We start from the raw sequence: 55,564 nt of genomic DNA, 5'->3' as shown, positions 1-55,564 counted from the left end.
CAACTCAGTGAGACCCAGTCTCAAAATAAAGGATAAAAAAACTAGGGCAGGGGGTATAGCTCAGAGGTCAAATGCCCCTGGATTCCATCCCCAGACCCGCAAAAATAAATAACAGCCAGGTATGGTGGCGTTCACTTTAATCCCAGTACTTGGGAGGCTCGTAAATTCGTGACCATCCTCAGCTATTTAGTGACACCTTCAGCAACATAGACCCTGTTTCAAAATAAAAGAAAATCGGGCTGGGGGTGTAGGTCTGAGGTAGAATACCCCTGTGTTCCATCTTTTGTACCACAAAAAATAAATAAACCAGAGCTGGGCGTGGTGGCGCACGCTTGTAATCCCAGCATTCGGGAGGCTGAGACCTGGAGGATCGCGGTTCGCGGACAGCCTCAGCTACTTAGTGAGGCCCTCTGCAACTCAGTGAGACCCGGTTTCAAAATAAAGAATAAAAAATAGGGCAGGGGGTATAGCTCAGAGGTCGAGTACAACTGGGTTCCATCCCCAGACCCACAAAAAAATTAATAATAATAATAAATAAATAAACCAGGCGTAGTGGTATACGCTTGTAATCCCAGCATTACGGAGGCTGAGACAGGAAGATCGCGGTTCGCAGACAGCCTCAGCTACTTATAAGGTCCTCCACAACTCAGTGAGACCCTGTTCCAAATTAAAGAATAAAAAATAGGGCAGGGAGTGTAGCTCGGAGGTCAAATTCCCCTCAGTTCACCATCCTCAGAACCGCAAAAAATAAGATAAAATAAATAGTGCTGAGAGTGCAGCTCAGAGATAGAATGCCCTGGGTTCAATCTCTACTATCTGCTGTCTCTCACTTGATTTGGGGGAAACGAGCTGCCAGGTTGTGAGCTGCCCCATGGAAAGGTCCATATGGAAAAAGATGATCCCAGATCACCAATCAACAGCCAGGACCTGATGGCGTGAGTGAGTCAGGAAACCAGTCACCCTCCCGACAAGGTTGGTTGGGACTCGAGCCCTGGCCTGCATTTTATTCAGGTTTCATACAAACTCTGAACTAGAGACACCCAGCTAGGTTACATCTGGGCTCCTAACCCTTGCATTTTGCCACTAAGTTTGGGAGAAGTTCATTATTTAGCAATAAGTAACCAATAAAAATGATCTGCCCCCCAAAATGTGTAATTCCTGTGCATTTAGGGTTTTTTGTTTTTGTTTTTGTTTTGTTTTGTTTTGTTTTGTGGTACTGGGGTTCCTGGAAGCCCTTCTACCTCCAGGGCTACACTCCCAGACCTATTTTAAACAGGGTCTCTTAAGCCAGCAGAGCTGGCTTCGAACTAGCGTAATCCTCCTGTCTCCGCCTCCCAAGCTCGGGGATTACAAACATGTGCCACCACACCCGCATTTAGGGTTTTTTAAATACAAAACACTGAGCCAGGTCTGGTGGTACACACTTGTAATCCCAGTACCTAGGATGCTAAAATAGGAGGATCCGACAGGGCGTGGTTGCGCACGCTTGTAATCGAGGCTGAGACAGGAGGATTGCGGTTCATGGCCAGCCTCAGCTACTTAGTGAGGCTCTCAGCAACTTAGACCCTGTTTCCAAACAAAATATAAAATAGGTCTGGGAGTATAGCCCAGAGGTAGAAGAGCCCCTGGGTTCCACCCCCAGTGTCACACAAAATAAAAGGGGCAGGGGGTGTAGCTTGAAGGTAGAATGCCTCTGGGTTCCATCCTCAGTACTGCAAAAAATAATAATAATAATAATAAATAAAATAACAATAAATAAAATAAATAAGTAAAAAACCCTTCTACCTCTGGGTTACACTCCCAGACCTACTTTATACCTTTTTATTTGGAAACAGGGTCTCTTAAGCCAGCGTGGCTGGCTTTGAACCTGGGCAATCCTCTCGTCTCGTGTGCGCCACCATACCTGCCCCCCAGCCCTATTTTATTTTTTTATTTTATTTATTTGTTCATTTTTGCGGTACTAGGGATGGAATCCAGGGGCATTCTACCTCTGAGCTATACCCTCTGCCCAAGTTTTTTTATTATTCTGTAATTTGAAACAGGGCCTCACTGAGTAGTAGCTGAGGCTGTCCTTGAACCGTGATCCTCCCGTCTCGGCCTCACCAATGCTGGGATGACAAGTGTGGACAACCACGCAGCTTTCTTTTTATTTTGAAACAGGGTCTGAGAGTCTTACTCCTTGGTAAAGCTGTCCTCAAACCTAGGATCCTCCCATCTCAGCCTCCCGAGTCATGAGATTATATAGGCCTGCACCATCACGCCAGGCTACATAGTCTTAAATGAGAAAGCACAGCCTAGACAGGAAGACTTAGAGTCGGGAATTCAGTACCGTGGATTCTTCACTTGCTGTCTGATTGCCAGTGACCCTTCAACAAGCCACACGGCTCTTTACTAGGCTGCTAAATCGCATCACTTGAGTGATTAATCAAGTGTCGGAGCTTGGCGAGGACAGGCGGATGGAGCCATGCAAGGCGGAAATGCAAAGAAGGATTCGCTCCCGCCGATGACCACAGCTCCTCACCATCCCATCCAACCCGCAATTCACTTTCCTGCAATCACTTCTTTTCAGCTCACTTCCTTTGATCATTTTTCACTTATGATGATACATTATCCACTCAATGCTCTTGATTTCACTTTCAAAAGCATGAAAATTAATTCAAATCAAAGCCAACCTGCAGACCCTAAAATCCATCCTCTTCAAGTTTTCGTATAGATCCATCCTCACCGAAAAAAGAAATCTAAAAGGACAGATGTAATTTCGAAAATTGGACCATGGCTAATTAAACCATTTTTTTCCCCTAACCACGGTTACTCAGACTTCTTAGAGGCTGATCTATTTGTAGACACTCCAGGAATCCCAGAAGATTAAAAGCGATAAAAATCAAAACAAAGAAAAAGCATTTCGGTAGGGGCTTCTAGGAACCATGACTTACATGCCTTACGTGCAGAATAAGAGCTTCACCAATAGCCCTGAAAAAGACGGGGAAGGGGGTGAGTCCAAAATACTAAGGACTAGCACCGATACTTGAAAAGCCTGTAAGTGGGCCAGTCCCCACAAACAAGCACACTTCTGGTGGTCAAGTTACTCGTTTTGTTTTACCTTGTGGGACAGAATAATGATGCAGCCACATGATGCACAAGGCCAGCTGAAATAGACTCAGAAGAAAGAGTTCTGTATTTTTTCATTGGAAATGCTTGGGCTGTGCAGAGCCAGAGAGTTAAAGAAATTCCAACTTTAGTTTTTCTCCTTCTCCACTTCTATGGGTTTTGGTTCTTCCCCCTTTCTGGGTGACGCTTGCAGGCGGCCTGTGGTTGAAGGGCTACGTATTTATGGAAAGTCCAAGATTTGAAGTGTGCACCGAATTTGGAGAATTCGGGAGGGAGTTTAAAATGGATGCGTTCGCCACCAGTGACAGCTGAACCGGCCGTTAGCAAAGATCTTGTTAGTCGGCCGTACAATCCTGTGAGCCTTACGATGGAAACCCAGAGAGGTCAGACTGTAATTAATAGTGACACGATGAACTTAGAATAGGAATTTGGATAGCTGGGCGCGGTGGGCACGCTTGTAATCCCCGCGCTTGGGAGGCAGAGACAGGAGGATCGCGCAGGTTCCAAGCCAGCCGCGCGCGCTGGCTTAGGAGACCCTGTTTCCAAATATAAAATGTAAAAATAGGTCTGGGAGTGTAGCCCGGAGATAGAAGGGCTTCCAGGAACCCCAGTACCACCAAAAAAAAAAAAAAAGGAATAGGAATTTGGATTTTTATATATATTATATATATATATAATGTGTGTGTGTGTGTGTTACTGCGGATGGAACCCAGGGGCTTTTCTACCTCTGGGGTACTTTTTTTATACTTTATTGGGAAACAGGGTCTCACTAAGTTGCTGAGAGCCTCACTCAATAGCTGAGGCTGGCTTTGAACCTGTGCAACCCTCCTGTCTCAGCCTCCCAAGCACTGGGATTACAAGTATGTGCCACGTGCCCGAATATTTTATTTATTTATTTATTTTTATTTTTGCAGTACTGGAGATTGAATCCAGGAGCATTCTACCTCTGAGCTACTCCCAAACCCTATTTTATGTATGTATGTATATATATATAATTTTTTGGGGGTGGTACTGGTGGTGGAACCCAGGAGCATTCTACCTCAGACCTACACCTCCAGCCCTATTTTTTATACTTTATTTGGAAACAGGGTCGCGGGAGTTCTAGAGGCCTCACTAAGTAGTACCTGAGGCTGTCCGCAAACTGTGATCCTCCTGTCTCAGCCTCCCAAATGCTGGGATGACAAGCAGGCGCCACCACACCCGGCTGTTTGTTGTTGTTTTTCAGTACTGGGGATGGGAACGAAGGGCATGCTACCTTCAAACTACACCCTTTGCCCTATTTTTTATTTTTTATTTTGAAACCGGGTCTCACTGAGTTGCAAAGGGCCCCACTAAGTAGCTGAAGATGTCTGTGAACTGCGATTCTCCTGTCTCAGCCTCCCAAATGCTGGGATTACAAGCAGGCGCCACCACGCCCGGCTATTTTATATACATATATATATTTTTTTTTTTCCAGGTCTGGGGATGAAAGCCAGAGGCATTTGATCTCCAAGCTACACCCCCTGCCCAATTTTTTATTCTTTATTTTCTTATTTTTATTTTTTATTTTTTGTAGGTCTGGAGATGGAACCCAGGGGCATTTGTCCTCCGAGCTACACCCCCTGCCCTATTTTTATTTATTCTTTATTTTGAAACCGGGTCTCACCGAGTTGCAGAGGGCCTCACTAAGTAGCTGAGGCTGTCCGCGAATTGCGATCCTCCTGTCTCAGCCTCCCGAATGCTGGGATTACAAGCGTGCGCCACCACACCTGGGTTTGGAGCTTGGATCTACCTCCAAGCTACACCCCTAGACCCCTAGCCTTGTTTTTTATTCTTTATTTTGAAACAGGCTCAGGGTCTCATGAGTTGCAAAGGGCCCCATAAGTAGCTGAGGCTGTTCATGAACTGAGATCCTACTGTCTCAGCCTCCCAATTGCTGGGATTACAAGTGTGTGCCACTGCCCTGGGCTTTTCTGAGACTCTCATGATTTTCTGAGACTGTCCTCAAACCTGGGATCCTAGCTGGGCGTGGTGGCGCACGCTTGTAATCCCTGCGCTTGGGAGGCTGAGACAGGAGGATGGCACAGGTTCGAAGCCAGCCTCAGCTACTTAATGAGGCTCTCAGCAACTTCGTGAGACCCTGTTTCCAAATAAAATATAAAATAGGTCTGGGAGTATAGCCCAGAGGTAGAAAGCCTCCAAGTTCCACCCCCAGTACCACCAAAAAACAACAACAACAACAACAACCTGGGATCCTCTTATCTCAGCCTCCCAAATACTTGGATTAGAAGGCTGGGGTGAACCAGGCATGGTGATGCGCGCTTGTAATCCCAGTGCTTGGGAGGCTGAGCCAGGAGGATCGCACAGGTTCAAAGCCAGCCTCAGCAACTTAGTGAGACCTTGTTAGCAAATAAAATATAAAATAGGGCTGGGGAGTAGAAACCCCCTATGTTCCATCCCCAGTACCACAAAAGAAAGAAAAGAAAAGATGTGGAGAGCTCTCGTCCAGATGGTGTCCTGGTTTGAGCACCTTTCATTTTAACTTTCCCTCCTGAGAGTCCTGATGATACCCTTTGATCTCATTTTATTGGGCAATATTATTTACCAATACGCCATTCACTCCAGGCTGACCTTAAAAGTCTTTCCCCCACTCCTAGAAGGGCATGCCTGGTTGGCAGACTTGGCGGCGCATGCCATAATGCCAATACTTGAGAGGCTGAGATAGGAGGATCACAGGTTCAAGACCCAGTTTCAAAATAAAGACCCTAGTGCCACCAAAAAATAATAATAATAATAATAAATAAATAAAAAATAAAGCCTTTGGGTTCCACCCCCAGTACCACCAAAAATAAATAAATAAAAATAAAAAATAAAGCCTCTGGGTTCCACCCCCAGTACCACCAAAAATAAATAAATAAACAAACAAACAAACAAACAAACAAAATAAAGACCCTGCTTCAAAAAAAGAAAATAGATGGACATAGTGGTGCACACTTGTAATCCAAGCATTCGGGAGGCTGAGACAAGAGGATCACGGTTCACGGACAGCCTCAGCTACTTAGGCCCTCTGCAACTCAGTGAGACCCTGTTTCAAAATAAAGAATAAAAAACAGGGCTGGGGGTGTAGCTCGGAGGTCGAATGCCCCTGGGCTCCACCCCAAGGCCGGCAAAAAAAAAAAAAAAAATAGGGCTGGGGATGTAGCTTGGCAGTAGAATGGCCCTGGGTTCAGTCCCTAGTAAAACACACACACACACACACACACACACACACACACACACACACACACACAGAATATAAAATAGGCCTGGGAGTATAGCCCAGAGGTAGGAAAGCCTCTTAGTTCCACCCTCAACACACACACACACACACACACACACACACACACACACACACACATTAAAGAAAGAAAGAAAGAAAGAAAGAAAGAAAGAAAGAAAGAAAGTCAGTCAGTCGGGCGTGGTGGCACACGCTTGTAATCCCAGCATTCCAGACACTGACACTGGAGGATCGCAGTTCTCAGACAGCCTCAGCTACTTAGTGAGGCCTTCACAGTCGCAACTCAGTGAGAACAACCCTGTTTCAAAAAATAAAGAATAAGCCGGGCGTGGTGGCACATGCTTGTAATCCCCGTGCGTGGGAGGTGGAGACAGGAGGATGGCGCAGGTTCAAAGCCAGCCTCGCTGGCTTCAGAGACCCTGTTTCCAAATAAAAAAATATATTAAAAAAATAGGTCTGGGAGTGTAGCCCGGAGGTAGAAGAATTCCATCCCCGTACCACACGTGACACACACACACACACAAAAAGAATTAAAAAATAATAAATAGGCTGGGGATGTAGCTCGGAGGTAGAATGCCCCTGGATTCAATTCCCAGGGAAATAAATAAAAAAGGAAATAAGTACAATTTTAATTTTCTTTATAAAATAGTTTTTTACTTACTTGATTAATTAATTTATTTGTTTTGTGGTACTGGGGTTCCTGGAAACCCTTCTACCTAGGGGCTACACTCCAAGACCTATTTTTTATACCTTTTTATTTGGAAACAGGGAAGTCAGCATGGCTGGCTTCGAACCTACGCGATCCTTCTGTCTCTGCCTCCCAAGCGCGGGGAGTACAAGCGTGCGCCACCACGCCCGGCCTTATTTTATTTTTTTATACTTTTTTTTTTTTTTTTTTTTTTTTGCGGTACTGGGGATGGAACCCAAGGGCATTCGACCTTCGAGCTACACCCCACCCTAGACCTATTTTTTATTATTTATTTATTTGGGGATTTGGGGATGGAACCCAGAGGCATTTGACCTCCAAGCTACATCCCCTGCCCAATTTTTTATTCTTTATTTTGAAACAGGGTCTCACTGAGTTGCAGACGGCCTCACTAAGTAGCTGAGGCTGTCCGGGAACCGTGATCCTCCTGTCTCAGCCTCCCGAATGCTGGGATGACAAGCGTGCGCCACCACGCCCGGCTTCCTTCTTTGTATTCTTTATTTTGAAACAGGGTCTCACTGAGCTGCAAAGGGCCTCACTAAGTAGCTGAGGCTGTCTACAAAACACACCTTCCTGTCTCAGCCTCCCCAATGCTGGGATTACAAGTTTATACCACCATGCCCAGCTTATTTCTTTTTACATACCCAGTGATAAAAAAAGGAATACTGTGCCTCTCCAGAGAATAAATGTAACAAAATTTCTAGACAGAGGGGCCCAAACAGGATTCCCAGTCAGCAATGAAATTCCATTCATCTTCTGGTAAATATATACTACTAAGGAATCAGGATTTAAGTAAGCGTTCAATTTAGCTCTTTTTTCTTTGAAGCCTCCTCCCTCCCTGTCACTGTGATTCACCTCCAGAGTACTAGCTCTCTTGCCATGGGTTCCTCGCCAGCATCTGCTTACCCTTCTCCTGGAACACCGGCTTCATCCAGGCCACCCTGCACCTCAGCGGAAGCTGAGCTGGGTCCCTGGCCCACAAGTGGCTAATCCTCGGATAATCCACTCTTTCCCCGTTCTGGCTTCCGGAAGAGCTGTTTGTCCCAAATCTGACAAATTGAGATGTGAAGAGGAAGGGTGGTGACGGGTAGTGAGGTGACTTCAAAATTATTTTCAAAAAATATTTCAAAAATGCCGGGCGTGGTGGCGCTGAGACAAGAGGATTGCACAGGTTCAAAGCCAGCCTCAGCTACTTAGTGAGGCTCTCAGCAACTTAGTGATGTTTCCAAACAAAGTATAAAAGAAGTCTGGGAGTATAGCCCGGAGATAGAAAGCCCCTGGGTTCCACCCCCAGTTCCACAAAAAAAAAATTTTTTTTCAAAAAAAGCGGTCCCCAGTAGCTCCAGGCTTCTCTTCCCACCTGCCTGGCAACCCCAGGAAGCAAAGTTTGAGTGAAAGTTCTAGATAAATCCTTTGATCTCTTTCCTTGAGGAAGAGGACTTTTAGCTAGGCGCAGTGGCGCACAATTACAGGAGTACTTGGAAGACTGACGCAGGAGGATTGCGGTGTGAGGATTGCGGTGTGAGGATCGCGGTGTGAGGATTGCGGTGTGAGGATCGCGGTGTGAGGATCGCGGTGTGAGGATTGCGGTGTGAGGATCGCGGTGTGAGGATCGCGGTGTGAGGATTGCGGTGTGAGGATTGCGGTGTGAGGATCGCGGTGTGAGGATCGCAGTGTGAGGACATCCTCAGCAAGTGGTGAGATGCTCATCAATGTGGTGAGACCCTGTTCAAGATAAAATATTTAAAAATGACTGAGGGGGTTGATCAGATGTAGGATGCTCCTGGGTTCAATCCCCAGGACAACACAGAAAGTAAGGAAAAAAGAAAGAAAGAAAGAAAGAAAGAAAGAAAGAAAGAAAGAAAGAAAGAAAGAAAGAAAGAAAGAAAGAAAGAAAGGGAAAGGAAAGGAAAGGAAAGGAAAGAAAGAAAGCCAGGCGTGGTGGCGCACGCTTGTCATCCCAGTATTCGGGAGGCTGAGACAGGAGGATCATGGTTCACAGCCTCAGCTACTTAGTGAGGCCCTCTGCAACTCAGTGAGACCCTGTTTCAAAATAAAGAATACAAAACAGGGCAGGGGGTGTAGCTTGAAGGTCGAATGCCCCTGGGTTCCATCCCCAGACCCACCAAAAATAAATAAATAAATAAATAAATAAATAAATAAATAAATAAATAAAACAAATAAGTAAACAAAGTTGTACTGGAACATGGTTATACCCATTTGTTTGTGCATTGTTCTAGTAGAGAGAAAATGGCTTGCAAAGCCTAATTATTATTTTTTTGCGGTATTGGGGATGAAACCCAGGTGCATCCTACCTTTCAGCTATACCCCCCAACCCTATATTTTTATTCTTTATATCAAAACAGGGTCTCACTGAGTTGCAAAGAGCCTCACTAAGTAGCTGAAGCTGTCCTGGAAATGTGATCCTCTTGTCTCAGCCTCCCAAATGCTGGGATTACAAGCATGCGCTATCACGTCTGGCTTATGCCTAAAATATTTATTCTGGACATTAGACTTGTTCAGGCTACTGCAATAAAATACTAAGAAGCAGGGATCTCATAAACAATGGCTGTTTACTGCTCGTCGTTGTGAATGCTGGAAGACCAGGAGTAAGGCGCTGGCAAACTTTGTGCCTGGTGAGGTCTCGCTTGAGAGTTCATAGATGGCACTTCCTAGCTATGTCCTCGTATAATGGAAGAGGGAAGGCTGTCCTATGGGCTCATTTTACAAGGACACAAGGCCTGTTCATCAGGGCTCCACATCATGTATTAATCATCTCCCAGTGGCCCTTCCTGCCTCCTGATACCATCTTACTGGCGGGGGTGGAGGGGCGTAGGTTTCAACACATGATTTCGGGGAAGATGTTTTGGTTGACATTCTCACTGTGATGATCCAAAAAAACCTGACCACACAATTTAGAGAAAGGTAGATTTATTTGCTCACAGTTTTGGAGATTTCAGAGTTTCAGTCCATGTCAGGCCAGGTCTGTAGAGCTCAGCGCGTGTGGCAGGAAGCAGAGGCTCACGAGAACAGAGGCTCTGCTCTCACACTGTAGAGACTGGAAGCAGAGACAGAGCAAGGGAGGAGGAACATTACATAGCCACCCCCCTCAAGGACCTAGCTCCCTAGCAACTAAGTCTAGCTTCCTACCTGGCTACCTTGTTTACATAAGGGCCAGGAGGATATTCTTTTTGTGTATGTAGTATTGGGGATTGAATCCAGGGGCATTCTACAGCTGAGCCACATCCCTAACCGTATTTTGTATTCTTTATTTTGAAATAGGGCCTCACTAAGTTTCAAAGGGCCTCATAAGTAGCTGCGACTGGCTTTGAACCTACAATCCTTCTGTCCCCGCCTCCCAAGTGCTGGGATGACAGGTATGCGCCACCACGCCAGGCTTGGCCAGGGGGATATTCTAAACCCAATCCATTATAAGGGACCGACCGCAAGCATTCAGACCATAGCAATCTTTCTTTACGTATTCACTTTTTTGGGGTACTGGGGATTGAACCCAGGGACATTCTACATCTGAGCTAAACTGCCCCTTATTTGTAATTTTTATTTTAAAACAGGGTTTCACTACATTGTTGAGACTCTTACTCCTTGCTGAGACTGTCCTCAAACCTGCCATCCTCCTGTAGTGCCGCCACTACACCTGGCAGAACATTCTTCTCTAAAACTGTGAGGAGGAGCAGCCGGGCGTGGTGGCTCACGCTTGTGATCCCCGCGCTTGGGAGGCAGACACAGGAGGATCGCGCGGGTTCAAAGCCAGCCTCAGCTGGCTTAAGAGACCCTGTTTCCAAATAAAATATAAAATAGGTCTGAGAGTGTAGCCCACTGGTAGAAGGCCCCTGGGTTCCGTTCCCAGTACCACCAAAAATAAACAAACAAAACTGTGAGGAGCAGAGGGGCCACAGGGAGAGGAAAACCCAGCTCACAGAGGAAGAAGGATGAGAGCAAATTTCAGCATGGCTCAGGCCAAATATCCAGGAATCTTGCCAACGTCAAAGTGCAGGATTGGAAGCGGTGCAGAAATCTTGCCTGGACTTTTAGGAAAGATTGTGGGCCACAGCACGGGGCCTTCTCCATCTGGGCCAGGAAAATTCTGGCAGCAGCCCCCGGCCCAGACTTGCTCGTACATAATTGAAGTCAAATGTGCTGGGGGAGGGTGGCCTAGGAGGCCTCCAGCTTCTTCCTGGCTACAGAATCTTCAGAATCCCACGGTTGGCTGTGTTTAGGATCAAAGCCAGTGAGCGCTGCTTTTTTCCCCCAGCGTAGAAACAAATGCGAGGAAGTTGTTTTCCTGGGCACTGTGTTTTGAAAAGATTTCAATTTATTTGCCCCAAGGACAGGTGGGGTCTAGGGAGGTGGGTGAGTGTGACGTGGCTCTTGGATTGCCGGTGTTTTGCAAACCCTCTGGGCTCCCAGCTTCCGCTGGAGTGCAAGGAAATCAGATGAGTGGGTACAGCTCCAGGAAAGCCTGTGTCTCTCACGGAAAATAATTCCTAAAAAAAAAAAAAAAAAAATGTTGCTGGAAGAAGCCTCATGTGCGATAAGTCACAATTTGGTTGGAGTGCATCCAAGAGAGAACTCTCCTTATTCCTAAAATTTTCCACTCACTCTCCCTCACTTCTGGGCTTTTCTTTGTGATTTGTTTTTCTGCCCTAAAAATTGTTTCTTTGCAGTCAGCATTGAAATCCTTAGGTGCTAAGCATTACCTTAGTAAAGTAAAATAACGTGGGCAAGGTGATGATGAGGATAATGAAGAGGATGATGTTGATGGTGCTGGGGATGGAAGCCAGGGGCATTCTACCTCCGAGCTACACCCACAGGCCTTTTTAAAATTCTCTTTTGCGGTACTAGGGATGAAACCCAGGGGCATTCTACCTCGGAGCTACAGCCTCAGGCCTACTTTTTTTTTTTTTTTTTGTGTGTGTGGGTCTGGGGATGGAACCCAGGGGCATTTGACCTCCGAGCTACACCCCCTGCCCTGTTTTTTATTCTTTATTTTATTTTATTTTTTGCAGGTCTGGGGGGGTGGAACCCATGGGCATTTGACCTCCGAGCTACACACCCTGCCCTATTTTTTATTCTTTATTTTATTTTATTTTTTGCAGGTCTGGGGGGTGGAACCCATGGGCATTTGACCTCCGAGCTACACACCCTGCCCTATTTTTTACTCTTTATTTTGAAACCAGGTCTCACTGAGTTGCAAAGGGGCTCACTAAGAAGCTGAGGCTGTCCGCAAACCGTCATCCTCCTGTCTCAGCCTCCCGAATGCTGGGATAACAAGGTCATCTCTTCTTTAAGTGCAACAAGAGAGCAAAATCCAGAGAGTGGGTTGACTGCAGAAACGCTTTCATGTTCTCCTAAGCTACAAAGAGAGTCTTAGCTACAATGATCCTCAAATAGTGTGCTGCTTCCAAAATGAATTTGTAGTGGGGCGTGGTGGCTCTTGTCTATAATCTCAGTACTTGGGAGGTTGAGACAGGAGGATCACAAGTTCGAGGCCAGCCTTGAACACACACAAAAAGCAGGAGTTCTTTTTCTTTCTTTTTTTCTTTCTTTTGGTACTTGGAGGTTGAAACCAGGGGCATTCTACCTCCGGGCTATATTTTCGGCACAATTTTTTTGTGTGTGTGGTACTGGAGGCGGAACCCAGGGCTTTTCTACCTCCAGTCTGTACTCACAGGCATTTTTATACTTCATTTGGAAACAGGGTCTCACTAAGTTGCCGAGAGCTTCACTAAGTAGCTGAGGCTGGCTTTGAACCTGTGCAATCCTCCTGTCAGCCTCCCAAGCGCTGGGATTACAAGCGTGCACCACCGCTCCCGACTTTTTTATTCTTTCTTTCTTTCTTTATCTATCTATTTATTTATTTTGTGGTACTGGGGTTCCTGGAAGCCCTTCTACCTTAGGTTACACTCCCAGACCTATTTTATACTTTTATATTTGGAAACAGGGTCTCCTAGGCCAGCGCGGCTGGCTTCGAACCTGCGTGATCCTCCTGTCTCCGCCTCCCAAGTGCGGGGATGACAAGTGTTCGCCACCACGCCCGGCTATTCTTTATTTTGAAAAAGGGTCTCACTGAGTTGTAAAGGGCCTAAGTAGCTGAGGCCGACTGTGAACTCAATCCTCTTGTCTTAGCCTCCCAAATGCTGGGATTATAAGTGTGCACCACCACGCCCGGCAACCTCAGCCATTATTTTTACTAGGGTGTGTGTTACTGGGGATGGAACCCAGATGCATTCTACCTTTGTGGTATAACTTCAGACCTACTTTATTCCTTATTTAGAAGCAGGGTCTTGCTAAGCTGCTGAGAGCATTACTAAATTGCTTAGGCTAGCCGGGCGCGGTGGCGCACGCTTGTAACCCCCTCGCTTGGGAGGCTGAGACAGGAGGATCGTACTGGTTCGAAGCCAGCCTCAGCTACTTAGTGAGGCTCTCAGCAACTTAGTGAGACCCTGTTTCCAAATAAAGTATAAAATAGGTCTGGGAGTATAGCCCAGAGGTAGAAAGCCTCTGGGTTCCACCCCCAGTACCACCAATAAATAAATAAATAAATAAATAAATAAATAGCTTAGGCTGTCCTTGAATCTGTGATCCTCCTGCTCCAGCCATCTCCAGTACTGACTGGGATGACAGATCCTACCACCATGCCGGACAAGAGCTGGTTCTTCAGAACCTCCGTTTCCCTTCTACTTGCTCCAGTGAATTCTGCTTTGTCCCAGAAGAAAACAAAATTCTTTTCTCCCCGTGTCGAGTGGCTTTTCCCCTCTAATTTCTCCTTCTTTACATAAGCCCCTAGACTGCATCACACTGGCCCCAAGACACACCGGCGTGCGGCAGCGGCCTCCTGATGGCAGCTGCACCTCCTGAGTATTCCTTGCGTGCGCATGCACGACACCATACACCGGGAGAGGGCCTCGCGAACGGTGACTAAAGTTTGCTCGGTCGCGGTCTGCCCGGTTCTCACACTACCGCTGGCTGCTCAGTCCCTCAGGCCCTCGGATGAGGACGACGGCGCGCTGCGGCCGCAAGTTGTTTAAAGCGCTTTATATATTACCCAGTGTCCTAATGCGTCACATTAGTCATAGATTTCAAAAACAGTCTCAGCTCAGCGTAGGGCCCACAGTCTCAGGTGTAAAAAGTTGACTGCTTTGAGCTTACGAGGGTTGTGTGTAGTGGGTCTTCCCCTACTCTGAGCCTCCCACTCCCAATTGAGGTAATTTCCCCTCATCTAGAGCTGGCTCAGCCCCTTTTTTTTTTTTTTTGTAGTATTTGGGTTTGAACACACATAGGGATATTCTACTTTCAAGCTATCCCCCCACTCTTTTTTTTTTTTTTTTTTTTTTTTTGCAGTACCGGGGATGGAACCCAGAGGCATTCTACCTCCGAGCTACAACCCCAGCCCTTTTTTTTTTTTTCCGTGGTGCTGGGGGTGGAACCCAGAGGCTTTCTAAATCTGAGCTATACTCCCAGACTTATTTTGTATTTTATTGGAAACAGGGTCTCACTAAGTTGCTGAGAGCCTCACTAAGTAGCTGAGGTTGGCTTTGAACCCATGCGATCCTCCTGTCTCAGCCTTCCAAGCACAGGGTTTACAAGCGTGCGCCACCACGCCCGGCTTCCCAGCCCTATTTTTCATTCTTTATTTTCAAACGGGGTTTGAGTTGCAAAGGGCCTAAGTAGCTGAGGCTGGCTGCGAACCCGGATCCTCCTGTCTCAGCCTCTCAAATGCTGGGATTACAAGTGTGTGCCACCATGCCCAGCTTTTTTTTTTTTTTTTTTTTTAAACAGGGTCTGACTAGATTGGTGTCTCGCTACTTGCTGAGGCTGTACTTGAACCTGTGATACCTGTAATCCTTTTGTTTTTGCCTCCTAAGTACTGGGATTACAAGCATGTACAGCTAGGCCCAGCTTTGTTGTTGTTGTTGTTGTGGTACTGGGATTGAACCCAGAGGCATTCTGCCTTGATTTACACTCCCAGACTGATTTTATTTGGAAACAGGGTCTTGCTAGGTTGATGAGTTTCACTACTGCTGAGCCTGTCCTGGAATCTGTGATCCTTTGTCTCAGCCTCCCAAGTACAGGAATTACAAGTGTGCACCACCACACCCAGCTTCCTTTTTTAAGAAAATGTGGTACTGGGGATTGAACTCGGGAATGTTCCACCAGAGTTAAACCCCTAGCTTGTCATCCCAGCATTCGGGAGGCTGAGACCTGGAGGATCACGGTTCGCGGACAGCCTCAGCTACTTAGCGAGGCCCTCTGCAACTCAGTGAGACCCGGTTTCAAAATAAAGAATAAAAAATAGGGCAGGGGGTGTAGCTCGGAGGTCGAATGCCTCTGGGTTCCACCCCCAGACCTGCAAAAAATAAATAAGTAAATAAACCCCTAGCCCTTTTTAAAAATATTTATTTATATTTACTTTTTTGTGATACTGAGGATAGAACCCAGGAGCATTCTACTCTGAGTCACACCTCCCAGTCCTATTTTATTTTTTTGCCATACTGATGATGAAACCCAGGGGCATTGTATCTTCAAGCTATACCTCTAGCCCTATTTGTTAGTCCTTTTATTTATTTTGCGAGTCTGGCGATGGAATCCAGGGGGGCATTCTACCTCTGAGCTACGCTCCCAGCCCTGTTTTTTGTTAATTCTTTATTTTGAAACAGTTTCTGAGTTGCAAAGGGCCTAAGTACCTGAGGCTGTCTGTGATCCTCCTGTCTCAGCCTCCCAAATGCTGGGATTACAAGTGTATACCACCATGCCCAGCTTAGTCCTTTTATTTTTGAAACAGGGCCTGAGTTGTGAAGGGCCTCGCTAAGTAGCTGAGACTCTGCACACCTTGACACTTCAGTCTCTGCCTCCCAAATGCTGGGATTAAAAGCATGTGCCACCATGCCTGTATTCTCGAAGCTATTGCACAATGGCCTCAAACCTACAATCTTGTCAGCCTCCCAAGTACTAGTGTTACAGGTATGTGCTAACACACTCAGTAGCTTCTCTTCTTTTTCTTTTTCTGTGGCACTAGGAATTGAATCACAGGACATTCTTACCACTGAGCTACATTGGCAGCCTTTTCTTTTTACTTCGAGGTTGAATTTTAGCTGGGCATGGTGGCATATGCTTATAATCCCAGTACTTGGAAGTCTGAGACAGGAGAATCGAAGGTTCATGGCCAGGCTTAATTATATTATTATTATTTGTGTGTGTGTGTGTGTGTTACAGGGGTTCCTGGAAGCCCTTCTACGTCCAGGCTACACTTCCAGACCTATTTTTTATATTTTTATTTGGAAACAGGGTCTCTTAAGCCAGCAAAGCTGGCTCCGAAACCAGCGTGATTCTCCTGTCTCCGCCTCCCAAGCACCGGGATTACAAGCGTGCGCCACCACGCCCGGCCAGGCTTAATTATTTAGTGAGGCCCTACACAACTTAGTATGATCCTGTTTCTTTTTTTGTGGGTCTGGGGATGGAACCCAGGGGCATTTGACCTCCGAGCTACACCCCCTGCCCTATTTTTTATTCTTTATTTTGAAACCGGGTCTCACTGAGTTGCACAGAGCCTCACTAAGTAGCTGAGGATATCTGCGAACCGCGATCCTCCAGGTCTCAGCCTCCCGAATGCTGGGATTACAAGCGTGCGTCACCACGCCTGGCTTGATCCTATTTCAAAATAAAAAATAAATCCGGGTGTGGTGGTGCATGCTTGTAATCCCAGCATGTGGGAGGCTGAGACAGGAAGATCTCAGTTCAAAAACAGCCTCAGCTACTTACTGAGGCCCTTTACAACTCAATGAAACCTTGTTTCAAAATAACAAATAAAGCCTGCTCTGGTGATGGTAAAGCATGTTTGTAATCCCAGCATTTGGGAGGGTGAGACTGGAGGGTCTTGGTTTGAGGACAGCCTCAGGTATTTAGTGAGGTTCTTTGTAACTCCGTGAAACCCTGTTTCAAAAAAAGAATAAGAATATAGGGCTGGGGGTGTAGCTCAGAGGTAGAATGCCCCTGGGTTCCATCCCCAGTATGGCAAAAAAAAAAAAAAAATAATAATAATAATAATAATACAGAATAAAAAATAAGGCTGGGGTTGGAGGTAAAATGCCCTTGGGTTCAACCTCCAGCACCACACATAGACACACACACACACACACACACACACACACACAAAACAAACAAACAAAAAATGGGTGATTTAAAAGTAGATGCCAAACTGGGTGTGGTGGCGGCACATGCTTGTAATCTCAGTACTTTGGGGGCTGAGATAAGGATCCTGTAGGTTTGAAGCCAGCCTCAGCTACTTAGGCTCTCAGCAACTTAAGTGAGACCGTTTCCAAATTAAAAAATATAAAATACATCTGGAAGTGTAGCCCAGAGGTAGAAAGCCTCTGGGTTCCATCCCCAGTATGACAAAAATAAATAAATAAAAAATAAAAGATGTCAAGCTGATTGTGGTGGCTTACTCCTATAATTCTACTACTTGGGAGGTTGAGACAAGAAGGATCACAGCCTCAAAAGTAGTGAGACTCTCATCAGCCTAGGGAGACCCTGTTTCAAAATAAAAATGAAATAGGGCTGGGAGTGTAGTTCAGGGGTAGAATGCCCCAGGACTTAGTACCCAGTACTACTAAGTAAACAAACAAACAAACAAACAAATCAATAAATCTAGGCTCTTAAATTTTCTTGGATTATTGAGTATGTGTTCCCAGGCCAATGTCAGAGACACAAACTTCACATGGGTTGAATAGTTTCGAAGTTTGGTTATTTTAATGTGGTTTCACTGTTCAAGGTGGTCTGGGTAAGGCGATTCATTTCCAACCCGAAGAAAACACTGTAACAGTGGCTAGTTCATCTAATTTTGTCAAATTCAAACAACTCTTGGATTTTCTTTTAAAATAACATTTTCTTTAAGTATCTCGGTAAGATTTTGTTTTCCCCTGGAACATTTCTGTGAAACCTTCGAGTAGTTTGGAAGCGTTTGCCCAGCGCGCACTCCTCTGGCCAGCCTTCCGGCGTGGCTAGCTCGCCTGTGCCGCAAAGCTCCGCTCTCCCGGCGGCGGCGGCGGCGGGGCAGGGCTGCTCCAGAGGCGGTCGCAGCAATGGGCAAGCTTTGTAAACCACTTCTAATTCTCTTCATTAGTATGCTACCATCCACCCCGGCTTCCGCAAGGTCAGACATGCAAGACAAGTACTTGGCCAAAACAGCAGGATTCTAACTAGTGTAAAAATAGATTTTAAATAAAATAGAGTCTCTATAGGAAAGAGAATTAGGTTCTGTTTTACATTCCCACATTCCCACTCTTGCGTTAAGATATCTGTGTACTGAAGTCCGAGGAGGACTTCCAGCGTTGGTCTGCCCTAAGTAGAAATTGAGAATGTCAGAGTACATTCATTTTGCAAAGCTACAGGTAAGGTTTTTTTGGGAAATGCTCTGGCATGTCCCCCAAACTGGATGGTCATTAGCAACAGTCCATGTGCTAACAGGTAACATGTGAGATGGCTTAGGTCACAAAGGATGAGGCTCAACGAGTCTTAAAAAAAAATTCCGAAATATGATAATCTAAAACCTTTGGCTAAGGATTATAAAGCAGAAAAGAAAACCCCTCATTTCTAATAGGATGCCTGCTAGCCTACCCAGCTACCTGCTGCAGATGCTAAACTCCAACGGGAGTCTTGCTTCAAGTTTGTGCAATGACAGCACGTTACGAATTATTTGATATTTCTGGTTCTAGAGAAAGCACACGGCCCCTCTGCTGCTCCAAGGGATTATGTGACTGTTTTAAAGGAGGCTCTGTTGAAATTCCAATTTTAGGACTGAGAAGCAGCCTTTGGCTGTATCTTGAAAGCATAATTGAAACTCTGCCCAAGCTCCCTCTAGCTGCAACCTGAACGGGAAGCCGGACCTTTTGTAAACATTCAGAAAATACTGATCCCAGCAAAACGTACCATGAGCTGGTCAGGGGCCTCGCTCTGTTCTCAGGAGCATGACAAATCTCCTTGCTTATCCATGCTAGAAGCTAGGAAGTCCATTCTGAGGGTCGGTCCTTAGGGGCCATTAAGCAAGCCTCATTTCTTATTTGAGACGCATGATAATGCATGGAATCACCAGAAATAAAGCCGAACGGCCACCACGTTCCCGTCCACTCAGTCTGTCCTGGGTTGTTTGTTTTTCCTGGCTAGCCCTAGAGCAAGACGTGGCTGCTGGTGGCCAGCCTGCACAGTCCAGCCTCTCCTCGTGCAACATTCAAACAATTCTTCAACTCCCCAGAGGGAGGGAGTGGGGGTGATGACGGGAGGCTCACGCTAGGGAATTTTCCTCGCTCTCCAGTAGCCGATGGGAACTTCTCCTTAAAGGAGATGCTATGACTTCCCGGAGGTGCTAGGTAAAGTTCCCTGTGAGGTTATGAAAAATTCCAATGTCTTAAATCTACTCCAGAACTGAACAACAAATACTCCAACCCAATAAATACAACAGAAAAACACACGGCGGAGTTGGGGCATCTACCAAGCAGGAAGGCAAAGTGGTCAATACAATATCTGAGGCTGGTGCACTCGAAACCACCTTTCAAACACTGCCCGTGTCCATCAGCTCCCCCACCAGCACCCTCTGCCTCCACCCACCACACACTAGCAAATCAAAGAGTCAAAGCCTCGGCTTGATCCTCACGTGTACTTATTGGGCCCACCCTCCCACGAGCCAGGTCCCCGCACAGCCTTGCGGTGCAGGAAGCAAGCCCCAGGGACGGCGGCCTCTCCAAAGGTCACTTGCCCCGCTTGCTGCGGCCCTTCCGGGAGGGCAGCTTCCCGCTGCCTCCAGAAGAGGAGGGGCTGGAGGTGGAGGCCGAGGCGATGTTGATCTGTCCCTCCTGGATCTCCTGGCGGGTCTCGGCGGGCAGGTGGCTGATCTGCTGCTGCGCCTCCAGGTAGAACATGACGTCGCGCAGCTGCTCCTGGATCTCGGTGATCTGAAGGTCTTTTTGGTCACAGGTTTCCTTCAACAACCGCTCTTCCTCCTTCAGCTTGTTCTGCAGGAGGACCTGGTTGGCTCGCAAACACTTGTTCATTTCCTGCTCCTCCTGGAGCTCAGTGGTGAGTCTGGCTACTTTCGTGTTTAGTTGAGTGCACCTTTTACAAAACAAAGGAAGACAAAAGCTCATTTTTTTCCCCATTTGCTGACAGGCCCCTTTCTGCTCTGCAACTGAACATCTGGCCATGACTACAAAATCCATTTTATTACATATCTTTACATTTATTTATTTATTGGTGGTTCCTGGAAACCCTTCTACCTCTGGGCTACACTCTCAGACCTATTTTTTATATTTTTTTATTTGGAAACAGGGTCTCTTAAGCCAGCGCACGCGGCTGCCTTCGAACCCGCGCGATCCTCCTGTCTCCGCCTCCCAAGCACGGGGATTACAAGCGTGCGCCACCACGCCTGGCTATTTATTTATTTATTGCGGGTCTGGGGATGGAACCCGGAGCATTCGACCTCCAAGCTACACCCCCTGCTCTATTTTCTATTCTTTATTTTGAAACCGGGTCTCACTGAGTTGCAAAGGGCCTAAGTAGCTGACGCTGTCCGCGAACCGCGATCCTCCAGTCTCAGCCTCCTGAATGCTGGGATTCCAAGTGTGCGCCACCACGCTATATTTTTAAATTTTAGCCAGGCACGGTGGCCCCTGCCTGCAATCCCAGTCCTTGGGAGGCTGAGACGGGAGGGCAGCACGTTCAGCCACAGCCTCAGTAACGTGGTGAGAAGCTCGGCAGCCTAGCGAGGGCTGGCTTTGAAACCAAAAAACACAAAGGGCTGGGGGGGTGCAGCTCAGTGGCAGGGCATCCTTGGGTTCAACCACCAGTACCATAAAACAAAGAAATGAATAAATAAATTTTATTTTGCAGTACTGAGGATTGAACCTAGTGTTGGGAGCCATTAAGACCCTCCCCTGGATTGGTGTCTCTGACTCAGCTGACTGTCCTTCGCCCAGCAAGGTTTGGGGTTATGGAAAGTTCAAAGAGGTCTGAGAGAAGATCAGGTGGTGATGACACGAGGGTACTGATAGGCCTGTCTGTAATGTGTGTTTTGTATTGGTCTATATTGTATTCTGGTGGTGGTAGCACGAGAATGTTGATTGACCTGTAGCTGTGTATAAATACCTCTGGAAAAACAAACCCAGTGTCGGCACAATAAAGACGAGATTGACCCAGATGTTGCGTTGGCCAGGAGTGTCGGCACAATAGAGAATACTGACCCAGGCGTAGTCGTCGACCCTTAAGAAATATTGAGCCATGAACAGGGGTCGACCAGTAGAGATAGTAGGCTGGCGGCTCCCCCACGTTAGAATTTAAAATTCTCCATCCTCACGCCTCACTCCAGAACCCGTACTCTTGCCGACTGGCTCCGGCAACTTAGGAGCGCTCTACCACTAAACTACACCTCCAGCCCTTTTAATTTTTTTTTTTTGTTTGTTTTGTCCTAGGGATTGAACTTAAAACTAAGTGGCATTCTACCTTAGTTATACCCTCAGCCCTTTCTGTTTAATTAATTAATTTTTGTGGTAACTGGGGATTTAGCCTAGAGGCATTCTACCTGAGTTATATCCCCAGCCAAATGTTTGTTTGTTTATTTATTTATTTAGTGGGTCTGGGGATGGAACCCAGAGGCATTTGACCTCTGAGCTATACCCCCTGCCCAATTTTTTATTCTTTATTTTTGAAACTGAGTCTGAGTTGCAGAGGACCTCACTAAGTAGCTGAGGCTGTCCACGAACCACCATCCTCCTGGCTCAGCCTCCCAAATGCTAGGATTATAAGCGTGTGCCACCACGCCCGGCTCAAATTTTTTATTGTTTGCTTTTTTTTTTTTTCTTCCTGGTACTGAGGATGGAACTCAGGGGCATCCTACCTCCAAGCTAAACCCTAGCCCCATCTTAGTTCTTATTTAGAAACAGGGTCTCACTAGGCTGCCGAGAGCCTAAATTGCCACATCTGGGTTTGAACCTGCAATCCTGTCTGAGGTAGAGAGACACCGAGATCACATGTACAGAGATTACACATGTGAGTCACTTGTATTTTCATTTTGAAACAGGGTCTCACTAATGATGAGTCTCACCACCTGCTGAGGCTGCCTGTGACCCTTAGCCCCAAGCACTGGGATGACAGGTGTGCACCACCAAACCTGGCTTGTAGCCTGACCGGTTTTTTTTTTTTTTTTTCTTTTTTTGTGGTACTGGGGATGGAACCCAGAGGCTTTCTACCTCCAGGCTATAGTCCCAGACCTTTTTTTGCATTTTATTTGGAAACAGGGTCTCACTAAGTTGCTGAGAGCCTCACTAAGTAGCTGAGGCTGGCTTCGAACCTGTGCGATCCTCCTGTCTCAGCCTCCCAAGCGCGGGGATGACAAGTGTGCACCACCACGCCTGGCTGCCTGACTGTTTCTGAAACAGTCTTGCTAGGTTGCTGAGAGTTTTGTTGACTTGCTGAGACTGGATCTGAATTTGCAATCCTTCTGTCTCAGCCTCACAAAATACCAGGATTACAGGTGTGTGCCACCATGCCTGGCTCCTTTTACGTTTTTTTGACAGGGTTTTGATAAACTGCCCAGGCTGGCTTCGAACTTGCCATTCTCCTACCTCAGACTCTTTTTTTTTTTTGGTGGTACTGGGGTTCCTGGAAACCCTTCTACCTCCAGGCTACACTCCCAGGCCTATTTTATATTTTTATTTGGAAACAGTGTCTCTTAAGCCAGCGCGGCTGGCTTCGAACCTGCACGATCCTCCTTTCTCCGCCTCCCAAGCGCGGAGATGACAAGCGTGAGCCACCACGCCCGGCTGTCCCTTTTTTTTTTTTTTTTTTTTAGTACTGGGTATTGAACCCAAGAACATTCTACCCCCAATTTATACCCTGAGCCCTATATTTTATTCTTTATTTTGAAACAGGGTTTCACTGAGCTGCGAAAGGCCTCACTAAGTAGCTGAGGCTGTACTCAAACCGCCATCCACCTGTCTCAGCCTCCCATATGCTGGGATTACAAGCGTGCGCCACCACGCCTGGCTTCCAAGTCACCGTTTTTAAGCAGCAGAAAATTTCCAAGAGCAGAAACCTGTGTGACTCATGTTAAAACTTCTTCTCCGTTTGGCGGTGAGTGGTTAAATACGCGGCTCCGAGATGAGCCCGGGTACGGATGTTATAGGGAAAAGTGGCATTCTGGGAGACAAGAGCCTGGCCTCATTGATTTGCTGGGGAAAAAGGAAAAGGTGCTTGTTCCAACAAAGGGGTTTTCAAGAATTGGGAATAGTCCTCTTTTTCTTTTTGGTGTTACTGGGGATTAAACCCAGGGGTATTCTGCATCTGAGCTACACCCCAGCCCTTTTACTTACTTATTTATTTTTTGGAGCTTGGCATGGTGGCTCACTCCTGCAATCCCAGCATTTGAGAGGCTGACATAGAAGGATCACAGGTTTGAGACTAGCCTTAGCAACTTTATGAACTTAGTGAGACCCTGTTTTTTAAAATTTCTTGCGGTACTGGGGGTGGAACCCAGGGGCTTTTCTACCAATGGGCTACACTTCCAGACTTTATATTTTATTTGGAAACAGGGTCTCCCTAAGTAGCTGAGAGCCTCACTAAGTAGCTAAGGCAGGCTTCGAACCTGTGCCATCCTCCTGTCTCAGCCTCCCCAGCGCTGGGATTACAAGTGTGCACCACCATGCTTGGTTCAAGACAATGCTTTCTAAGTACCAATTATTCCCCCGGAGTTTATTTTGTATCCATTTGTATGGGTGCAAGAAATCCAGTCACTTCTGCATGTACAGCTGGCAGCAGGAGACGTCTGTCAGTCACTGCCTTCCTGCACAGCAGTGGCTGAGACCTTCTTGCTTCACTCTCTGCCACGGGAGCTCGGAGCAGCGGCAGGCCCTGCACACAAGGAAGCTGCTCCTACAGGGAGAAAGGAGAGCCGCGTGCTCGTCTGCCGGGGAGAGGCAGCGGGAGAGCTGCTGCCACACTGCACCATTTTTTTAGTAAATGAGAAGCCACAGGAGGCCAGCCCCAGAGAATCCCCTGGCAACCTGGTGGTGTGCACACTTGGAAGATGAGGGGCATTCCAAAAGAATGAAGGAAATGTTGTTTCCAGCCTGTTACCATCAAGTTCCGACACCTACTTCCTTTCCACAGACTGCTTTTCTTTCAGGAGATCACTGAGTCTGTGCTCCAAGCTATCACACTTCTCAATTGTTTCTTTGAATTTGGTCTTCATGTTGTTAATCTGAAAGAATAGAGAGCAGGCAGGATTATGTGGCCCTTGGGACTGAGGCCATCATGTCCACCCAATTACCTTTATACAACTTTGACAAACCAAATTTAGAAAAAGTAGGTAAACACTTGAAAGAATTTCTGGAGAAGGAATAAAAATCTAGGAGCCGGGAGTGGTGGCGCATGCTTGTCACCCCAGCATTCAGAAGGCTGAGACAAGAGAATCACAGTTCGTAGACAGCCTCAGCTACTGAGTGAGGCCCTCTGCAACTCAGTGAGACCCTGTTTCGAATTAAAGAATAAAAAATAGAGTTGTACATGTTGACGCAAGCTTGTAATCCCAGCATTCGGGAGGCTGAGACAGGAGGATCACGGTTTGCGGCCAGCCTCAGCTACTTAGTGAGGCCCTCTGCAACTTAGTGAGACCCTGTTTCAAAATAAAGAATAAAAAAGAAGCCGGGTGTGGTGGTACACCCTTGTAATCCCAGCATTCGGGAGGCTGAGACAGGAGGATCGTGGTTTGTGGACAGCCTCAGCTACTTAGTGAGGCTCTTTGCAACTCAGTGAGACCCCAAAATAAAAAATAGGACAAAAAAACTGGGCTCAGTGGTGCACTCTTGTAATCCTAGCATTCGGGAGGCTGGGACCAGATGATCACACACACAAGTAAGCTGGGTGTGGTGGCACATGCTTGTAATCCCAAAATTTGGGAAGCTGAGATAGAAGGATCACGGTTCATGAACAACCTGAGCTACTTAGTGAGGCCCTATGGAACTAAGTGAGACCCTATTTCAAAGTAGAATAAAAAATAGGGCTAAGGTTGCAGTTCGGAGGTATAATGTCCCAGTACTACAAAAAAAAAAAAAAAAAAAAAAAAAAAAAGCAAAAAATAGTCCTTGGGGTATATAGCTCAGAGGTAGAATGCTCCCTCCTGGGTTCCATTTCTAGGACCACCAAAACCACAACAATAAAGAAAGGAGAAAGTTATTATCCATGAGTAATCTAAGAAATTCATAAATGATTCTAGTTTTTTTTTTTCTTTTCTTTTAGTGGTACTGGGGATGGAACCCAGGGGCATTCTAGGCCTCCAGCCCTATTTTTTACTTTCTTCCTTCCTCTCTCCTCCCTTCCTTCCTGTTTGTACTGGGGATGGAACCCAGGGGCTTTCTACCTCTGGGCTATACTCTCAGACCTATTTCTTTCTCTTTCTCCCCCCCCCCCCACACACACAGTATTTTTGCAGGTCTGGAGATGGAACCCAGGGGGCATTCGACCTCCAAGCTATAACCCTGCCCGATTTTTTATTTAATTTTTTGGTGTTACTGGGGGTGGAACCCAGAGGCTTTCTACCTCTGGGTTATACTCCCAGACCTACTTCTCCCTCTCCCTCTCCCCTCTCTCCTCTCCTCCCTCTCTCTCTGTCTCTCTCTCACACACACACACAGTTTTTTTTTTTTTTTTTTTTTTTTTGCAGGTCTGGAGATGGAACCCAGGGCATTCGACCTCCAAGCTACACCCCTGCCCGATTTTTTATTTAACTTTTTAGTGTTACTGGAGGTGGAACCCAAGGGCTTTCTACCTCTGGGCTATACTCCCAGATCTTTTTTTTTGTGTGTGTGGTACTGGGGTTCCTGGAAACCCTTCTACCTCCGGGCTCCACTCCCAGACCTATTTTTATACTTTTTTATTTTTTATACTTTTTTAAATTTGGAAACAGGGTCTCTTAAGCCAGTGCTGCTGGCTTCGAACCTGCGCGATCCTCCTGTTTCCGCCTCCCAAGCGCGGGGATTACAAGCGCGCGCCACCACGCCCAGCCCCAGCTTTTATTTTTATTTTGAAACAGGATCGCATCAGATTGATGAGTCTATTTGCTGAGGCTGTCCTTGAGCCTGCCATCCGCAGCCTCCTGGGTACTGGGTTTACAAGTGCGCACCACCACGCCTGGCTCTTTATCGAGTCTTAGGAGGCCTGTGAAGACCTGTCGGTGCACCCCAGGGTCTGGGCCACTGTTTCTTTCTGCATGGTCTACTGCTGGGTGTCCATGGACAGGAGAGAGGTTGAATGGAGTACGGGGCAGTACAGAGGGCTTGCATCAGCATGGATTTGTGGGTCAACAGCACTAATTATCAGCAAACGCAAGCATCCTCCCGGGCTTTCATTTGGAGCTGCCCGAGCATCTACTCTCAGTCCTCGCTGAGAGAAAGGCCGAGGGAGCCTCACAGCGCTTCCTCACCCTGCCCTGACTCCTGGCAGAGGTATGTCTTGAGCGTGGTTAATCCTAAGGAATCTCAAAGGGCAGAGGGGACCCGAGCCAAGCTCTCCAGGGTCTACACAAAGCACCACATGTGGTCCTGCTGCCACGTCCTGTGGAAAACCCACCTGTGAGCCGGGTCTGGTGACACCTGTGTAATTAGCACTTAGGAGGCCGAGATGGGAAGATCACAGATTAGAGGTTTGCCCCAGCAATTTAGGGAGGATCTCAACAACTTAGCAAGAGCTTGTTTCCAAATATAAAAATAAAATTGGGCTGGGGGTGTAGCTTTTTACAAATTTATTATTATTATTATTATTATTATTATTATTAATTAATTTTTATTTTTTCCCCCTGTAGTACTGGGGATGGAACCCAGGGGCATTGTACCTCAAAGCTACACCTCCAGTCCTTAATTTAGTCTTTTAAGTTTTGAAACAGGGTCTCACTGAGTTGCAAAGGACCTAGCTAAGTAGCTGAGGCTATCCATGAACTGCGATCCTCTGGCCTTCGCCTCCCAAATGCTGGGATTACAAACATGCGTCAACATGCCTGGCTTATTATTACTTTATTATTTTAATTTTAATTTGTGTGTGTGTGTGTGTGGTGCTAGGGATTGAACCCAGGGGCATTTACCTCTGAGCTATACGCCCAGCCCACTTTTTTTTATCCTTTATTTCGAAACAGGGTCTAAGTTGCAGAAGGCCTAAGTAGCTGAGGCTGGCTGTGAACCCCAATCCTCCTGTCTCAGCTTCTCAAGTATTGGGATTACAAATGTGCACCACCGTGCCCAGCCCTATTTTAATTTGAAACAGTCTCCTTAGGTTGCTGAGCGTCTCACTACTTGCTGAGGCTGTCCTCAAACATCGAATCCTCTGGCCTTAGCCTCCCAAGTCTTGGAATTATAGGCATGCATCACCATGCCCAGCTTCAAATTAATACTAATTATTTGTTAATAATTATTTAGTAAAATATAATTATTTATTGAGCCAGGCGGGGTGGTGCACGCTTGTAATCCCCGCGATTACAAGTGTACACCACCCTGCCTGGCTCTAAATGGCATCTTTTTTTTTTTTTTTTTTTTTGCGGGTCTGGGGATGTAACCCAGGGGCATTTGACCTCCGAGCTACACCCCCTGCCCTATTTTTTATTCTTTATTTTGAGTTGCAGAGGGTCTCACTAAGTAGCTGAGGCTGTCCGCGAACCGTGATCCTCCAGGTCTCAGCCTCCCGAATGCTGGGATTACAAGCGTGCGCCACCACGCCCGGCTTGCATCTTTATTTTTATTTATTTATTTTTGGTGGTACTGGGGTTCCTGGAAGCCCTTCTACCTCCACGCTACACTCCCAGACGTATTTTATATTTTTTTGAAACAGGGTCTCTTACGCCAGCGCAGCTGGCTTCGAACCTGCATGATCCTCCTGTCTCTGCCTCCCAAGCGCGGGGATTACAAGTGTGCGCCACCACGCCCGGCTTCTAAATGGCATCTTTAAAGGATAATTTTGTTAAAATCTCATAGCTGGGCATGGTGGCGCACGCTTGTAATCCTAGCATTTGGGAGGCTGAGACCAGAGGATCGAGGTTTGCGGATATCCTCAGCTCCTTAGCGAGGCCCTCTGCAACTCAGTGATCCTGTTTCAAAATAAAGAATTAAAAATAGGGCAGAGGGTGTAGCTCGGAGGTCAATGCCCCTGGGTTCCATCCCCAGTACCGAAAAGAAAAAAAAAAAAAAAAATCAAAACCACTAACTTAGACCACTCAGTTACCAGGAAAACCACTTAAGCTCCAACACTTCTGCCTGGTTTCCTTTCCTTCAATTTAGAAGCGCCTAGCACCATCTTTGTAGCTGAATGTTTAGCTCCCCAAGGCAGCTGTTTCCAAGTTGGCACAGCAACTGGCTGACTCAAGTTACAAATGCTCCTGTACGTAGTTCTGTGTGTGTGTGTGTGTGTGTGTGTGTGTGTGTGTGTGTGTCCTGTACGTAGTTCTGTGTGTGTGTGTGTGTGTGTGTGTGTGTGTGTGTGTGTGTGTGTGTAGGTGAGGTACTAGGGGAATGAACCTAGGGACATCCTACCTCTGAGCTACATTCCCAGCTCTATTTTAGCTTTTTCTTTTTTTTTTAGTGGTACTGGGGTTGGAACCCAGAGGCTTTCTACCTCCGGGCTACACTCCCAGACCTATTTTCTATTTTATTTGGAAACAGGGTTTCACTAAGTTGCTGAGAGCCTCACTAAGTAGCTGAAGCTGGCTTCGAACCTGTGCGATCCTCCTGTCTCAGCCTCCCAAGCGTGGGGATTACAAGCGTGTGCCACCACGCCCGGCTTAGCTTTTATTTCAAAACAGGCTTTTGCCAATTACTAAAGCTGACCTCAAACCTGCAACCCCGATCTCAGCCTCCCAAGTATTGGGATTATAGGTGTGCACCATCAGGCCTGGTTTCAGGTACACATTTCTCTGTTGTTGTTTTTTTTGTTTTGTTTTGTTTTGCAGGTCTGGGATGGAACCCAGGGGCATTTGACCTCCGAGCTACAGCCCCTGCCCTATTTTCTATTCTCTACTTTGAAACAGGGTCTCATTGAGTTGTAGAGGGCCTCACTATGTAGCTGAGGCTGTCTGCAAACCTTGATCCTCCGGTCTCAGCCTCCCGAATGCAGGGATGACAAGCGTGCGCCACCACGCCCGGCTTGTTTTTCTTTTTTTTTTGGCAGTACTGGGGATGGAACCCAAGGGCATTCTACCTCTGAGCTATACCCCTAACCCTATATTTTACTCTTTTATTTTGAAACAGGGTTTCATTGAGTTGCAAAGGGCCTCACTAAGTAGCTGCAGCTGTCTGTGATCCTCCTGTCTCAGCCTCCTAAAAGCTGGGATTACAAGTGTGCGCCACCACACCCGGCTATTTCTGTGTTTTTAATCGCATTGCATATGATGCTATTTATCCTGATCAAGGTTAAAAAAAAATTAGCTCCCCCAAAATGACAAAATACTCAATCCTTTAAATCTAAGGTTTCTTTTCAGAGGCAAAACAGTTCTCTGCCAATTGTCAGAGTGAGAAAAAGAGACTCTGGTTTCCTTCCTCTCTGTCCTCTGCCTTCTCCCAACTGCCATCAGACCGCCCGCCACCCGGCGCTTCAGTGGTCCCCAAACCCGACAGACTTACCTCTTCAGCTGTGTCCTTCTCCATCCGGACTATCTTATTTTCCCAGTAGATTCGCTGGGATTCCAGTTGGCTGGTTAGTAAATATGAATACTAGAAACACAGAGAATAAATGTCAAAACGTAAGTTATGGCTGTCAGCCTCTGAAATCATATAAAAACCTAACCTTGAAGCTAGGCGTGGTGGGGGAAGCTTGTAAGCCCAGCATTTGGGAGGCTGGCACAAGAGGATCGCAGTTCGTGGACTGCCTCAGCTACTTAGTGAGGTCCTTTGCAACCTTACTAAGGTTTCAAAATAAAGAATAAAAAGAGCCGGGCATGGTGGCGCACGCATGTAATCCCCACACTTGGGAGGTGGAGACAGGAGGGTCGTGCAGGTTTGAAGCCAGCCTTGTTGGCTTAAGAGACCCTGTTTTCAAATAAAAATATAAAACAGGTCTGAGAATGTAGCCCAGAAGTAGAAGGACCCTGGATTGCATCCCCAGTACCATCCCCCCGCCAAAAAAAAAAAAAGAATAAAAAAAGCTGGGCGAGCTGGGCGTGGAGGTGCATGCTTGTATTCCCAGCATTTGGGAGGCTGAGCCAGGAGGATCACGGTTCGTGGACAGCCTCAGCTACTTAGTGAGGCCTTTGCAACTCACTGAGACCCTGTTTCATAATAAAGAATAAAAAATAGGGGTGGGGGTGTTACTTGGAGGTAGAATGCCCCTGGGTTCCACCCCTAGTACCGCAAAAATAAATAAATAAAAGTAAATAATATAAAACTCAAGGATCTTCTTGCCTCAGCCTCCTAAGAAGAAGCTGGAACTGTAGGTATATAACAGCATGCCAGCATCACCAAAATGTGTATTAAACTTGGAATTCAGCCGGATGTGGTGGCGCACGCTTGTAATCCCCGCGCTTGGGAGGCAGAGACAGGAGGGTCACGCAGGTTCGAAGCCAACTGCGCGCGCTGGCTTAGGAGACCCTGTTTCCAAATAAAAATGTAAAAATAGGTCTGAGAGTGTAGCCCGGAGGTAGAAGGGCTTCCAGGAACCCCAGTACCAGCAAAAACAAACAAAAAAAAACCCCAAAAACCAAAAAACAAAAACTTGGAATTCACTCTCCTCAAGAAGTACTGAGCCAGAGAAAACAAAAACGACAATTATACTTCTGTCCTGCTGGGGCTCACAATCTACACAGAAAAAACGTACATTTACAAAATGTATTCTGGTCCAAGCTGGGCGTGGTGGTGCACACTTGCAATCCCAGCGCTTGGAAGGCTGAAAAAGGAGGATCACACAGGTTTGAACCAGCCTCAGCTACTTAGTGAGGCTCTCAGCTACTTCGTGAGACCCTGTTTCCCAATAAAGAATAAAAAATAGGGCTGGGGGTATAGCTCGAAGGTAGAATACCCTTGAGTTCCACCCCGAGTACTGAAAAAAGAAAGAAATCCTGGTGTGGTGACACATGTTTGTAATCCCAGTACTTGAGAGGCTAAGACAGGAGGATCCTAGGTTCAAGGCCAGCCTCAGCACTTAGTGAGACTCTCCTCAACCTAGTGAGAATGTTTCAAAATCAAAGAACAAAATAGGGATGGAGGTGTAGCTCAGAGGTTACCTTAGTAACACACACACACACACACACACACACACACACACACACACACACACACTTTTAGGAGTTTACAAGCAGAGTAATCAGCAAAATTTAAAGGTCAAGCTTGGGCCAGGTGTGGTGGCGCATGCTTGTAATCCCAGCATTCAGGAGGCTGAGACAGGAGGATTGTGGCTCGCGGACAGCCTCAGCTACTTAGTGAGGCTCTCTGCAAATCAGTGAGACCCAGTTTCAGAATAAAAAGAATAAAACATAGGGCTGAGAGTGTAGCTTGGAGGATGAATGCCCCTTGGATCCCTAGTACCGCAAAAAAAAAAAAAAAAAAAGTCAAGCTTGGAAGGCTGAGATGGGAGGATCCAGGTTCACGGCCAGCCTTAGCTACTTAGTGAGGCCCTCTGCAACTTAGTGAGACCCTGTATCTTTCTATTATCATTATTATTATTATTTTTGTGGTACTGGAGATGAAAACCGGGGCATTCTACCTCTGGGTAACACACCTAGCCCTATTTTTTATTCTTTATTTTGAAACAGGGTCTCATTGAGTTGCAAAGGGCCTCGCTAAGTAGCTGAGGCTGGCTTTGAGCCTGCATAATCCTTCTGTCTCAACCTCACAAATGCTCGGATTACAAGCATGTGCCACCATGCCCGGCTCTGTGAGACCCTATTTCAAAACAAAAAATAATAAATAGGGCTGGGCATGTAGCTTGGAGGTAGAATGCCCCTGGGTTCCATCCCTAGCAGCGCGCGCGCGCACGTGTACACACACACACACACACACACACACACACACACACACATCAAACAATCTTTCCAGTTACAGTAGTAAAAAGCAGTGAAAACAGACCAGCATCTTACCTCTAATTGTAAAGCATCTATTTTCTCTTCCTGGCAAGTGTCACCCTCACACTCATACTGGACTATTTTTCCATCGGTTTTACTTGCAACCAGTCGATGGACATAATTATCTAAAGAGAAGAACGAGTCAACCAGAGTGTGCTTCTCCAGAATGACCAAGGTCACCATGCATTTTTAACTCTGACCAAATTTTGGTTGTTAAGGTCTGAGTTAAATGGCTTGCGATATTTCTTTACAAGTGGGTCAAATCATTTGAGCTGTAGCGAGCAGGAGTGGGAGCATAAACTCTTGTCACAGTGCATCAGGTAAGCCATTCGTGGGCACCGTGAGAGCTCGAGTTTGCAACAGCTGTCGGGAAGATGACATTTCAAGCTGTGAGGGGCAGTGGAGCGGTTCTGAAGGAAACGTTCCCACACAGAATGAATCCAAATTAGAGAATGAGAGCGGTGTTCACCTCCAGCATAGTCCCAGACCCGATGGTTGGTGAGCTGCATGGCGTACGTGTGCTGGGTTTCCTCAAAGTGCTTGTAGGCGTGTCGGCTTACGTAGCGTCCACATCCTATGTGCCCGCATATCAAGCAGATCCAAAGGTTCTACCGAGGAGGAGAGAGCTCTTTATTAAGTGGAAGGAGTACACGACCTGGCTGGCTCATGGGAAGGGGCTGCAGCAGAATGAGGCCTACAGTTGTTTCTACACAAGTTTTTAAAAGGTTTAAAACCCAACAATTAAAGATGCTCTGACGGGTCAATACATTTCTCTCTGATTCCTAAGGATTTTCTGTAAATAGCAAGAAAAGGACTTACAATTTGGCAATAAGAGTCTAAGACTTTTTTTGTGTGTATGTGTGGTACTGGGGTTTGAACCTGGGAGCATTCTACCTCCAAGCTACAACCCCAGGTCTATTTTATTTTGATACAGGGTCTAAGTTGCTGACAGCCTCACTAATTTGGTGAGGCTGGCTTCAAACCTGCAATCCTCCCGTCTCAGCTTCCCAAGTACTGGGATTATGGGGTTACGCCACCACACCTGGCTAAGTCTAAGCTTTTCAAAAGAACAGAGAATAATAGCATAAAATATTTTGCTTAGAAGTAACATATTTGTATATTCATAGGTCTTGCCTGAGTACTAGACAAAAAGGAAAAAAAAAAAACCCGTCTCTGAAAGAATTTAAACCAGGTGTCCTGGCACACATGCATAATGCCAGTACTTGGGAGGCTGAGACATGAGAATCCTAAGTTCGAAGCCAGCCTCGGTAACTTACTGATACTCTCAGCAACTTAGGGAGACCACGTTTCCAAATACAAAATAAAATAGGTTTGGGGTATAGTCTGAAGGTAGAAGGCCCCTGAGTTCCAGCCTCAGTATCCCCCACCCCACACAAAATAATAATTAGGCCAAAGGGGGCAGATGAAAATCCCAGAAAAATAAAGCGGTGTTCACTGTTCACTACTGTTTCCCACCACTCTTTGTTAGCCATCACTTACCTCCTGAACACCACACTCAAAGCATTTATTTTCTTCCACTGGTTCTGGTGTTTGACAGTACCGGCAAACAGGACACCTATTCAGGACCCGAAAGATAACGGTACAGGTTAGAGAGAAGTCAGACGTTACAAAACTTAAGAGTAAAACATGGGCTTTAAATCCACTTCTCCTTTGTGCTTTCGTTCTTTAAATATTTATTTTGGTATTAGGTACTGAACTCACTCAGGGGTGCGCTATTTTCAAGCTATTTTCCCAGCCACTGAGTGAGGCTCTCAGCAACTTAGTGAGACCCTGATTCCAAATAAAGTATAAAATAGATCTGGGAGGTAGAAAGCCCCTGGGTCCCACCTGCAGTTACACACACACACACGTTACTGAAGCTTACTGAAATGCATATACATTGTGCTTTAATAATGAACATGTAGCCAATCGTGGTGGCGCACGCTTGTAATGCCCACGCTTGGGAGGCGGAGACAGGAGGATCGCGCAGGTTCGAAGCCAGCCTTGCTCGCTTAAGAGACCCTGTTTCTAATTAAAAAATATAAAATGGGTCTGCGCTTGGGAGGCTGAGACAGGAGGATCACACGGGTTCGAAGCCAGCCTCAGCTACTTAGTGAGACCCTGTTTCCAAATAAAATATAAAAAAAAGGTCTGGGAGTATAGCCCGGAGGTAGAAAGACTCTGGGTTCTACCCCCAGTACCACCAAAAAAAATATGAAATGGGTCTGGGAGTATAGCCCAGAGGTAGCAGGGTTTCCAGGAACCCCAGTAACACACACACACACACACACACACACACACACACACACACACAAAAGAACATGTAAACTGGGCTTGGTGGTGCACACCTGTAATTCCAGTACTTAGGAAATTGAGACAGGAGGATCACAGGTTCCAGGACAGTCTTAGCTACCAGTGAAATGCTTAGAAACTTAAAAGTGAGACCCTGTTTCAAAACAAAAAATAAATAGGGTTAGAGGTGCAGCTCAAAAGTAGAATGCCCCTGGGTTCAATCCCCAGCACCAAAATATAACAAAAAAATTATGTAGAATATACAAGGGCTCTGGTTGAGTATTCAAGTTTTGATTTACCAAAAGTCAATAAAAGCAATGAAAAAATCAAAAATCAATTATCCTTTTTCTGTTTTACTGAAGACATGATACTCGATACCAGTTGTGAATATTTTTGGCTGGATGAGCAAACATGACAGAAAGTGGAGTAGAGTTGAGGCCAACTGAACTGACATCAAAAAAGAATGCTCAAGGTATAACTACCATCATCCTGCTGCTCAGCCGAGTCAATAAAACCAAAAAAAAAGACATAAGTAGAAACACTAGGTTTTTGCAGGTATAAGGAAGGTCTACCTGTGTTTTCTATCAGAGCCAAAGGATCCAGTCTGTCTCTTCCTTTAATACCGAAAGAGAAGACAGAGGGCTGGGGATATCTCGGCGGTAGAGTACTTGCCTAGCATTAAGTGAAGCCCCAGCCCTATTTTTTTATTCTTTCTTTCTTTCTTTTTTTATTTTTGGTGGTACTTGGAGTGAAACCCAGGGGCTTTCTACCTCTGGGCTATACTCCCAGACCTATTTTTATATTTTATTTGGAAACAGGGTCTGACAAAGTTGCTGAGAGCCTCACTAAGCTGAGGCTGGTTTTGAACCTGTGCGATCCTCCTGTGTCAGCCTCCCAAGCATGGTGATTACAAGCGTGTGCCACCATGCCTGGCTTATTCTTTATTTTGAAAGTGTCTCACTGAGTTGCAAAGGGCCTAAGTAGCTGAATGATCCTCAGTCTCAGCTTCCCAAATGCTGGGATTACAAACTCGTGCCACCATGCCTGGCAACACCCGGCTTCTTATACACCTTTCTTGCTACATCCCACAATACAGTTTGCAAAGGTAACCGCCACCCTTGATTTAGGAATGGGAGGAGGTGTCAGCTCGGTTCTTTGTCTGCAGCGATAAATGCTATCTACAGCTAAGACCTCTCGCACCCTGGGAATCAGGACACACAGGTGTGTGCTCATACCCGGTGACTGCTATCACTACCAGCCACCGAGCGTACAGCCAAATATCGCTCAATGTTAGGTCGCTGTACCCCACTGAGGAGAGCGCGGAAGGGAACGGTAGACACCAAGTGCAGGCGTTAGATGAAATTTCAGACCGAGATTTCTTTTTTTTTTCTTAGCAGTGCTAAGGATACAACTCAGGGCTTTGTGTGTGCACCAAGGCACACCCCAGCCAAGGTGTAGCTTTGACTTTAACACGACAGCCTTAAAGCCAAGCTTGGCCTTTCCATTTTGCTTCCCCCACTGTGTGATTTTTGGAAGGAAAGAACAGCTCATGGAAGTTCCCTTGGGAAATTCCCCGAGGATGAGGGATCAGCGTCCACACTCAGGAGGACTTGGTCTAAAATGGAAATTCCTGCGTGAACGGAGGACAGGAGAGGCGTGAGGTGTCTCTGCTCTCATGGCGGCAGGTTTCAGAGTCGAACGCTGGGGGTGGGTGGCCGTGGATAATAAGGAAGGGTGGGGCAGCGCGCACTCACGTCGTGTCGTCCCAGCGCTGCAGACACTGGCTGTGGAAGCTGTGGTTACACAAGGTGGTGAGGATGCCGTTCACGGACTCGTCCATGCGCTCCAGGCACACTGTGCACTTGGGGAGCTCCGTCAGGTCCATCACGGGGAGGCTGGCGCCCTGCGGGGAACACCTCACGCTAGCCGCTCGCTGCATGCTGCCGCCACCATCTGTGCCTTTTAACACCAGCTTCCCAGTTGTCTTTTGACTCCCAATAGAAGGTTCCCACCATTATTGCTCATTGCAAGTAATTTTTTTTGGTGGTACTGGGGATGGACCCCAGCCCTATTTTATTTTTATTTTGAAGCAGGGCCTTGCCAAGTTGCTAAAGCTGGCCCGCAAACCTTTGATCCTTCTGTCTCAACTTCCCAAATTTGGGGATAATAGGCATATACCACCACACTCAGCTTTATACAAGTCATTAAAAAAATTTTTTTTTACTGGTGCATTGTATTCAAACATCATATTGGGGTAATATGTACACATCTCCCATTTAGCCCCTACCCAGTTCTCACCCCATTCCCTCCCCATCCCTCCTTCCCATGCTGCTTGGCTTAGTGGTTGACTTCAATATGTTTACAGTCACAAAAAATAAGAAATCGGATGCTTTCCCTCATATGTGAAAGCTAAGGAGAAATGGGTCATAGGAGGAACTGTATATAAGTAATTTAAATTGGTTAAAACAAGTAATTTAAATTGGTTAATATTTTCATTCATGCCGGGCATGGTGGTGCATGCATTTGGGAGGCTAAGACTGGAGGATCGCGGTTCGCGGACAGCCTCAGCTACTTAGTGAGGCCCTTTGTAACTTAGTGAGACCCTGTTTCAAAATAAAGAATAAAAAATAGGGCAGGGGGTGTAGTTTGGAGGTCAAATGCCCCTGGGTAACATCCCAGACCCAAAAAAAAAAAAAAAAAAAAAAAAGATTTTCATTCATTTAGTCAACAAATACCGGTACACTGTGTTGGGTACTGGGAACTGAGCTGTGATGAAGCAGACAAGAATTCCTGCCTGCTGGGCGTGGTGGCTCACGCTTGTAATCCCACCATTTGGGAGGCTGAGACCGGAGGATCGCGTTTCGCGAACAGCCTCAGCTACTTAGTGAGGCCCTTTGTAACTTAGTGAGACCCTGTTTCAAAATAAAGATTAAAAAATAGGGCAGGGGGTGTAGCTCGGAGGTCGACTGCCCCTGGGTTCCATCCCCAGACCCAAAAAAAAAAAAAAAAGATATAGAACAATGGTAAACAAAATCAAATCTAATCTACTAAGCCCCCCCCCCGCAAAAAAAAACCCTAGGCACTTCTTGTCCTTAGAGAGCTTAAAGTAGAGGGAGAGACAGAAATTAAACTGTAAGCCGGGCATGGTGGCGCACACTTGTAATCCCAGTACTTAGGAGGCTGAGACAGGAGGGTTGTGTAGGTTCGAAGCCAGCCTTATCTACTTACTGAGGCTCTCAGCAACTCAGTGAGACCCTGTTTCCAACTAAAGAATAAAAAAATAGGGCTAGGGGTGTAGCTTGGAGGTAGAATGCCCCTGAGAAGAAGAAAAAAAAAAAGAAAAGAAAGAAATCAAATTTTAGACGGCAGGTTCAAGGATAGCCTCAGGAAGTAGTGAAACTCTCATCAGCCTAGAGAGACTCTCTTTCCAAATAAAAATAAAATAGGGCTGAGGGTGTAGCTTAAAGGTAAAATGCCCCAGGGCTCAAACACTAGTACCAAAAAAAAAAAAAAAGGGCTGAGTGAGGTGGTACATGTCTATAGTCTTAGTACTTAGGAGGCAGAGACAAGAGGATTACGAATTCGCGGTCAGTTTCAGCAATTCAGGAGATGGTCAGCAACTATTTGAGTGAGACCCTATTTCAAAACAAAAAATAAAAAGGGCAGGAAGTGTAGCTTAGAGGCAGGGTGCCTCTGGGTCCAATCCCTAGTACCAAAGATAATAAGGGGAACAACAGCTGTGATCCTGAAAAGTACCACAAAGACAGCAAAGACCAGCGCGAGCCCTGCCAGCCAGACAATGGGCAGGAATTATCTAAAGGAGAAAAAGCACACTCAGCACACGAATCTACAGGCCCCGAGGAGTAGACACGTACCAGCGATCTCCAAGAGGCTGACTTGATTCAGAGAAAAGACTCCCAACGGAGGCCTCATGCAGCTGGCACAGGGAAGCCCAACTTAATCTCCTCCAATGATAGTATGATCTAACTAGAATATATTTCCATCGAAATGACTTCAAGGTAAAAAGACTTTAAAGTCTACATATTTACTGATTTACTTATTTATCTGGTACTAGGGATTGAACCTAGGAGCATTCTACCTCTGAGTTACATCCCCAGCCCTATTTTGTCATTATTTTGGTGATACTTGGGGTGGAACCCAAAGGCTTTCTACCTCCGGGCTAGACTCCCAGATCTTTTTTTTTTTTATTTTATTTGGAAACAGGGTCTCACTAAGTTGCTGAGAGCCTCACTAAGTAGCTGAGGCTGGCTTCGAACCCGTGCGATCCTCCTGTCTCAGCCTCCCAAGCGCGGGGATTACAAGCGTGCACCACCATGCCCGGCTCCTATTTTTTAATTATTTTGAAACAGAGTCTCAATAAGTAGCTGAAGCTGGTTGTGAACCTGCAATCTTCCTGTCTCAGCCTCCCTCCCAAGTACTGGAATTAAAAGCATGGACCACTACACCAGACTTTAAGGTATACTTATTTTTATGCAATACTGGGGATGGAACCCTAGGGCATTCTACCTCTAACCTATACCGCCCGAGCCCTATTTTCCTTTTCTTTGTACTACTGGGGGTTGAGCTCAGAGGCAGTCTACCTTCAGAATACACTCTCCAACCTGATCTTTAATTTCTTTTTTGGAAACAGTGTCTCACTAGGTTGATGAGTCTTGCTGTTTGCAGAGGTTGTACTTGAATCTATGATCCTCCTGTCTCAGCCTCCCAATCCTGGGATTACAAGCGTGCACCACAAGGCCCGGCTTTATTCTTTATTTTGAAACAGGTTCACACTGAGTTGCAAAGGGCCTAAGTTCTATCTTTGAACAATGATCCTCCTGTCTCAGCCTCCCAAATGCTGGGATTACAAGTATGCACCACCGTGCCCAGATAAGGTATGCTTTATTTTTACTTTTATTTTTTATTTTTGGTGGTAATGGGTTCCTGGAAACCCTTGTACCTCCGGGCTATACTCCCAGACACCTATTTTTTTTATTTATATTTTTATTTGGAAACAGGGTCTCTTAAGCCAGCAGGGCTGGCTTTGAACCTGCACGGTCCTCCTGTCTCTGCCTCCCAAGCGCTGGGATTAAAAGCGTGCGCCACCAGGCCCAGCAATAAGGTGTGCTTTACAGGAAAGAACATTTTTTAAAAATCAAAGAGAAGGCTGGGCATGGTGGCGTATGCTTGTAATCCCGGCATTTAAGAGGCGGAAACAGAAGGACTGCAGTTTGCGGACAGCCTCAGCTAGTTAGTGAGGCCCTTCACAATTCAGTAAGACCCTGCTTCAAAAGTAAAAAGACTGAAAACTAGGGCTGGAGGTGTTGCTCGAAGGTAGAATGGCCCTAGGTTCCATCTCCAGTACCGAAAAAAAATCACTCTTGTAATCCCATCATTTTGGAGATAGAGAATGGTAAAATGCCCCTATGTTTGTAAACAGCCTCAGCGACTTAGGCCCTTTGCAACTCACTTAGACCCTGTTTCAAAATAAATAAAAAATAGGGCTGGGTTTTTTTTGTTTGTGGGGTTTTTGGGTTTTTTTTTGCCATGCTAGGGATGGAACCGAGGTGCATTCTGCTTCTAGGCTACACCCCCAGCCCTATTTTTTATTCTTTATTTTGAAACAGGGTCTAAGTTGCAAAGGGTCTTACTAAGTAGCTGAGGCTGGCTTCAAATCCTGATCCTCCTGTGTCAGACTCTCAAGTACGGGGATTACAAGTGTGCTCCACCATGTCTGGCTTGGGGTTGTTGTTTAGAGGTAGAATGCCCCTGGGTTAATCCTCAGTACCGCAAATACATACATACATACATACATACATACATACATACATACAATTTTCTAGCTGGACATGGTGGCACACACTTGTAATTCTAGTACTTGGGAAGCTGAGAGAGGATGATTGTAGGTTCAAAGCAGCTTATTGAGGTTCTCAGCAACTTCGTGAGACCCTGTTTCCAAATAAAATATAAAATAGGTCTGGAGGTATAACTTGGATAGGACCCTGGGTTCCATCCTCAGTACCATAAAAAAGAAAGAAAAAAAAAAGCCAGGGTTGGTGGTGCATGTCTGTAATCCAAGGGCTCAGGAGGCTGAGATAGAGGATGGCAGGTTTGAGGCCAGCCTCAGCAATGTAGTGAGGCAGGTAGCAGCTTAGCAAGACCGTTTCTTTTTTTTTTTTTTTTTTTTTGGTGGTACTGGGGGTGGAACCCAGAGGCTTTCCACCTCCGGGCTATACTCCCAGACCTTTTTTATATTTTATTTGGAAACAGGGTCTCACTAAGTTGCTGAGAGCCTCACTAAGTAGCTGAGGCTGGGTTCGAACCTGTGCGATCCTCCTGTCTCAGCCTCCCAAGCGCGGGGATTACAAGCGTGCGCCACCACGCCCGGCTAGCAAGACCGTTTCTAAATAAAAAATAAAATAGGGCTGAGGTGTAGCTTGGAGGTATAATGCCACTGAGATTAATCTCTAGCACTATAAAATACGGTGTCTGATTTTGATGTAGCTCAGTGGGAAAGTGGTAGCCTGGCCTGTGTAAGGCACCGTTCAAGACTTAGTACTGCAAAGTATACAAAGAGCTGAAGAGACAAAGCGTACAACTGGCCAGACTTTAGTACTTACAAGGTTGGAAAGCATCAACACAACCTGACCTAGCACACTGCCACCAGCCCAAAAGGACGGTATGTGTGAGCAGTCGCTCCCGGCCCTCCCCGCCCCAGTGACGGGCCACCGCTCAGCGACTCCCATGGCCACGCGTCCTCTGGACAATTCACAGATAGCCTGATAGTCACCTTCCTACCAATCTGATATGATCAAAGACCAGAGGTCTTCGCACTTACGTCTTCGGATTTCAGCACTTCCGCCCTTTCAACGTAGACCAACTGGCAAACATCATCTTCTATTGAGTTGAACTGGCGCCCATTGCATGCCATATAAAAACTATCGGCATCAGCCTGCGTAGACCAACAGGGAAGAGGAAAGAATTATACTGAAAACCTGCTGCATATACAAGATGCATGGCTTTGACTGTTCTCAACCGCCTGGAAAAGCTAAGGCTGTAAGAGTGACTTAGGAGAGAAAAACCATTCAAAGTCACATCAAGCCAGGCATGGTGGGACACGCTTGTGATCCTCGTACTTGCAAGGCTAAGACAGGAGGACTACGGGTTTGCAGCCAGCCTCAGGAATTTGTGAGGCCCTCTGGAACTTAGTAAGATCCTGTTTCAAAAATAGGTCTAGGGGAGCCAGGGATGGTGGCGCATTTGAAAGGCTGGTTCGTGGAAAGCCTCAGCTACTTAGTGAGGCCCTCTGCAACTCAGTAAGACCCTGTTCCAAAATGAAGAATAAACGCCGGGAGCTGGGCGTGGTGGCGCACGCTTGTCATCCCAGCATTCGGGAGGCTGAGACCTGGAGGATCGCGGTTCGCGGACAGCCTCAGCTACTTAGTGAGGCCCTCTGCAACTCAGTGAGACCCTGTCTCAACATAAAGAATAAAAAATAGGGCAGGGGGTGTACCTCGGAGGTAGAATGCCCCTGGGTTCCATCCTTAGACCGCAAAAAAAAAAAAAAAAAAAAAAAAAAAAAAGCCGGGCGTGGTGGCACACGCTTGTAACCCCTGCACTTGGGAGGCGGAGACAGGAGAATCACGCAGGTTCGAAGCCAGCCGTGCTGGCTTAAGAGACCCTGTTTCCAAATAAAAAAGTATAAAAATAGGTCTGGGAGTGTAGCCTGGAGGTAGAAGGGTTTCCAGGAACCCCAGCACCTCACCTGTAACCACCGCCGCCATGGCCGAGGACGGCATTGCTGCTGGAGGTGTAATGGACATAAATACGGCTTTACAAGAGGCGTTGAAGACCGCCCTCATCCACGATGGCCTAGCACGGGGAATTTGAGAAGCCTTAGACAAGCACCAAGCCCATCTTTGTGTGCTTGCATCCAACTGTGATGAACCTAAGTCCGTCGAATCGGTGGAGGTACTTTGTGCCGAGCACCAAATCAACCTCATTAAGGCTGATGACAACAAGAAGTTGGGGGATGGGCAGGCCTCCGTAGAACTGACCGAGAGGGAAAACCCCGAAAAGTGGTTGGTTACAATTGTGTAGTCGTTAAGGACTACAGCAAAGCAACTCAGGCCAAGGATGTCATTGAGGAGTACTTCAAATGCAAGAAATGAGCAAATAAAACTTTTAGTTTATGTTTCTCAAAAAAAAAAAGTTTCATCACTATTTACTATATTACTTAAATAATTATGACTAGAAAAACAAATTCCCAGATTTTTTTTTTTCTTTTGGTGGTGGTACTAGAGATATAACCCTGAGGCACTCTCTCTCTGAGCTATACTCCTAGTCCTATTTTATTTTTTATTTTGAAACAGTCTAAGTTGCTGAAGCTGTCTGAGAACCTGTGGTCTGAGAACCTGTCTCAGTTTTCTAAGTACTGGAATTATAAGCCTGTGCCAGGCACTTAGCTTCAAAACTGTATATTTATACCCACTTTGATACATTAAAAAATCATGGGCACAAATTAAAACTATATATATATATATATATATTTATATATTTATATATATATATATATATTTTTGGTGGTACTGGGGGTCGAACCCAGGGACTTTCTACCTCCGGGCTATACTCCCAGACCTGTTTTATATTTTATTTGGAAACAGGGTCTCACTGAGTTGCCGAGAGCCTTACTAAGTAGCTGAGGCTGGCTTCGAACCCATGCGATCCTTCTGTCTCAGCCTCCCAAGCGCGGGGATGACAAGCGTGCGCCACCACGCCCGGCTTAAAACTATATTTCTACTCATAAATTTAGAAATACGTCATTAGTTATAACATTACCCTGCAAGAGAGAGACGTCAAACACCCAAAGTGCAAAGTGTTCCAAGCCACACATTGTATCACATAGCTTCAAAAACAGTTTCTGTGGCAAAAAGACTTTTAGTGTTGTAACTATTACCTGTGCACTAAACTTTATCAGCACCATGTACTGATTCGGAGTAGAGTCTCTGATGATCTTCATTTGTTCGATGACTTCATTGAATGGGGCGACAAACTTCATAAGGTCGTGGCTGGTCATCGTGGCAGGGACGGTGAGAATGCACAGCATGGCGCTGCGCCTCACGTCTTCCTTTAAGGAGGTCATCTTACTAATAAGACAATAATTAGACTCTTCTGAATAGACGAGATACAGTTAGGTCAGCGAACACCAATCAAACAACTGTATGTTGGAAAATATAGGGGGGAACCCCCAAAATGCGTACCATTTCACAAATAAATTTAAATAGCTTGTCATTTTACTTGAAAATACACAATGGGCGAGTACCACAAGACCCCTAAACGTAGAGTGGACACAAAGCAAGTTTCAAAGTATTCTCTATTTTATTCCCGCACCAAAACTGTCAATCTTCAGCTAAAGCCTTGTTACGGTTATAAGTCTGCATTAGGCAAATTCAGAATTTGTGTTTTATGCTCATTAGTTTTTTTTTTGTGTGTGTGTGTGGTACTGGGGATGGAACCCAAACTACTTGGAAGGCTGAGGCAGGAGGACTGCAAGTTTGAGGCCAGACTCACAACTTAGACCCTGTCTCAAAATAAAAAATAAAAAGGGCTGGGATATAGATAGGTGGTGGGGTGTCTCCTGGGTTAAATCCCCAGAACCATAAGAAGAAAGGAAGGAAGGAAGGAAGGAAGGAAGGAAGGAACTAATGATCCAGGGAGCCGATGGCCCCAGCCTGTGACTATTCCAGCCAAATGCTTCCTTTCCTTGGGCCTCCAACAAGCTTTGTTTGAACATTAAAGGGTTAAAAAAAAAAAAGAAAGAAAAAGCAGGGCCTGGAGGTAAAAAAAAGCCCCTGGGTTCCACTCCCCATAACACAAAAAAAGAAAGAAAAAGTAATAAAATTATAATTAGGATAATTAGGTAGCTGACTTACTTTTTAGCTTCTTTAGTAAAGATTTGATGGAAATATGAGAATGCAATGATGTGGATTATTTTTTTTCATGTTTTTGTTATTCTTTCTTTCAATTCCAAAATCAACATCCATGTCTAACTACTAAAGGAATATTTTTCCCAGGTTTTTTTTTTTTTTTTCAGTACTTAAGATTGAACCCAGGGACCTGATTTTTTTTTTTTTTTTGTGGTACTGGAGGTGGAACCCAGGGGCTTTTCTACCTCCAGGCTATAATCCCAGACCTATTTTATATTTTATTTGGAAACAGGGTCTCACTAAGTTGCTGAGAGCCTCACTAAGTAGCTGAGGCTGGCTTCGAACCCGTGCGATCCTCCTGTCTCAGCCTCCCAAGCACAGGGATTACAAGCGTGCGCCACCACGCCCGGCCCCCAGCCTGATTTTATTATTATTATTTTTTATTTTTTTTTTTTGCGGGTCTGGTGATGGAACCCAGGGGCATTTGACCACCGAGCTACACCCCCTGCCCTATTTTTTATTCTTTATTTTGAAACCGGGTCTCACTGAGTTGCAGAAGGCCTCACTAAGTAGCTGAGGCTGTCTGCAAACCGGGATCCTCCAGGTCTCAGCCTCCCGAATGCTGGGATTACAAGCGTGCACCACCACGCCCGGCTTTTATTCTTTATTTTGAAACAGGGTCTCACTAAACTGCAGAGGGCCTCACTAAGTAGCTGAGGATGGCCGTGAACCTGGATCCTCCTGTCTTAGCCTCTCAAGTACTGGAATTACTAGTGTGTGCCACCATGCCCAGCTCTTTTTTTTTTTTTCCAGTACTGGGGTTAGAAGCCAGGGGCATTCTACCTCTGAGGCATACCCCAGCCCTATTGTTTATTCTTTACTTGGTTTTTTTTTTTTTTTTTTTGGTGGTGGTGGTGGTACTAGGGATGGAACCCTTCTACCTCCGGGCTACACTCCCAGGCCTATTTTATATTTTTATTTGGAAACAGGATCTCTTAAGATAGGGAGGCTGGCTGCGAACCTGCGTGATCCTCCTGTCTCCGCCTCCCAAGCCTGGGGATTACAAGCATGTGCCCGGCTAGTCTTTATTTATTTATTTATTTATTTTTTTCTTTTTGCAGGTTTGGGGATGAAACCCAGGGGCATTTAACCTACGAGCTACACCCCCTGCCCTATTTTTTTTTGAAACAAGGTATCACTAAAGTTGCAGAAGGCCTCACTAAGTAGCTGAGGCTGTCCCAAACCACTTTCCTCTGGTCTCAGCCTCTGGAATGCTGGGATTACAAACGTGCACCACCATGCCCGACTAGTTGCAAAGGGCCTCAGTAAGTAGCTGAGGCTGTCTGTGAACCACGATCCTCCTGTCTCAGCCTCCCAAATACTGTGATTACAAGTTTGCGCCACCATAACCGGCTCCAGGTATTCTCTTAAGTGTACCAACAAGTTTCTTCTGTAAAGAAATGTGTTGACTCAATCCATAGATCAATCAAATTTAAAACATCTAAGAATTCCCTAATATACAATAAAGACAAGTACTACCTTTTTTTTTTTTTTTTGGTGGTACTAGGGGTGGAACCCAGAGGCTTTCTACCTCCAGGCTATACTCCCAGACCTATTTTATACTTTATTTGGAGAAAGGGTCTCACTCAGTTGCTGGGAGCCTCGCTACGTAGCTGAGGCTGGCTTCGAACCTGTGCGATCCTCCTGTCTCAGCCTCCCAAGCTCTGGGTACAAGCGTGCGCTACCACGCCCGCCCCAAGTAATACCTTTTTAAGCTTAAAATGCTTACCTCCCTTCCAAACAACAAAGTTTTTCCTATCCCAAGGTTAAAAAACATACCAACCCATAGCCGGGCGTGGTGGCGCACGCTTGTCATCCCCGCACTTGGGAGGCGGAGACTGGAGGATCGCGCAGGTTCGAAGCCAGCCACGCTGACTTAAGAGACCCTGTTTCCAAATAAAAATATAAAATAGGTCTGGGAGTGTAGCCCGGAGGTAGAAGGGTTCCATCCCCACCAACCCAAAAGGAGAAAGGTTTTCCTTGTTTTCTTACTTCGTCTTGTACAGGTGCATAATACCATGGACGATTTCAACGGAAGGATTCCCGCTGAAGAACGAGATCTGGTCTGGAAGCTGTTTGGACGGGGAATCTGGAGCCGCGCTTGGGCGTTCTTTACTTTGATCTCTACTCCTCTGTGCAGCCAGGGACGCTTCTGTTGACTTCTCTTCCACTGCATCACTTAGCTCATCTTTCACAAATCAAAAATGAACAATCATCAACAACTGGAAATAGAATTCTGATTAGGTTAAAGTTTCAAGCAAGAAGGATAAACTTTGACAGAGAAGTCGTAATGTGCTGTGTGAAGAACTATATTCACCGAGCGGTCAAGTGGGGGACCAGCTTTATAGCTTCCTTTGCCCCATGAAAATCTTGTTAACACCCTTAGTAACTGACTGATGGCACTTACGTCCAGCAGTAACAGAACATAAGCAAGAATCTTCCATCACACACTCCTAAGTGAGAGAAACATCCAGGCTATTATGTTTGAAAACCATCCTTACCAGTTCTGACCACCCCCATGCAGAAGATGTGCAACATATCCTGTCCCTCAGCTGCAGGGAGCTGCTAAAGCCCTGTGAGTACAATATACTTATCTGGACGCAGTTATGATCTGCTGCTGGCTTAGGTGGGAAGAAGCCTTCCCTCCACAACTACAGCTACGAATCCAGCTTGTTGGAATTAATGGAGCTAGGTGTGGTGGTGCATTCCTATAATCCCAGTACTTGGGAGGCTGAGATAGAAGGGTCACAGGTTAGAAGCCAGCCTCAGCAACCTAATGAGGCCCTCAGCAACCTGGTTAAGACCCTGTTACCAAATTAAGAAAAAAAAAAAAAAAAAAAAAAAGCAGGGCTACGGATGTAACTTAGAGGTACAATACCCCTAGTTCAATCCTTAGCACCACACACACACACACACAAAAGGTATTGCTGTGTTGTCCAGACTGACTCCTGGGCTCAAGTGGTCCTCTTGCTTCAGCCTCCTGAGAAGCTGGGACTATAGGTATGAACCACTATTCTCAATTTTTGGATTAAAAAACATTTAGAGATGCTGAATTATGACCTAATGACCTCATGTAAAATATAGGCAAGCTGAGCATCGTGGCCCAGGCTTTGTAATCTCAGTACTTAAGAGGATGAGACACGAGGATCAGAAGTTCGAAACCAGCCTCAGCAACTTAGTGAGACTCACATCAACCTAGCAAGACCTTGCAAAAATAAAAATAGGGCTGGGAGTGTAGCTCAGAGGTAGAATGGCCCTGGTTTATTATATTTTACTTAATTTTTTTTTTTTTGTGGTACTGGGGATGCAACCCAGGGGTTTCTACCTCCAGACTACACTCCCAGACCTATCTTATATTTTATTTGGAAACAGGGTCTCTTAAGCCAGCTGAGGCTGGCTTTGAACCTGCGTGATCCTCCTGTCTCAGCCTCCCAAGCACGGGGATTAGAGGCGTGTGCCACCACGCCTGGCTGAATGCCCCTGGTATAAAACCCCAGTGTGATATAGACAGACACACACACACACACACACACTACAGAAAAGAATAATATCCAGGCGTGGTGGCACACACTTGTAATCCTAGCACTTGGGAGGCTGAGAAAGGAGGATCACAGTTTCATAACCAGCCTCAGCTACTTCGTGAGGCACTCTGTAACTCAGTGAGACCCTGTTTTAAAATAAAGAATAAAAAATGGGACTGGGGGTATAGCTCAGAGGCAGAAAGCCCCTGGGTTCCATCCTCAGTTCCAAAAAAAAGAAAGAAAATAATAATAAACTAGAATAAACTAGGGTTGGGCGTATGGTTCAGAGGTAGAATGCCCCTGGGTTTCAACCCCGGTACCACATACACACACAAAAAAAAATACAGGGAGTAAAAGATAACAGTACGCTAGAGGTCAACACGACGGGCTCATCAAACATGTACAGAACAAGTAACCGGGGGCTCACATTACAGAGGAGAGTAGAGGTCCCCAAAGCATACCTGGATTGGACTTCATGGTCTCAATAATCACATCTGTCATCTCCCGGCGGCCAAGGTGCTGATGAATGATGGCTGCTTTCTCCCCCGGTGACTTCCCGTCCAAACAGGCGACAGCTGAAGCGAGTGTCTTCTTTTTGATCTCTTCATCAGACATTTCCCCAGCTAAAGGACATGTGAATAATTTAATACCTGATAAGAAAAGAAGCGTCTCTCCCTTCTTGATGTAGTCATCACTAGGCTGCTCTTTTCTGTTTCTCTCTCTGAAAAGGCTAAGTCGCCTTTGCGGTACCCGTTTCACTCACCACACTCACCTCTGGGGCCCCTGCAGTACTCCACAGAGTCAGAAAGCTGCCAGGACTCAGGAATGCAGGGCTGGTCTACTGAAATAATGCACTTTAGAAAACCAACAAGAGGAAGAGCCTTTGAGGAGATTCAACATCCATTATGCCCACGTGAACCAACATTTTAGTAACACCTGATAAACTTAGACTCTGTGTTGAGTCCAAAATGAAGGTATGAAGTCTGCTAATAATTTTTGCCGGGTGTGGTGGCTCACACTTGTAATCCCAGTATTTGGGAGGCTGAGACAGGAGGATCACGGTTCAAGGACAGACTCAGCTACTACTTAGTGAGGCCCTTTGCAACACAGTGAGACCCTGTTTCAAAATAAAGAATAAAATATAGGGCTGGGGGTGTAGCTTGGAGGTAGAATGCCCCTGGGTTTCATCCCCAGTACCACAAAATAAATAAACAAATAAATAAATTTTCAAAATCTTTAGGAGTTTTATTTTCTTTTTTCAATAGTAGGGATGGAACCTAGGGCCTTGTGTATGCTAGGCAGGTACTCTAACAATGAGCCACACCTCCTTGCCCTTCTAAAAATTTTGGGAGTCTTGCTAAGTTTCTCTGGGATTGAATCCAAGGGCTTTCTACCTGAGTTACAAGTCCAGTTTATTTTATTTTTTTTTTATTTTGAAATGGGATCTAAGTTGTAGAGGGTCTCACTAAGCTGTTGAGGCTGGCCATGAACCTGTAATCCTCCTCTCTCAGCCTCCCAAGTACTGGAATTACAAGCATGCACCACCATGTCCAGCTCTGAAATACCCTTAATATATGCTCTCTGAAGGAAGAGATCAGGCTTGTCTTGCCCACCATTGAATACCCAGCACTCTAATATTTGTTTAAATGACTCCATGACTGATCCATGTTGATCTCTATATGTGGATAATGCCAATTTAACTAATTTTCAGGATTAAAGGATCACTTTTAACCTTTTAAGGTCTTCATAACCTTGAATCAAATCTTATGCACTTGAGAACAGCCTGGTCAACAAAGGGGGCCACTGTCTCCAAAATAAAAAAAATTAAAAAAAAAAACTCCTACTCAGTCTTTAATTTGCAGCTCCAAAGTTCGAGTATTCAGGAAAGTTTCCACTTGCCCCAACTCTTTTCCCAGACCGAACAGATCTTGTGATGGTTTTCCTGTTTGTTTTTTCCCCCTTCTGTAGCAATTACCACAGCTGTACTTCTACATCTACTCTGTACTTATTTATTTCATCTGCCTCCCCCACTGAACGGCCTTAAAAGAAGAAAACATATCTTGATTGAGTCTGCAACTAAAGCTCCAGCAGATATATAGCATTCAGTTTCTTTCCAATGAATATTTTATTAGGTAATTTTTTGAGGACCAAGGGAACAAAGGCATCGCTGTGTTCCCCACTAATGGAGTGTGCAGCTGGTGGTGAAGGACTCGGATGATACTGAAGCCCAGCTCCCTGTGTTGGAATCCCGATTTCACCACTTACAGGTAACCTCGGGCAAATCCGGGGATCTTGGCAAACTGGGACTCCGTTTGCCAATTTATAAAAGGTGCAAGCTATCCATCGGCCTCAGGGCTGTCGCAGAGATCATAAGAGGAGATATTAATACACACGAACTGTTTAGTGCAGTGCTCGGATATAGAAGTGCTCAAATTTTCTTTCTTGTGGTTACCGACATGGACCACCTCAACCACATATCCCCCCAAAGAACAATTTAATTAAACCTAGGAGTAGCAGAGTCGCTGGGGACTCAGTCCCTGATTTCGAGAATCCTAAAGCACAGTTGGAAGGCACCGAGAGGGAGGGCCGGGGAAGGACCTAACAGAGGTTTAACACCTGGGAAGGCCTATTAGGGATGGAAGGAGAGAGAGAGAGAAAGATGCCAACCACCTCTCCGCTTCTGCCTGAGGCCGGTTCCCGGGTCTGGATTTCGGGAAACCGAACCCCGGGGCCCAGACCCGGCTACCGGGAAGGCGACGCAGCCGCGGGACTCACCCGAGGCGATGAAGCCGAAGCCGGCGGGGACGGGCGAGTGTTCGGCGAGCTCCAATCGGATGACAACTAGTGACACACTCATAGGGCAGGCGCTGGCCGGCGCGGGCCCCGCCAGGCCCCGGAGAGGCTGAGGGGCGAGCCGAGAGGCCGAGTGGCCCGAGGCGGGCGACGCCGCCACCGCCTCAAGCGCCGCCGCCGCCGCCTCAGCAGCAGCAGCAGCAGCAGCAGCCCAGCGCGCAGCCCTCGCAGCCACAACAACCTGCACTTCCGCCCCCGGCCGCCGTCGCGGACGCGGGGTCACGCATGCGCACACGGGCGCGCGCGCTGATTGGGCGAGGCGGCGCGGGGGCGGGGCTGCGCGCTTCCCGCCCCCGGCCTCGGGAGGTCGACCAGGAAGGACTACCAGGCCCTTGCGGGCGTCGCGGCCCCATTGAGACTAATCGACCGCGGAGGACCCCGGCCCGAGGTCACTCCGACCGGCCCGAGGGGGCTCGTCCTCCGCGCACCCCGGCTGACGGCGCAGGGTGCCCGGCTCCGCGAGATCTCGAGTGGTCGGAGGAAACTGCGCCATGCTGACGGCTTTTGCCTCTTGTTGAGACTGACCCCTCGCCCCGACCTTAGGAAGGGTTGGTTGCTCTGTGTCAGGCCCTCTTTACAAATAGGTGAAGTTGCTTCTCTGAGGACGCGTGGGGACTCTATTGCAGGGTTTCTGACTCTATTAAGGTGGGGCGATGAGCTGGTTAAGACCAGTGCCAGAGAGAGAGCAAAGTCCTGCCCCCTCCCCTCCATTGCTACACAAATGTTTACTGAAAACCTAGCCCCTGTTGAGGGATTTAAGATATACTGCTGTAGAGGGTATACACAGTTTCTAACTTACGGAGTCGACCTTCGTCGCCAGTTGTGTGATCTTTAACCTACTCATATTTTGTTATTTTGTGGTGTTGGGAATTGAACCCAGGGACATTCTACCTATGAGCTACATCTCTAGCTCTATTATTTATATATATGTAATATTTTTTTTCTTTTTTTAAATTTTGGAAACAGAGTCTTGCTAAATTGCTGAATTGCGGGGGCTGGCCGCAAACCTGCAATCTTCCTGTCACAGCCTCTCAAGTACTGGGATTACAGGCGTGCTTCACTAAGCCCAGGTAGCCGTGGTATAAAGTTAGGACAATGTCTTACGGTGTTTGTGAGGGTGGAATGAAATGTGTATAACATTCTTTCCAGTATGCTAGACTGCCTTTAACATATATATATATATATATATATATATGTATATATAAATAAAATTATTTATTTATTTATTTTGCAGTACTGGGGATGAAACCCAGGGGCATTCTTCCCCAGAGCGAGCTACACCCCTGGTCCTATTTTTTAGTCTTTATATTTTTTGGAACAGGGTCTCACTGAGTTGCGAAGGGCCTAAGTAGCTGAGGCTGTCCAAACTGTGATCCTTCGGTCTCTGCCTCCCTCACCAGCAGATAATTTTTTTTTTTTTTTTTTTTTTGGTGGTTCTACCTCCAGGCTATACTCCCAGACCTTTTTTTTTTTTTTTTTTTTTTTTTTTTGGTGGTACTGGGGGTGGAACCCAGAGGCTTTCTACCTCCGGGCTGTACTCCCAGACCTTTTTGTATATTTCATTTGGAGACAGGGTCTCACTAAGTTGCTGAGAGCCTCACTAAGAAGCTGAGGCTGGCTTCGAACCCGTGCGATCCTCCTGTCTCAGCCTCCCAAGCGCAGGGATTACAAGCGTGCGCCACCACGCCCGGCTCCAGCAGATAAATTTTAACAGCCACAATCAATGCACATGTGGCACATATATGACAGGATGTAGGTATATGCTATAATGATATGTTGTTTCATAGTACGTTCTGGACATGAATAGGTCTATGGACTATATATGTATAACATAACCACATGATAAATCCCTATATACTGCTTGTCACTACATCCTGTGAATTGTGTTTCACACCTTGTTTCTATCTGGGTTCCTCAACCTCTACACTGTTAACATTTTTGGTCCTGATCATTTTTTGAGAATGTTTATCCTGTGCATTATAGAATCTTTAGAAACATCCCTGGCCTGACCTGCTAGATACCAGTAGGATTCTTTTTCCCCCAATGGTGACCACCATAAATGTGTCCAGATATTGCTAAATGTCCCTATGAGGTCAGAATCTCCTGTTGAAAATCATTGCTTTAACCCGGGTGTGGTGGCACACGCTTGTAATCCCCGCGCTTGGGAGACTGAGACAGGAGGATTGCACAGGTTCAAAGCCAGCCTCAGCTACTTAGTGAGGCTTTCAGCAACTTAGTGAGACCCTGTTTCCAAATAAAATATAAAAAAGGTCTAGGAGTATAGCCCGGAGGTAGAAAGCCTCTGGGTTCCACCCCCAGTAACACCAAAAAAAAAAAAAGAAAAGAAAAGAAAAGAAAATCACGGCTTTATGTGAAAGTGCATATGCATAGAGCTTTGAGACTTATTGTGAACTTTTTTTTTTTAACCCAGGGACATTCTACCTCCGAGCTACACCCCCAGCCCTATTTTTTATTCTTTATTTTGAAACAGGGTCTCACTGAGTTGCAAAGGGCCTCACTAAGAAGCTGAGGCTGGCTACAAACTGCAGTCCTCCTGTCTCAGCCTCCAAAATGCTAGGATTACAAGTGTGCACCACCATGCCCAACTATTGTGAACTTTTTTAATATATTACAATAGCAGATAACTTTTTATTTTTGTGGTACTAGGAATGGAACCCAGACAGTCTACCTCCTACTACAACCTCAGCCCAATGTTTTATTCTTTATTTTGAAACAAGGTTTCACTAAGTTACAGAAGGCCTCACTAAGTAGCTGAGAGTGGCCAAAACCTGCAATCCTCCTGTCTCAGCCTCTCAAGTACTAGGATTACAAGTGTGTGCCACCACACCTGGCATAACTTTTTTTTTAAACTATGCTGGTAAGCTGGGCGTGGTGGTGCACGCTTGTAATCCCAGCGTTCGGGAGGCTGAAACTGGAGGATCACGGTTCACAGACAGCCTCAGCTACTTAGGCCCTCCCCAACTTAGTGAGACCCTGTTTCAAAATAAAGAATAAAAATAGGGCAGGGGGTGTGGCTCAGGGGTCAAATGCCCCTGGGTTTCATCCCCAGACCCGCAAAAAAAATTTTTTTAATTAATTAAACTCTGCTGGCTATTGAACATGCACTGTACCCCTGAGGTACACCCCGAGCCAGAGTAGTGGGTAATATTTAACATTTTTCCAGGTACTAACGAGCACTGCATATACGTAATCTCATGCAGTGAGAACAACAACATTATGGGGTAAGTATTATATAATTGCTCTCAGGAGGAACCTGAGGCTCAGAGTAATATGCCTAGATTTACACTTAGTAAGTGGCAGACCTAGAATTTGAACCCAGGTAATCAGATTCCAGAAACAAAGCTCTGATTTCTAATTTGAACCCAGGTAATCAGATTCCATAAACAAAGCTCTGATTTCTTCTTTTTTTTTTTTTTTTTTTGGTGGTACCGGGGGTAGAACCTAGAGGCTTTCTACCTTCGGCCTATATTCCCAGACCTATTTTATATTTTACTTGGAAACAGGGTCTCACTAAGTTGCTGAGAGCCTCACTCAGTAGCTGAGGCTGGCTTTGAACCCGTGCGATCCTCCTGTCTAAGCCTCCCAAGCGCGGGATTACAAGCGTGCGCTACCACGCCCGGCTCTCTGATTTCTTTATTAAACCAATTCTTGAATATATAACACACACTGTACACATATTTATGAAGATAGGCCGCAAGTAGCAAACCCATACAATGCTAATTTCATTGTTCTGAGAGTAAGGAGGAGACAGATGTTCTTTGTAGTTTACAAGATAACCAGTTCCAGAGAACTAGAATTATTCGCTAGAAATGGACAAATTTGGCATGTTGCAGTTCTTCGTGGCTGACAACCACTAAGCCTGTCCCCAGCTTTCCCCTGTTTTCTGATTTATCTGGTTTAGGCATCCTTGTAACTCATATTTGTATTGAAAACTGGCTCTGTGTCCAGAAATTGTACCACGCCCCAGGGGTAGATGAATATAGAGAGATGACTGGGATGGTCTTTGCCTTATGGGAGCTTGCAGTTGCAGGAGCTGATAGGCACGGACACAGCCTGTAATGGGCTAAGAACTGTACCGCAGGGGTGAGATAGGAGAGAGAAGATTGGGGAGTGAGAAAATTACCATAGAAACCGAAGACAACTTCCAACAGAAGCGACGAAGCCAAGGCTGGATGTAAGAGTGAGCGGAAGCCGGGCTAGGTGGTGCTCGCCTGTGATCTCATTCCTTAAGAGGCTGAGACTGGAGGATCATATTGTTTTTTTTTAGTAGAGGGATGGAACCTAGGGGTATTCTCCCTCCGAGCCACAACCCAGCCCTCTTGTATTCTTTATTTTGAAACAGGTTCTCACTAAGTTGCAGAGGGCCTCACTATGGAGCCGAGGCTGGATACGAACCTGCAGTCCTTCTGTCTCAGCCTCCCAAGTACTAGGATTACAGGCGAGCACCACCACACCCGGCTGGGAGGATCACAGTTTCAAGGCCAGCCTCTGACTTAGTGATACTCTCAGCACCTAGTAATTTCCTGTTTCAAAACTAAAAGTAAACATAAAAAGGAGGATTAGGGGTGTAACGCAGAGGCAGGAAGCCCCAAATCAGCAGGCAGGGAAGGTGTTCTAGTCCATGGGCACAGCAGATGCAAAGGCTTGGAGGGAGAAATGGTGCAACAGTTTCCTGCCCCACAGATAGCTGTGCCTGGAACAGACCACCCGGAGGTGAAGGAATCA

General features: G+C 46.2%; 1 protein-coding gene and 1 pseudogene across 3 annotated transcripts; one reads left to right on the top strand and one right to left on the bottom strand.

Annotated features, from left to right (window-relative positions):
* Nucleotides 1–19,834: 19,834 nt before the first annotated feature.
* Nucleotides 19,835–50,822, bottom strand: BRAP (BRCA1 associated protein; the record flags this gene model as incomplete). 2 transcript variants are annotated; one of them, XM_080717949.1, is made up of 12 exons in its annotated part: nucleotides 19,835–20,198; nucleotides 24,233–24,336; nucleotides 29,735–29,824; nucleotides 32,182–32,291; nucleotides 32,636–32,774; nucleotides 33,667–33,742; nucleotides 36,213–36,361; nucleotides 41,297–41,410; nucleotides 43,415–43,604; nucleotides 46,437–46,632; nucleotides 48,427–48,588; nucleotides 50,741–50,822. In XM_080717949.1, the coding sequence occupies 12 exons, from the start codon at nucleotides 50,820–50,822 to the stop codon at nucleotides 19,835–19,837; spliced, it is 1,776 nt and encodes a 591-aa protein (XP_080574075.1). The 2 variants fall into 2 exon arrangements, with proteins under 2 accessions (XP_080574075.1, XP_080574076.1); XM_080717950.1 differs by having other exon boundaries at nucleotides 46,437–46,614.
* Nucleotides 42,241–42,629, top strand: LOC308278057 (small ribosomal subunit protein eS12-like; annotated as a pseudogene). Its single transcript has one exon. The product of its transcript is annotated as a small ribosomal subunit protein eS12-like (transcript).
* Nucleotides 50,823–55,564: the final 4,742 nt, after the last annotated feature.

The sequence above is a fragment of the Muscardinus avellanarius genome (assembly GCF_963383645.1).
Source record: "Muscardinus avellanarius genome assembly, chromosome: 21".
NCBI classification, from domain to species: domain Eukaryota; kingdom Metazoa; phylum Chordata; class Mammalia; order Rodentia; family Gliridae; genus Muscardinus; species Muscardinus avellanarius.
This window is presented reverse-complemented; position numbering and strand designations above follow the sequence as displayed.